At 39.7% G+C, this 60,948-nt stretch overlaps 1 protein-coding gene across 1 annotated transcript; it reads right to left on the bottom strand.

The window, feature by feature from the left end:
• Positions 1-502: 502 nt before the first annotated feature.
• pex5la (peroxisomal biogenesis factor 5-like a) lies at positions 503-49,763 on the bottom strand. The gene is made up of 15 exons (XM_070908911.1): positions 49,740-49,763; positions 49,273-49,377; positions 38,431-38,542; positions 30,206-30,415; positions 28,745-28,868; positions 27,520-27,613; positions 27,187-27,216; positions 23,964-24,059; positions 13,437-13,553; positions 11,939-12,082; positions 9,814-9,884; positions 7,724-7,942; positions 5,389-5,554; positions 3,166-3,323; positions 503-704 (listed from the first exon to the last, which is right to left on the bottom strand). Exons 1-15 carry the CDS (start codon positions 49,761-49,763, stop codon positions 503-505), a joined length of 1,872 nt encoding a protein of 623 aa, XP_070765012.1.
• Between the last annotated feature and the right edge of the window lie 11,185 nt (positions 49,764-60,948).

Raw genomic sequence — 60,948 nt, 5'->3', positions numbered from 1 at the left:
AACGTGAGACAGTCTTGAGTCTTTGAAAGTAATTGGATAACGAAACCTTCTTTTTCTCTCAAGGCCTCATCTTTTCCCTGCTAACAGCATGTGAGGGTTCCTCTGTGAGATTCTCAAACTGTCTGTCTGCCCGTCTCTCCTGGCTCAGCTCTGTTCCACTGGATGAGTCAGTTTTTAATTGATGTGTTCTCTAAGGCATTGCTCGTACAATCTTTGCCCGTCCTTGTGCTCTTCAGGGAAATCACAAATTGCAGTGCAAATCCATCACAAAGCAGTCATTTCAAGCACTTGGAAGAACCTGTCCTCACTCCAAGGTACTTGGGCGAAAAATATAACAACTTTGACGACTGTAGTTAATTTTAACGTGCATAAAAACTACACTATTGTCTCTAACATCAGGATCCAATCCATTCTGATGTGTGCACTTTGGGCTTTTGGCTGTTGGGTAGAAATCGAAGAGTAAGTGAAGGTTGGAGATGCTATTGTTACTACCTCCCATTCCTCAAATGTCTAGGTTGAAGGCCCGCATGAGAAGATCCAGGTCACCAATATTGGCAGCCTGGAAAAGTTCGGGCTGGTCCATCATGGATAAAGCTATCCTCAGAGCAGCCCAGATGTTTCCAGACATCACCTGGTGGGATTGCTGGCGACTCCGGCTTTTCCTCTGAAGGCTTAAGGCAGTCAGGAAGTTCCTGGCTGCCTCTCTGGGGAAGCAACAATATTAGGAATCAGTTTGGTTTAGGAAATGTTGTGTGGGTTGACGAAACTTGCAAGGCTCGACCTAACTCACTAATTTCACTTGTTTGGACTGATTAGACATCCTCGTACGGCCCAGGCATGACAGTTATCTCGCTAGCTAGCTCAGAAAGGTATTGCAACTGACTATCATGTTTACGGCTGAGTAGCACGTTAACCTTTAATAGACAATATATCTATGGGCAGCTACAGTAGCTTACCACTAGTCCTGTAGATAGTTTCTAGTCACCAAGCTTCTAGCACTGCCTATTTCATGAGGATGTACAGATGAACTTTGCTGTGCCACTTTCTGGTTGACCTGTCCAGGACTATGTAGGTGTTTGATTGACATCTCCATGACTCACTTGTTAGCCTTAAATTACTCCTTTACACCATTCATATTGGTGCTTGGAGCAGAGGGCTAATCAGGCACAATATTGAAAACACCTGTGAGGGTGTGTCTGCACTCTGCCCAGAATGATAAAACATTGTTTCTGGAAAGACAAAAATTTGGTTCACTCTTATTGTATTGGGATGGAAACAGATACCTCAGAAACAGACAAAACCTGGCCAGTTAAACTACAGTATCTGCATGGCTCGGTACCACTGGAGGTGATGGAAGTGTTGTTGTTTTTTGTTTTGTTTTGTAATTTTAGTGAACTAGGTAACCCTTTAAACAATGAATGCTAGTCATGCTTTGCCCCATGTATACATACTACAGTATGTGACATGCCAAAGGATGCTTAAAATGCAGCCACACCTGTAAGCCCGTTCAGTATTTCATATAATTTGCTATTTGCTTGCTACTAAATGCTACTGCTGTTGCTTCCATATCATTTGACAAGCTAGCTGCTAAATGCTACCTTTTTTTGCTTCCGTATAATTTCATAAACTAGCTCCCGTCATGTAGCTTCAGGAAAGTCTGTGAAGGGATCATCAGTTTGTGTCAACAGAGGCACCCGTTGGTCGACCGTTAGTCATATCAGTTGTTAGCCTCAACCGTCACTTCAACCCTGAGGGTATTTTCTTGTCTTCTCCAGTCTGGAAACAACTCGTCCGTGAGGATTATTTACTCTCCCCTTGAGATGCCGAGGGTCATTGCCTCTCCTCAACAAGCTAAGTATGTGCTGTTTGTTGTTCTAACATGCTAAATGATATCTTACTGTCTGTGCAGCTTGTGTGCTTGGCTGCTACGGCGGCTTGCTCGGTCCGGTTTATTGCTGGGACCTGACTATGTCATGGCAACTCGTGGCTGCTAATTATGATTATATACTGCTGCATTGTATGTACTGTATGTGTAGTATTTGCATTGGTATGAGCCTAAATGTGAATAGATTTTTTGGGGGTTGTGGATGTTGTCTGGCAGGTGCATTATGAGTCTGTTATGTTATTGAATAAGGTGATGTTAGTTGTGAAATATGAATACTTTGGGTATTATTAATGCTATGGGCTGAATTGGTTTTTGCTGCATATTTACTTCGATTTTTTTTGCTATTTCAAATAATTATATGTCTGTAATATTAGCTTCCTGTGAGGCTCAACAGTCTTTTGTCAAACAAAATTGTCAGTTTTGCCACACTATAATCAGCAAAGCATTTGAGAAAAATCACTGAAAAGCAATTGCTTTTAAACTCAACATTAATCGTTACCAAACTAGATAATAATTTGTAGGCAGAGAGTCTGCTCCAATTTTTGTGATTTAAATTAGAGCTGCAATTATTAGTCGATTGACAGAAAATGAATATGTAACAGTTTTAATAATTGATTAATTGATTCAGTCATTCTTCAAGCAAACAAACATTCATGTCTGGCATTTTTCATGTCACATATGATTGTTAACTGATTATATTTAAGGTTTGGACTGTTGGTCAATTAAAACAAGCATCTGAATACATGACCTTAGGAAATTCTAGGCATTTTTCTCTATTTTCTGACATTTGAATAGAACAAACAATTAATAATAATAGTATATAATAATAATTTATCGATAATTAAAGTAATCGCTAATTGCATCCCTAATTTGAATATGTGTATGTTTTGCTGCATAGTTGAAAGGACGTAGCCTGCTACTGAATAACAGGTGGATCGCTGAGTTTAGATTTATTCATCTCACTAGATTGTATATTCTCTTCAGTGGCTGGAAGTGCTCTATTGGGAAATAGACACATGGCAGCTGGTGCCTGGCCTGCACAAAGAAGAGTCCACATATTAGCTGATGTTGGGCTTTTATCTAATGTGCTGTTACTTTATAACATCACTCCGCAATCTATGCTGTTCTGGGTTTGGTGTATGCTCATGGTGAGTAGCGAGATCAGATTCTTTTCACCTTTTTGACTTTTCCTCATGGTGTTATCCTAAGTAATTCTGCTTCACTGCATCAAACAAGTGCAGGAGCTTTGTCCCGTTCTCCAATAGCCCCAGGTCACTCACCTGTGTGCCCCCAGGTTAATACAGCTGATGCCCAGGTTGTAGCGGGATCTGATAAACCCCGGCTGCAGCTCTAGTGCGCGCGTGTAAGCCTCCACTGCCTCCTCACTCCGGTCTCCATTCGCCAGTGTGGCCCCCAGGCGGTTCCACAACAAGTAGTCCTGGATGGAGGGCGAGTGGTGGGGTGTGGTTGGTTCAGTTATAAGCAATGTCAGAGAGTGAAGATAAAAGATTTGTTTTTAGTAAAATTCACTGTGATACGGGTTGTCAGATGCCTGATCAGCCTTGTTAATGTGGCTTGTTAATACTGGATGTATTTAATCAGTAAACACACTGGAGAGTTCCTAGCCTGAATTAAAAACTCATCAGCAACATCTAATCTGTTATCCTCAAGTCTTAAATGCTTACCACCTTTTGAAAGACCTGATCAAGTAGCTGACAGTGTTTTTAACAGAAGTGCAAGTGAAATAGAGCTGAATAATCTGGGCTGCTACACAGCACTCAGCCTTGTATCTGCAGTGACAGCATGACAAAGCAGCGTTAGAGCTATAATTTGCTTTCGTTTTTTTTCAATGCACAAATAACAAGGAAGTGTTTGGAGCATTACACAGCCTCCTGCTATGAAGTAACCTAACAAGGGTAATTTAAGGAGAGCTGAGTTACATCACACAGCGTGTCCTTGCCGTTGTTTCCCACCTGCAGGTAGACAGTCACATACAGAGGTCATGGTCTGCTACAGTACAGGGGTCCTTCATCTTTGGCTAAGCCTAGAAGCGGGATATAATTATCTCCCTTTGTGTTCAGAGCTATTTTTCCAGCAGGGGAGCAGATATTACCAAGTCAAATGTGGGAGGTTGGATTTAACAGTGAGTAATACTCTTGCCGGCCTGGGACAGCGCTCGGAGGACAGAGACTGATTTGCATGATGGAGATGCAGAGATGGAGGAAAAGTTTGTGGTTGTGATTTTGTGTGTGTGTGTTTATTTTGTTTGTTGTGTAAATGCTTGCATTCCAGTGTATGAAATATGCGCCAAAGTCTGTTTTTAGTTTTCTGTGTAAATGTGTGTGTGTGTGTGTGCTCTAGATCTTGCTCTACTCTTGTGCTGGATCATGAGTGAGGAAGTATGCGTGCCAGTCAAGAGTTCATGAGGCCAGATTTGGCAGCTCCTTGCTTCACGTATTGCTGTGACAGTTTGATGAGCTTCATTGCGTCTGTTTGCATGAGCTCTCCCCTTGGTAATTGCGGCTCCATCTCTCTAAGGATGTGTACAAGCTTGAGGGCTTTGTGTCTGCTGTATGTGTTTTTATCAGACCTGAGGCAGTGAGTGTGTATCTCAGAGGAAAAATCAGTTTAGTGTCCAACAGACAACAACATACAACGGCCATAATATCTCAGTTAGTTAATTTTAGCTTGCACACTGAAGATTATAAAGTTAAGTGATTATAATGAATCCTGTATTTAATGGAAACATACAGTGAATTTAAGTTTTCTGTGTATCATAATAAATCTCACAATATCGTATGCCACTCCTTCTGCACCCCCGTAAGCATTATAACCATATTTGTTTTATTTATTTATTTTTGCCTCTATATTGTTTTTTTACTGGAAACAATGGATGGGATAGTGTCAGTCAATGATATGTCAATATCCTTGGAGAAGAATACTGTTAGAGTACAACTGTACAGCTCATTCCTGAGGATGCTGGTCCTCAGATTCCTATCAGGAATGAGCTGTAACAATTTTGTGAAATATATTGGCTGTGAATATCAGAGTGGGTCTTTGATCATCCATAAAAAGTGTTTCATGAATAGCGCAGAGTTTACATCATTGGCATAATAGATTGCCAGCTGGAGTCAAGCAGCTGTCAGACATATTGTGTCTACAAGCAAACAGTGCTCCCATGAGTTTACAGTTTACAGTTTACAGTAAAATTCTCAACATACTGTATATATATACTGTATGCTTGATGACAAAAAGTGAAAAAATGGTGTTTAAAAAACAATGAATTTCTCTGTTTCCAGTTTGACAGATTTGAACTTTTTTGCCTTTTATGTTTATAAGGTAATTTGCCCTTTTTCTTCCATTGCTCCTCCCACTGAGGCTCGAATTGACCAATGAGATTATTTCTGCCTGCAGAGCGTCTCTCTGACAAGCGTTTGTAGGACTTCAGCTCTGCTCTGTTTAATCTGCATGTTTCTGTGTGTGTATGTGTGGGGTGTTCCTACCTCAGGCCGCACTGACAGGGCTGTATTGAAGGCATCCACAGCTTTGTTGAACTCTCCGCTGACGTTGTAGAGCACCCCGAGACCTGTCTGTAAATCTGGGTCGATGCCATCAGAATTGTGCTGAACTGCTTCCAGGAAGAGCTCCTTGACCTCGGGTTGCAGGGAGCTGTGGACACACACACGCACACACAGCTAAGGATTAGTGTGACTTAAGGCTGCTGAGCGTGCGCTCTAAAGATCGCAGAGCAATGATGTGCTCTGTACTGCATGTCAACTTTTATTCATAGAGTCTCAGAAAACGAGAGAGAGAGGGAGACTGACAGGAGGGTAAAGGAGAGATAAAGTGAGGGAAGATGTAAAGTGAGAAATAAGAATTGAAATTTGAAGGTTGAGTAGAAGACGGGCCAGTAGTATTCAGTTTATGTAAATCAGGCAAGTCTCTGTGTTGATAGAAAAAGTAGCTTAGTATAGTGTTTGGAAGTCTTGTAGTTTTCCACTCTTTTCATGAGTTAGTGAAATGAATAGCTAATGAAATATTTTTGTTTTATGTTAATTGGTAAGTTAGTTTTGTTTGTTTTGTTTGTTGGTCAAGCAGTTTTATGCCTTTATTGGATAGCCGACAGCAGAGCGCTGACAGGAAATGAGAGGAGCCAAATGTGAAACGGGGACGTTGAGGTTCATGGTCAGTGCTTCAACCCTAGGGTACCCCTCGATTACATTTTTATCAACCATTAACAAAACTTTAAGATAACAAACATTATGAATTCCACGTTTCTCTTCACCCATGTTTCTCATGAGTTACTGTATATGTAGTTTTTTCCATGGACCTGGGTCGGCCAAGTCAAGCTGTGATGACATACGTTTCCACTACAGCCGTGCAGCAGGGGAAATCCGCTCCATGCTGTGGTCCTGCTTGGTAGCAGTGCTATACTTCAATAAAAACAGGTCTAATCAACCAGACATGGACATGTGCTATGTGCTATTTGGTCAGCGGCTCAGTTTTTTAATATTGCAGGGAGGAATAGTACAGAATAATAAATGCTGATAACCTAAATCTTGAAAGTCTTGCACTCCTCCTTTACTGTTCAGATTCCTCCATCTTAAGTTCCAATAAACATTTTTATCACTGCTGTCATGCGCATCCCCTCTGCAGCGGCTTTATGTCCTCCTAGAGGGGCTAGACCCACAGCTTGAGAACCAATTAAACGAATGACAGCTAGACTGCTACTTATGCCTCAGTGGTCATTAGGTCTTTAGCTTTTGGGTAACGATAAGGACTGCCCATTATGTTATATCTTAATTTCCACCAGGCCCGACATAACAGAGCAAAGGTAAAGGAAAGTTAGGGGGGAGAGAGAAATGGAGGAGGGTGAAGAGAGAGGGATGGAGTAAGCTGCAGAAATGAAAAGGATGATATTGCATGGATTAGAGAGGAGACCACAGTAATTGGGATGTACCTGTATCTCCTCACATTGACTAGACGATTAATGATTTGATAAAGTGCTGCTTTACCTTGGGAGCAGAATTAGGTCTTTTCAATCTGAAATACCTAACAACCTAATTTTTCTGGCTTAAGATAACACAGACGGTTTGCCTTCCACAGCAGTGAGAGTCGTTTGACAAGATGGATACACGTAGCTCCATGTATGCCGTCTCTCCAGTGAAATTACACCAATACCAGCAGTGGTTGACAGACCTTGAAATAAGTTTTTGCAATAACAGTTTAAGTAAAACAAATGAGAGTCTGAAATGGCTGTTAAAGATCTTGTTTTTGAGTGTGCCACATGCAGCACATCATATATATCATATGTTTGTCAGTTACTTAATGACTCTGAGCTGTTAGGTAACGCTGACATTCAGTCATTTTAATAGTTTAAAATTCTTAGATGGGTCCTGCATCTTCATGTATCTGCAGATTATTGCCTTTTTTCTCTTTGATACTTTTGACATCCATATAATCGCCTATTGTCCATTGCCTATAATGTTCTGATCCAAACTGTAGAGATAAAATAACTGAATATTGCTGTCTACTTCTTCAACAACAAACCTTTGAACAGAGCACATAACTCCCAGTTGTTTCAGTGGCTTTTGCCCAGTGGTCAATGATAGATGACCTCCAGGTGTGTAGAGCTGTTTGGACACTGGACATTACAGGAAAAAAGTGTTTTATGCAGAAGGTGTCCCAGATAAATAGAGGTTTTGAATGTCCTTCTATCTCAACCCTGTTGCTTTACAGTTTTCAAGACCTAAAAATACAGCTAAATGCTATATTCTTTGTTATCATCAGGTCTAGAGTATTGTTGAACCGTCTGCCTATTTAGTCTTAATGCTCCACCTTTCATGTCTGCCCATATTGAGTGCATGAGACATCCTCCGTTGGGAGTTCGGGGATCCCATCAGGTGGGTCTTGCCCTTCAGGAGGTGCTTGTACTTTGGATTGTGTCGCAGCCAGCGGAGCAGGGCCTCGCAGGCATCATGGCGCATACCAGTGTTGGTCAGGCTCACTGCCAGAGCCATGAGGGCTGGGAGGTTGTTTGGGTGGAGCTCCAAACACCTGGATGGAGACAGGACCCGGGCATGGGAGAGAAGAGATGGTGTAAGGTGTGCACTTCAAAGGGAAATCTAGATTTGACAGGCATTAATTGGGACAGGCCAAAGCAAGTGAACATCAGGCTGAGGCTAATGATTTCTGGGTCAGGATGGATGAGCTGCACCTCTCCTGCTCTGCCTCTGCTGCAGAGAACCAGGTTAGCATGATGCCCTCAGCAGCAGGGGTAGATGATTTGCATTTAGGAAAAAAATGCCCTTGGTGATTGATACAGAGCTGGAGGATGTAAAGTGTGTTTGTACTGAATGCTTAAGTTATATCACCGGTTATATAATTTGTATAACTGCCACTAAGATCTACGCTGGCCTTTGTAATTGAAAAGGGGAGAGGAGCAGCGCTGTGTTGGATGAACAACTTGGATTAGTTAAGAGATGGAGGGAAAGGCCAAAACAAGATTTAGCTTTCATCAAGATCTTTTTCAAGCCAGATTTGCTACAGCTGATGCACCAACTTCCTTAAAACCCTCATAATCTCAGTCAAACCAAATTATTTCAGTCCCCCACTGCAATATGCTGTAGGTGAAGATTACATAAACTTTCAAATCCACTGTACACTTAAAAGGATGTGTTCTTTCTGTGAAATGTTTAGTCTCCCATGAGTCCAGAGTGGTCAGACAACCATGTTTTCCAGGGACAGTCCCAGCTTTAGCAGCTTTGATTGTATGCTGAATTGAACTAGATGCCCGTTAAATAACATCATAAAATAACCACATCAGTCACATTTTTTGCCTCACAGCACTTCAGAAAGTATTTCTTTTTTTTCAGAGAGCTGTGGAGACAAAGCTCACATGTTTTGAGCATTAAAACACCAGAGCATAAACTAGGCAGAATAAGGCAAATCTAAGCAAAAGTTCTTTGCATAAAAAAATAGACATTAGCCAAACAAAACGTTTATTTTCCATATGATATGTTTTATCATATTCTATGTAGCGTTATTTAATGAAGTGGTAAAAACAGAGCAGGATAATATGGTGCTTGCAAACTGAAGTGTTGCCAGTGTATCAACAACAGGACTAATGCCAGGTAAACATCTAATCTGACTTCATACCCAAACACTCCCCTGACAGATGGAGCTGTTACATAACAAACAAACTAACATGCAAACTACCTGAGATGTGAATGCTGTTTAGGATATGCACGAGTCTGTTCGATTAAGTGAGATTCTAGCAGGAATTGAAAAATTAATTATCCCCATCCTTTGTAATCCCATTTACATAGAACAGCAATTAAATCTATTTATTTATCTATTATTATTATTATTCATTTCGCAGAATGGTCCGTCTATGTTGTACTTAAAAAAGGAAGGATGCTTTTTTCCTGAATGGCTTTCTTTTGTGTTTTCAGTTGACATGTCAGTGTTCAAACTCCCAGATGGGTGCAATTTCTGGCTTCAGCAGTGTTGTGAATGAAAGTGGGCCACCTCCCATTGAGGACTCTGTTCATATTCTGGCTCTGTGCAATCACCGTCAATGTGGGGTGTCTCTATTTTAAGAATAAAAATTGCAGAACGTTTTCCTTCCAGTTGCTGCTTGGTAAAGTAAAACAGTAAAGGTAAATGGTGACAGCATTCTTCTCGGGACTATAAATATAACAAATCTTTACATCATAATTTTGAGTTTTCTTGCTGAATAGACTGCTACCAAAAAAGTTCATTGAAACCTCTCAGGCAAATTTTATGCGCCGGGCTTCATCTTTTAACGTGACATTTCCACAGCGTCCCACTTGTGCAAACATATGGTGTCCCCGAGCAGTAACAGCTGACAAGTCTGAGAGCGATTTTTGATTAAATGGGAATTTGATGCAGTTGTTTCTCTTTACCTCTGGAGGGAGACGATCGCAGACTGCTCATTCTCATTTTCAGCCTGGGTGGTCCCCAACACTTGCCAAGCCTGCAGGGAAACAAAATGCAGGTAACAGTAAACAGTGGGGTGGAAACCTGGATTCTATAGCTGGTATTCTCCAGGGGCTGAAACACAGTTACAGTGGCTCAGCATCGTCTGTCAGGCACAATGAGTGAGATCCAGCACAGAGCAAATGATACCAGTATTTCAGACACAACAACACAGAGGAGCTACAGGAGCATTTAAACATTCAGAACTCCATAGATTTTAAACCTTCATAAGGTCAAATAAGGGCGCATATAATTATTATTATTAATTGGCAAACTGTAAAGCTTGGAGGGTTGTCCTTAGATACTCTGAGATACTAGACATTAAATCATCCAAGCAGTAGAAAGCCATTTATTATTCAATGAAGCTATCGGAGATGACCTGCTGACATACTGTTTTATCTCTCTAAAGAACTGAAGTGATAATTTAGGTGAGGACTCCTCAATTATTTGGTGCTGAAAGTTTAGTTAATCAGTCTGTCAACAGAAAATGAATCAGGGTATATTTTGAGAATGGATTTATCGTATGAGTCATTTCTACACCGCAAATATTTGCATTTTGGACTTTTGGTCGGACAAAACAACACATTGAAGACGACACCTTGGCCTCTGGGATATTGTGGTGGGCATTTTTCACTATTTTATGACATTTTGTAGACAAAATCATTTTGCAGCCCTATATTTATTGAAAGGATGAGTATGTTAACTGCATCAGATAATGAATATTAGAGCAGCAACAATTACTTTCATTATTTATTGTGTTAATTTAATTTTAATTTATTAGTTTTGTCAGAAAACAACAAAACAGTTTCCCAGAGGCCAAGGTGACGTCTTCAAATGTCTTGTTTTGGTCCCACTAACAGTGCAAAACCAAAAATAATCAATTTACAAAGATATTTGATACAAAGAAGCAGCAAATCCTCACATTGGAAAAGCTGGAACAAGCAAATGTTTGTAATTTTTGCTTGAAACATGACTCAAATGATTAAAATTAAATTATTTCTTTCAAGCGACTCAAAGATGAATAGGCTAAATGTTTGTTAAGTTGTTGTTGAGTTTTTTGCTCAGTGAACCTTGAATGTGACTGTGTGAGAGGCACTGCGGTTGATCTTTGTGCCAATGTTGGTCTTCAGCAGGGAGACAAAAAAATGGAAAGTACCCTTGATCAGCACAAGAGGGCAGACAATGATATACCTAACCTCATATCCAAAATGTGAGATTATGAGATTACCCTTCTGTAGTCTGTAAGGGCACACTTAATAACCTGTTCTAAGGCTAATCTCTGTAGATGCTTTTTTGTTCCACTCTTTGAAATGAGGGTCGAAATTATTTCTGAATGATTCAGAGGTCTTCACAGTGGGGCAATAAGCCACTAAGCGCCCTATGAGGAATTTTGAAATCGTATTAGTTCCATACACCGCGGGATAATCCTCTCCTCGGAATAACTGGCACATTTCTGTATATTCGAAAGAACTTTGTATGAAGGCTTTGCTCTTTCAGCCTGCAAAGAGGTCACTTCTTTTGAAACAGGGAGAATAGAAGAGAGAGAGAGAGAGAGAGAAAAAAACCTGCGGAATGAGCTATTATTCAGCTCACTGGGCAAATGGAAATTTTCATCAAGAGTATGAACAAATTGAGTATTTTTGCTACACTAAACAACTCTTTTAACAAGAAAAAAAAATCATTTACCCTCTACAGGCAATCAGCATCTAGCTTGTGGGTGCTGCCTACTAAATCTGCTTCACACAGCCTGTGGTCAGTGAGGCATTCTTCCTCTCTAGCTTATCTCAACTTGAGGTGGCGTTATTGTGCTTGGATTTAGCCTTTAGTTTGGGCTGAGAAACTGCTCCTGTTGGTTTGACCGGTGCAAGACTGCAGTTTTATCGGCCATCTGTGCAATGAATGTGCCTCCATTTTTTTTGAAAATACACCCCCAGCTGGAAATACATATGTCTCCATTGTTAACTTGCCCGGTTAAATAAGGAAAAAAATTACAGTGTGTGTGTGTGTGTGTGTGTGTGTGTGTGTGTGCATGTGTGTACTAAATGTACTCACCTCTGAATCCTGAGGATCCTGCAAGACAGCTGCTTCCAGCAAAAGCACAGCGTTTGGCAAGTCTCCCTCTCGAGACTTCTTTAGTCCCTCCTCAAATGCGTTAGGAAAGTCCTTATAAGGATTATCTGTGTGGAAGTAGTAACCCTGTCAGCGAAAAAAAACAACAAAAAAAAGTAGGGACAGTGGCAATGTCAGTTTCTCTCTTCCATATTCAAATGCAAACCAGGGCAACTGTCCTGTGCAGTTGTATATTTAAGCAAAGCTCCAGCAGCAGGAATTGATCTTTTCTGCTTCACATCAAACCTGGGCTGAGCTCCCCGGGGTTTGTCTGTTCTCTTTAAATGTTAAACTTTGCATTTTCAAACTGTGATTACCCTGGTGTGTTGTTGACCGCTTCTGAGTGTGATGACTTTGAAACAGCTTTTTCTTTAAGAACTAGCTCTGCACTGGGATCAATCAGAAAGCCCAGAAGTCTGATCTTGTATGATTTCCTTATATAAGAAGGTCAACTGATGGGTGAAGTATACTGCTCAGACATGTGCCCTGTCCTCTGAAACCCACAAACATTCCTTTTATATATTATATATGGTGATGTTGTACACATAGAACACAATATAGGCTATATTTCATCCTTTTCCAAAATTTTCTATATGTATTCATTTGGGATAAAATAGTACTTAACATAAATCTGATTATTCAAAACATTCAACCAATTTGTGATTTTGTTACCATAGGATTTGAATTCCCTGGTAAACTTTACAACTGCACAAGGCAGCTCTGCACATTTCAAGCTCTGAATGACAGCGAGCGCTCATGTGTAGAAGCCAGAAAGCTCTATAATGCTTTCAATCAAAGGATACCACAGCAGCTTCTGCTTTCAGCTTGTATCTTACTCTTAGGCCTTAAATGTTCACTTTCTGCGAATAGAGAAGTTTCCACACCCAACAACAGGAATAGTTTTACATTTTGGGAAATGTGTGTGAAGATTAATACCACTCTATTCTTTAAGTATTATGTATAAATCTAGAGCCTGGAGATAATCGGTAGGCATATATTTGAACTTTGGAGGTAGCCAGGCTAGTTGTTTCCCCCTGCTTCCAGTAGTTATGCTAAACTAAGCTAATCACCTCCTGGCTCAAGCTTTAGACGTAACGTACAGACTGAGAGTGGTATTGATCTCCTCATCTAACTCTCTGCAAGAAGGCAAATAAGTAAATTTCCCAAAATGTTGAACTATATTCCTTTAATTTGGGGGGAAGCTATAAAAAGGGAGGATATGCATGAGTCTGGTGTATTTTTACATAAAATTAAAAAAAAGTACAGTAAACATCCTTTATATCACTTCTTTTTCAAATGTTGGGCAACTCATTTTACAGTGTAATTCCAGACAGGTATGCATTGTTTAGTCTACAGAGGCTGTCAGCACTGTATACCTCTAGAGTCAGTGTCATCAAGACAAATTTGCACATGCTGATTGTAACATTTTAATGACAGTGACCTTCTCATGTGGAGAGACACTGGAGGGAATCTGCGCCTGCTCGTTTTCCGTCAGCCAGTTCCGCCGAGCGAGCTCTTCCCACTCTGCCTGCATCTTATCCCAGAACTCGGTATCTGACTGCAGACGTCAGAGAGAGCGAGGGACACGGTGGGAGGAAGGGAGATGGATAGATGGGGGAGGGGGAGAGGAGGGCATGAGTGATTAGTGCACAGTAGAACAACAGCCCTTGTAATTTCCCATCATCCTACTGTTGGAAATGTCACGTCTGTCGGGCTCACTGGCTGTAACGTATGGATTTCACACTTGTGGTAACTCATTTGCAAGTCAAGGCAGAGCTTAAAGAAACTATCTGCACTTCAAATGCAAACAAATGAGTAGACCCACTATGAAAAATCAATAAACAAGATTAGACCCTACTTTCACGTTCACATTGAATGGCAGGCCTTTTAAAATGCAAATGAATACTTAACAGTAACAAAATATAAAGTATTAATGTTTTCTGATGCCGTTAAAGGTGAGTTTACATCAGTGATGTTTGTAAACTGGCCTGTATTCTCATGTATGACCTGTCAAGAAATGCACAAAATGCTCATATGTGATCTGTAAGACAAAACTTTTTAAGCATGCATGTGAATAGACTTCATATTTATGTGGTCAAAAAATGTCGGATTGGGGCTCTAACCTCTCTATTAGCTTGACATTTGAACTGTTATTTGTTGGCATTTCAGGTGACCGAATCCTCAAAGGTTATTGTGGATGAATAACCATCAGTTAAATATGTCAATCCACCTCCTGGAATAGCTTTTCATTTTCTATCCGACAGGAAACCTTTAGAGTGAACCTATTGGATACAAGCTCATATTAGTCATACATTAATATTTCTTCTAACAACAACAAACAGCATGGTTTGAATCTCAATCCAAATTCTGGTACACAACCTTTATTTTCTTTGCTTGCAATGCACATAACAACAAATATGATATCTTAGTGTAACAACATCCTTCCAATGAATGACATATGGCTGAAATGAAGAGGTTCCACTTGTACTTGTAAAGAAACAGCATTTAAACTTGATTTAAAATATCAACAAGTCAAGATACTGCCAAAAAGAAAACAGTGCACATTTCCAACTTCTACATTAAACTGAAACATAAATTGCTGAACACTTCAGCAATCAACAGTACCGACAGTGTCTCAAAAGCCTCTGCTGTGCAACTAACTGTTATAACCACAGTAACGTTTGGATGATGAGTTTGCCTCATTTCATAACATTGAAGAAATTGTTCATTTGCACTTTGCCTCAAACCCAGCGTTTGATTAGATTTAAGTGAGGGTTGTGTTTGTCATTTGTTCAACTAATCAGGTTAGGCCTGAAATCCAGATCAGACTAAATGAGTTGTTTGGAAAAGATGCAGTCAAAAGGCGAAGTAGAGTGATGAGCAACTCGAGGAAATATAAATGAGTCAGACATACAATTTTCCTCTTGAGTTTGATTGTTTATTGTGGTGGCTCAGGGTAAGTGTTGTGGATTATCTTGGACTGAAGGATGCAAATTCCACAACCATGTGAAAATGCCAAATTTATGCTTATGTTTCAACTCATTTGCACTCATTGTATGGAATTTGACATCTTGAATATTTATAATTCCTACATTTGGTCTTATCTTACTTAATAGACAGGAAATTCTACCTCTGCCCCACTGATCAACTTTTTTTTGTCCCCGGAGGGCAATTCGTTTTTCAGCAAGGCATAGTACAATATCTCAAGTCAATGGTGCCCAACCTTCACAGTGTACTAAGCCCCAGCAGCAATAACATCTAAAAATTAAATAAGTAGCGGCAGAATGTGACCATATAAATACACAAGGAGGGTAAAGTAAAGTACATAGTGACCAGGCATATTGATTACATGATCAGGGGGGAATCTGAACCGAGAGCCAGAAGGCAAAATCTGAAATTCAGTGTATCACAGTAGATGCTCGATTTAGTTCATTTAATCACGCAACGTGAAAGGTACTTTCATTGTTTTGCAGATAACACCCGTTAAACTTCTTGTTCAAGCCAAATTAATATTTACATTTTTGTCTTTGCTTACTTTTTAAAAATATTAACCATGTGATATATTATGTTTTGACCAATAAATATCAACTTCTGTGTTTTTCTATTTAGATAAAACTCCTTTGTCGTTTTGTCTCCAGCCAGATTCAACCTTTACTTGCAGCTTGGTGAACACATATCCTATCTGCCTCCAAAAACTGAGGAGTCTGATGAGGCTCAAGCTGTAGTTTTGAAAGAGATACTAAAAACCTGTTCAGCCATCTCAGAAGCACTGCTAAAATTAGAACCATCATGAATTTTAGTGATACAGAGAGGATTATAGGTGCCTTTATCTCTTCTCACTTTGAGTAGTGTTTATCTGCCTTAGCCAAGAGGAGTTGAAACAGCTTCAGTGTGCTCAAAAAGCTGCATCAAGGGATTTAACTAACAGTATTTAAAAGGACCACACAGTATCTCTCCTGTTTTACCATCTTCTCTTTGCATTCCTCTGTATGTTTTCTTTGATTTAAAGGTCCATGTGTTTTCACAGTGATTTACTTTTTTTTCTATAAACATATATATTTATAACTTTCAGTTTTACTAGTGTTTTAATTGATACCTATAGAATGTAATGAAACGTGGTACACTGGACACCAAAATTGTGGTGCTTGGGAAGTAATGTGTCAGTCAGTCCTTAACTTAAGTCCAGACTGAAATACTTCAGCAATTATTAGATGGATTTCCATTCAATTTTGTGCAGACGTTCATGGTCCCCAGAGGATGAATCATACTGACTTTGGTGATCCCTCGACTTTTCCAGACTATTGGAACTAACTATTGGATGGATAACATTTGATACAGACATTAATGTTTTGCTCAGGCAGAATTGACTTTTAATGTAATGTCATCGTAATTAATTATTCTGTGGCTGTGGTGAGCAACATAATGTGACAGAATGATTGTGGTTACTAAATAGTTAATTAATTCAGTTATTATAGTGGTTTTCCTTTGTTTTTTGTAGATCAGCTGGATCACGTTTATGTCACAACATGAAGATTAAGCAGGCAACTGTTATGTTTCCAGATTGTCAGCCATTATCTTTGCACGTACAACAGTCAAATCTAACTGAATTGTTTATTATCTGATCATGTCAAAAGAAAAAAACCTTACAACAGCCTGCATTTGCAAATTCTGACCTCGGGGGTGCTACTAATGTACCAAGGTATCACTTGCTTTTTTCCATATAGAGTCTTAACTGATTACTGATAATTCATAGTCCCCAAAACTGCTGGAAGTAAAGAATATTATTATTTATTGTTATACCAACAAATACATGCACTGCAGTACATTTCTGTAATAATTCAGAGTGGAATATTATCTTGGGATGGAGTTTGAAGTATACACAGCTACATTACTTGTTGAGAAACACAGCTTCTTTTTCTGTCCTCTTCATTTCCACCTATTGTGGTAAAAACGTGCACAGTTTTTTGTGAGCTATGCCTTTGCTCCTAGCATACAGAATTCTCACTACAGATGCAGTTAACGTCATGCCTGTTTTTCATGTAAAACTCGGATTCAACCAAAGTTTTTTTTTCCAACTGGCTGAGTCCATGATTCTTGGCTGTCGTCCTGTCAGAGGCAGAGCAAACCGGGAAGAATAATACCAAACAGAGCAGAACAGCCTCATGTGACTTATTGAGTCCTCTATAGCCAGAAACTCATCAGTACATGACAGCACTGTATACAGTAAGTGTGTGTGTAGTGACACTGTGAAGGGGAGCAGGGTCAGAAGGATCTAATGTGTGTGTGTGTGTGTGTGTGTTGGTGTCAAAGGTCCTCTCATCTCCACATCGTAGAGGCTTGTGATTGACATGGAGGCTATAGTGTGGCCCCTGATGGTGAGAGATGGCAGGTAATTGCAGGCTGCTGACTCTCAGACAAATTGTCTGAAGGTGAGTCTCCACTGTTAGCTCTGTGAGGAAGTGCACTATCAAGAGTTCCTGATGTGGAGGAGATACATGGAGGGAGGCAGTGGTGGGGCTGAAAAAGACGTGTTGGTGATAATATATAGGATACAAGTGAGTTGCCGGATGTGGAGGACTCACATTGTGTGAAATTATAGTTTGAAAAAGAGACCTTCAAATTGACAGCTTATTTAGTGAATCCATGGGAGTTCAGGAAGAAAAGCCTGTATCAGTAAGGGGTGGATGATTACTGCTGTTGTTCCTTTTTATGATTAGATTGCCTAAATTGATTTGTGACCAGCACAGTTGGAAGCTGTTCTCTGTTGTACTGTAAATATTGATGTATTTTAAAGGTGTGTTGCAAAAAGCATCAGGAGAAGGGTAGTCACGTGACCAACAGTTAGCCCTTGTGGCAAAATCTGCTCCTGGCCTCTCGCCATCTTCATCTTAATGCTCAAGTGAATGGTTCTCATGCTACAGCCATTATGCTTATTTACATAATATAGTCTGCATTTTTTGTCATTATTTCTCATCGTGTTGTGGGCCTGTATCTGCACTGTGACCTAGTCCATCATCTCGTTATTTGTGTCTCATAGACAGTCAATTGTTTGCGCTGTAAAATCCCAGCTGGTGTGTAACTTGTCCGCCTCCTAATTGCACCACGGGTGACAACAAAGTGCTCGTTGAATTGAAATGGAGTAAAGATACGGACGTGTTTTTAATTTACAAGAAATGTAGTCATATTTCTTTGTTGCGTTGTGAAGGGCATTTTTCACACTGACATTGGCAGTTTAATTATGTGCAACAAGGCAAAGATACAGCAAGGCAATTTATATCCTGTGTATCACTGGAGCGAACCCATAGCTGTGACTCTAATTTCAGCAGCTCTGATGAAGTGTCACGTGAAATGGATTGAATCCAGAGTGCTTCCTGCCGCCAATTGTGTCACCACTGTTTGGAAATGAACTCGGGTTGGAGGTGGGGAGGTGATTCATTAGTTACTTCATGAATACATTATTGACAACATAGATAATCATGGCAACACCTACAGAAGTTACACACACCCTCTGCTGTTGGTGAAAAGGTACATTTGTATTTTGCCTCAAGGATCCAAATAGTGTTTCTTAGTCAGCTGGACTGAGGTACTATATACAGTGAAACTAAATGTACACTGTCAGGAAGGTAATTTTGTAGAACTTAATAATGCATGCTATGTCAGCTAAAACACAGAAGCTGATGCCCCTAAAATGTGATATTAAACAATTTGCCTCAGACTTTATTTCACAAAAATAGTAAAGTGCACTCTGACTGGGAAAACAAAATCATAATGGATTGTTAAAAACACAGCTGTATCTTTTTCAATAGGAATAGACATATAAATAAAGATTTAATGATCATAATTAACAATGTGACAAATTAAAAGATAATAGATTCTATACTCATATCCTGTTTAAAAGCCTATTATGTTCATGGACTGTAATGTTAAAAATATCATATATTCATGAGTGAATCAACAGTTCATAACGATTGACTAAAATGTAAAATTTGTTAAATTTGTGTTTAGTTTTGCTGAGTGTAGTGAAATGTGTGAGTGAAGTACCTGCTTGCTAGCGAAGAGTAACTTGCAGCTGTGCTGCCTCCATTTTGTGCCCACTATGGATTGCACTTTATTGTGTGAGAGTTTCTTGTGCTAAACCTGTTTTGTAGTGACAGTAAATGAGAGAGGGTAGTAATTGTCTCAGGTAATTAATGTATAGTAAAAAAGAGGAAGTGTTTCTTGTGTTGTCGTTGTGCTGAATTGTTGTATTTTTATTAAATGCTTATTACAGTGAAGTTCTCGCCAGAAACAATGTCTTGTGATAATTTCTCCCCATTTATCAGGGGCGTAACAACAGCACTCAGAAGACCTGTTTGGTGTCAGTTCACCCATTTAAAGCAACATATTCACTTGTTCCCAAACAAACAATATTTAAACAGCAACATTAAGCTTTGTCCTGTGTTTTCTTGAGTTTGGATATTTCACAAATACAGATCACAACTATGTCTCCATTAATCAAATCTATCAGTCAATTGACTCTCTGTTGTAAAAATCCATAGACCATTTTGCACATGAATAAAAGTATAAAGGGAAATGTAGGCCTATAGGCTTTGAGGCTTTTGGCAGCCATCAAACACGCTATTTTAGGTGACTAATTTTTCATGATCCGCTTACTCAATGTTTGCACTGCTGAAATGAACATTGTTAAGACCTGATAAATTAAAGCAGCCCCCTTTTGTTGAAATGGTAAATTGTTTGGGATGTTTGAATTTCCATTAATTTGTTGCTTTAGCAAGATTTTTAATTCCTGGAGTGACTGCTTTGCTTCCTGAAGTAAGATCTTCAGTAACAATACTTGATTTTGAATCTCCATGTGTGTGTTAGTGCTTCTCAAGTGGACTCTAACCTTATCTGTTTGAGTTGTGTTAACTTGAGACTCAACCTTTGGAGGAAACCAAGCACATGAATAGGGTTTACTTATCCACTTTGCCCAGGGGGTTACGTTACAAAATGTCTCATTATTTACCAGTGACACAGTGCAGCCACCAAAAAAAAAGCTCTCCTCATCTTCAGTGCAGGGCTGGTCTGGCCTTTTAATGTTAATGAGCCACCCACTGCTATGCTGTGCAGGCCAAGTCCTTGGTCAGCGAGACAAAAATAGGGAGCTGGAGTCCCGATAATGTCACTCAGAGAAGAATAAAATACATTTCAGTGGACAAAGTGCTACAAATGCATTTTGGCAAACAATGTGATTACCCACTACATGGATGTCTGTGATAACACATAGAGCTACTGTGGCCAGAGAATTACAGCTGATAACCTCAAAAATTGCGATCAACTGTGAATTTGTGACATATAAACAGTGTTCTGATGTGAGTTGTTGTTTGGTAATTATGGGCTAAATTAGGGATGCTTTCACACGTGGTTTGGTTTGTTCAGTCTGGACCAAGGAAAGAAATGCTGTTGCCTTTTAGTTCTGGTCCAGTTTGGGTTCACACCGGCCTTTTGCAAACAAACCAAGAGCTGTTGGCGTAAAGTCATATGGACTGACAGGACGCTCAGCTCAGTGCTGTGTCACTACTTCTTAATGAGGAACTGAGAAGGTCACAACCGACAACAACACACTTTCTGATTGTGTATGTTACCATGGTTACCAAATTATTTGCATAAATATATACGCCACTTATAGAGATTGCTTATGAGATCACTTCCTTGATAGTTCATGGACAGATGATGAACTTAATTAAATTAATTTGGGTAGACCAGAACACAGCAAACGTTCTTGGGTTAAAGGAAGTGGTCTCCGTTCTGTCACAAACGGTTTGTGGTAGGAACCTAAGCCGACCTCGATCTGACCTAAGTACAAGGCAAACTCTGCAAGTCTGAGCTAAATGGCTACCGTAACCTGGTGTGCTTTGCATGCTGGGATGTGGGCGAGCAAAAACAGATACTAGCAGTTAAGTACCTTCTTGATATTTGGGCAGATGGAAACTTCTTCAGGAACTTCTTCCTGTATTTACTTTCCCATTCCCGGTCAAGACACATTTAACAAGAATGAGTGTTCTCACATTTTTTTTTTCTGTGTGAAAAGTACCAACAGGAAAAGTTTACCAACCCATCTACTGATTTGGACCAGAGAAAACAAACTGTAGGTTTGAAAACACCCCAAGTCTCTGCAGTCCGCACCAGAGTTCAAAAGACAGCTTTTTCACCAGCCTAAATGGAATGAACCAAATGGGCAAACGCACCATAGTTTGTTTGAACTGAACTTAACAACTTAGAAGCACCCTAAAACAAGAATCTTTCACATACTCAATGGCATGCATATCATTCTTTTAATGGATTGTCTTTATTGTTTTATGTATTTTCTGCACTGTTACCTTCTTGTACTATATTCACCCCTGTATGCACCTTGGACCAAATTAATTTCTTCTTTGGGAAAATAATGTAAAATTTGAATTTAGTCTTGCAGGGTTTGTGGTACACCTTGTGCGCCCTCATTCTCATGTTGGAAACAGCTCCACTGGAAAAGTTTCATGATCTCCCTGAGGGCACACTGATGGAAGTTGTTGAAGGAGGTGAAAGCTTAACTCATTTACTTTCCCCATCCGCATTTTCCCTGCAGGTCTGTGGATTAAAACCACTGACCTTTTGATCACGAGTCTGCATCTCTAACTTCTAGGCAACTGCACTGCCTCTGTAATCTCTCACAAAACCAGAACTGCCTCAGACCAATATTCTGCAAGATAAAAGAGAACCTGTCCTGCTGCTGTTTTAATCAAACAAGAGGCCACACAGTCACCTTCATCTCGTCTTTATCGCCACTATGGGAGCTCTCTCTCATGCCCCACCGCCAAAACACTGTTCCCTGAAGTCACAATTTACCCTGCAGCTGTTCCAGTGGTTTTCTATTTAATAAAAGTATTACATTGTCATCAGCTCAGAGTAATTGACAGTATCCTCATGTGACATGGACAGTCGCTTACCTACTTGGAAAATATCTCTTTATCAGCCTCTTTGTAAATGAATTCAAAGCTGAGCTCCCTCTCTTGGCCCATTGCCATTTTATCCTCTCTTTTCAAGGATTTTTACACATAAACCTACAGTTTCTCATCAGTGCCAGCTTTGTAAAATGGATTATATTTGGGAGCCTAATTCCTTGTCTACTCCCTCTGTGGGTCCTAATTTTCGTACATTTGGCTGCTTCGTCTAATTGATTTGGCAGAAAGGCGGTGTGCTGATTTAATGTTCTCTCTGCCATCTGAGCTGTCCTACACGTCTTTATAAGTATGAAAGAGCATGCATATGCACAGCTACCTAAATGGAAATTATCTGATTGTGGGCTTTGACATTGGCAGCTGAAGCCAAAATGGCTGACCACTTGTATCAGAGCTCCTCTAGCGTGGAGGCCAGCACTTAGACTGCGCGATCGAAGCTGCGAGATACTGTTACCAATCGATGCTCCATGCTCAGACGCTTGTACGGGAGCATCTCAGAATCTCATCACTTACCTGCCCTCCGGCTGACGCATGTACTCAAAGTGTGCAATTATTTGGGAGGATACAGCTCACGGCTTATACAAGATGTGACATCATTGCTAACTTTAGGGAGGGATCCCCACAAGGGGTACACTCCTGCAGCTGCTCCTCTCACTTTCTCGACGTCTTCCTTTTCCTGCTCTATTATTTATTGACCATTACACAAAGCTGTGAGTAGCAGTCTACTGTAGCCCTCAGTAAAGCTGAAGTAACTCAGTAGTGCTGGGTTCACTCCCATTTTCTGGGAAGGGGGTTGTCCATTGAGTGGTAGAGTGGTTACGTTGCAAGTTAAAAAACAAAACTTTCCTTTTCTGTTATCTAACCTTTTGTACAGTACAGACTTTTTTACTCTCTTAGGTAGCTGTTGGCCCAATGTGATGTAACCTTTCAAAAATATCTTGAGCTGAAAGAAAACCTACAAAAGTACCCAAAAAAAACTTGTTAAAGTGTGGATGGAAATTCTCATTTTAACCCGTCAGTCCCATCAGTGGATCAAATAGTAACTTAATGTACAATGACACTGAAGAGGGAAAGGTGATGAAAGTGCTTTGAGATTCAAACAAAAGCTTCTTTCTCAGAGATGAAGGAGGTTTTCAAGTAATTCTCCATGCTGTCATTATGGCAAACTCTTATCATGTCCCTGATAGCATGAGAACGTCAGGCATACTTCACGACTCAACATATGCAGCGTAAGAACTAAGCCATATCTAATTACTGTAACTTCGCCATTTCCCGTGGTATCTGATATGTCTGGCTGTAAAATGACTGACCTATTTACCTCCCTATTGTTAGCCAGATGTAAGTCGTGAATATTTTTCTGGGTCAAACACCCTGTGAACTTGAGTGTGTGAATTTAGCATGGACTATTACACTGTCAGCTAGCACCACGGGGGCAAATACATTGCAGGCAGCACAACAGTGATCATTTGACAAAGAAATAAAAGGGCTGAAGGAGTCAAGTAGAAATCAGCTCCACAGGGCTTCAGGTAGATTATTCAAATTGCTGGAACGATTATGAGGCTACATGGGCAATGATGTTGGAAATGTGATACTGAAAAATGTTTTCTTTGCTTAAAGTTCACAGAATTCTCACTTTATTGCATCTCTATATTAAAATATCTCCACAAGCACTCAATGGATTTTTCCATTGCTTTCTCATAAAGTTGGGGACTAATGGCAGGGTTCGAGTTTTTGTTTGTTTTTACTGAGAAAAATATTTTTTTACATTCGTTTTATGATCAACGTAGTGTTGTTTCAAGCTGTGTCTTTAACCACTAGTCCACCCAAAAAACCCCAACAAAGTTGACAAGGACAGTGCATCGAGCAGACAAAGTTCTGCTGTTTAATATTGAATAACCAACTTCTCTTGGTCTTATTGAAATTCATCGGTGGAGATGACTCTCAGTTGACAGGTGACAGATGTGAGGTGTACTAAGCAGCACTCTGCTTACCTCAACAGCAGCCTTGGCTCGCTCAAACTCCTCCTCTAGGGACTGATGTCTGGACAGGAGGGCGCTGCCCCACCGCTGCTCCTTGCTTAGGCGAGCCTGTCACACACACATTTCATAATATATACATATATGCACAAACAAAATCCATTAAACACACTCACATTCACGCAACACATCACAGACACGCACACACATAGCACACCACATCACACACACACACACACACACACACACACACACACACAATCAGCCAGAGGGAGAGACAGGCAGGGAGAGTGTGCAGGGTCAGCCGTCTCTGCTTTCTCAGGGACGAGTAAATATCCCTGCCTCGACAAAGCCTCTGACATGCTTAGGAAGGCCAGCAGAATCACTACTGTCAGCATCTCGCCCCACCCCTCATCTGAATGCAATGCTGCTCATCCAGCCTCTCTCAGTTTCAACCCCCACCTCCTTCCTTTCCCGTGCACCTGCACATGCAACATCAAACTCTGGAATATGCTGATAGCCTCTCAGTTACAAACTTGCATACAAAGCCTCGCTCTGCTGTGCAAATGAAAATTGACCAATTACACACATGTGGTTTTACATTATGAGAGCGTTTGGTGGTTTATGGTTTACATGATTCCACATTACACCTACACTGCAAGGGGTAAATGATTTTGAGATACCCTTTAATGCTCAGATGTGATGTGGCACTAGATTTACTGTAAATAGCAATGACCGTATGTATCCCAGGGCTAGCAAATCCATTAGAGACTGAGGAATCAGCTGTTCCTTGCGTGGAGTCAGTGACTTCCCCCAGAAAGTGCTGCTTGGCAGTCAGACCAGCCAGTACCTGTATAAATTCCCATCTCTACAGACTTCCATTATGCAGGATTAATTGAGGTTACTTAATCTCTATATTAATGGACTCAGAAGAAATTGCCTCATCCGAACATAACCATATTTTTTATTTTCAAGAACAAAATGCATGCAGTGTTAAAAAAAAAACTCACCACATTTACAATAGTCTTTGCTGTGTTGCATGAAGAAACTGCAGTATGCTGTGGTAGGATTGTTAAAGGAAAAATCCACCCAAAAACAGTATTTACAAAACTGGTGTGGACCATTTTGGTGCTTTGCTTTGGTGTTGTATTTACCTATGTTAATTCCCCCTGAAGTCTGGCATGATTTGGTATTCTGACAAGAGATTTCCTGTCCAGGTATATTTTAATACCAGAAAGAATTTCAGGATAATATCAGCAGTTGATTTCATACTCTGGTGCCAGTGTTTCAGAAAGAAAGAGGGCTTCTTTCCAGACTCACAATTTTTCATTTTCACTTAAATACATGAAGAAAATAAATGCTGAAGAGGCCGCGACACCAATTTGTCTGCCAATACAAGACTCAATAGACCAGAATGCAATGCCTAATATTGTGTTTTGAACCAGAGGCGTTGTCTTGATCATCAGTTAGTAATTTGTGTTCTTTTAGTTTTGTGGAACGGCAAAATAGGGTAAATTGACTGTTTGTTAAGCCATGCCCCCCTTAGTTACTGTTGCCACGTCTGTCAAACGTTCTATTCTCACGCGATATGCAGTTAACAATGATAATAAGAGGTCCTTGATTTCATATAGAGGCACACAAAAGCAGCTTAGCTGGCGACTATTGATTTTGCTGACTGCCTTGATCAACTATAGCCATGTAAATAATTAAGCTAACGTTAGCTACATGAATTGGTTGAAAACGCTGTCTCCAGCTGATTTGTTAATGTTTCCAGCTGACTCGTTTTAAAACCAGAATCCCATAAAAGGGGTATTTAAATATGCATTTGATGTCTACATACATGATTCCAAGCTAAAAGACTGGGGCTAATTCTGCATGTCCCTGGAAAAAAGTCTGCATCTTCACCAGTTGATGATTCATGTAGCTAGAGGACATCAAAAATAAGGACACAGAATTGTTGCTGTATTGCAGTGTGGAGCCAGTTAGACTGTTTGGCTGTTTAGCTCACATATTTGTTTGTATTTCAAACAGCATGTTTTTACTTTTATTGTTACAAGAGAAGAGGCCTTAGGATGAGGTCTAATCGATGTATTTGGCAAACATAATGCTATCTCGAGTAATGCTGGCATGGGTTACTAAAGTGTAAACTTCCCCAAATTCAATAAAGAGCAGGACAGAGCTGCTAACGTTAGCCTAAACTTTAGTAGCATTAAGGACCCGCTTTAACACAGTGGGGAAATACTACATAGTTTGTTGTGAACAGGGCTTTTTTTTAAATGTAACCTGTAACCCCACAAACTTATGTAGCTGGTTAATGATGTGCTCCTTGGACTTGGAAGTTCAGGAGAGCGAACAGTTTAGCGAACAGTCAATTGCAGTTCAATTTCCACGAGTTCCATTTGCTGATGGAGACTGTGAGATGCGGCTGAATGCTCAGAAAAAGCTAGTTAGGGGACCTTGAGTTGAGATTATTTTGTCCTGTCACATATTGACATCGAGGTCATGAATAAACGTCCATGCTCCAGTAATATAAAACACTCCTGGAATCTATCGGGCACTTCAAAGTGATTAACATTGAATGATCATCTGAGGGTGGATTTTTCCTTGAGGCTCAAATGTTTGGGCCATTTTCTCGTGTCGTGTTTATGTAAATCTCGTGCAACACACATCTCTCTTGTTGGCATGCGTTTTCTGCTTGTGTGTGCTTATGGGAACTGCCAAGTAGGAAACTAGAACCACTCTGTACAGTATCTCTGTCTGCTGCTATGTAACTCCTGAGCAAAACAAATTCAGTGTGTTTGTTTGCCAATAACGTCCCTCCATCTCAGACAGTTATCTTTAATCCCAAATCTATTATTTATCAGAGTGCTGAAAAGGTGGTGTATGTTTAGCTAACTTGGTGAGATCAACACTAATGGGCTCAGAGTTAGGCTGCTGAATAATTCATAGGCTATTAATCTAATAATGGCGTCTGGAAACAAGACCCCTTATGCAGACCTAGACAGAGACATCAACTTAGGAGGAAAGCGCTTGACATTTGGACCTCGTAGCACCACAAAGGAACAATCTCAAGGCCAACAGTATATATGGATTTCCTCAAAGGTTCCTTTTGGCTTCAATACAATCTCCTCTTTTTGGTCTTCTAATTCAAATTTTATGAGATGGTGTGATGCTTTTGTTCCGGTGCAAATGTAGAAGTCTTTCAATATTATATGAAAGGATGCATAGGGAGGCTTACATGTCTTCCACTAATATACTGCCTGTTGAGCTGAAATGGAAGAATTGAAGGTGTTAGGACAAAATGATGGGTAAATAATTTCACAACAAGGGTGTCTTATTAGAAACAAACTTTTATATTAAAGCTACATTATCGTGCATTAACATGCAGTTGCTAAATAAACAAGTTAAATTAATAATTTCATGAAATTATTATGATGGCTTAACCATCAGTCAGAACAATATGTTTGAGATGTGTGAAGCTTTCTCACTTCAAAAGGGTGTTGATTTCAAGTGCAGACAGCACATACAATAATAATGATTACTGCCTGCCCCTGTCATACTGAGCACTTACTTGAGATGCTAGAGCAGACTCTGGCTCGACTTTGGTATTTACTTCCATGGAGTTCTTATTCGATGGCTCTAATTGGGTTTTACAGTCTATGGACCTGAAATAGAAGAGGGACATATGGTTTACATGGTACAGACACATTGCACTCAACTTGATATAAATAGAATGTTTCTGCTACTTTTCATAGTCTAGGTAAGACATAAAGTATCTCAAAGCTCTCTACACTGAAATCACTGCCAGCGTTTTTAAATTTCTATAATAACTGCGCATGGCAAAAAAGCAACCTTGGGTAAAAGCTGCGCTCGTCACTGTCACTTTTTACCCAGTCGTCCAATCACAGTGGAGGAGGGGCGGGACAAAAACCACATAGACCAACAGCAGGTCCGTCCTCTCTCCCTACATGCTTCAGCCTTCCCTTCATCCAGAGAAAGGGCCAGAGCAAGTACTCTACCTTGTGCTGACATTTTTACATTCAGTGTTTGTTGATAACACAAACTATCTGCGAAATTAGATAGGCTACTTGCAGCACATACTTCTGCGTGTATTGCGTATCATAGCAACCAAAGTGTCTCAGATGAAGAAATGCTGCGCCTCCAAAACGCTCTCAAGCGCTCCCAGCTGGGCGTTTTCAGAGGGGAAGAAACGCTTTGGTGGACACTAGCCTTTATAAAGGCAATATGGCTAACATGTTGGAAAACAGTTGCTAATTTATACATCTAGCAGATATAGAGCAATATTAGCGTCATTTAGAGCTGTGTTTCTGGCCACCTCATAATGTAAGTCCAATATTCACTCTCCTTTTAACTCTGCCAACTCCTGATGGAAATGTCTGTCTCTTTAGCTGATAGATACACCACTATCGGGTGACAATTCTGAGTTTATCATTACAAGCGACCCCTTTCACACACATCTCGTCATGTGACCCATTGTTAATATAGAAATGTTGATTAAAGTCACTTTAAGGATAGGGAAACATTGTGGTTATGATTATCTATAATGTAATAATTGCAGGTCTGTGACAATCTCTGTTCTTCTGCATGGAAGTCTGATGTGCTACACGTTCATCAGACACTTGACCTCAATGTCTGCTTTGCTGGATAAAGGGCACACCACTTCCTGTATTGGCACAGGATGTAAATTGTGAGCCGTGGAATTGTCCAACATGGGTGTCATTTTCATATTTCAAAATGTCGCTATCTCATTAATGCCTGGTCAGGACAATACCTACCACAGAAACTCATTGGACGAATTTTTTGAAGAACGCCGTCTCTCCATCTTCCATTTCCTGTTGCCATTCCTCTCAGGGTTGGGGTTCAGCTCTTCCCATTTATCCAATGGTGAACCAACGGTAACTGGTGACGGTAATAAGATAATTAAGAATAAAATAATAACATCACAAAACAGACTGAATTGACAAAAGAGGCAAATTAAGTTAATTGGTTGCATCAAAATACCCTCACCTTTGATCAAATGAATCACTTTAAATCTAATATTCATCAACCCTCATGGCAGTCTATTGTCTGTTAATTTGGACAAATGCCGTTTTTAGCTTTACATTTTGAATGTCATTAAGTAATAACTAAGTAACTAGCCATGTTTTCCAGTAGTTGAAAAACAAACTCTTTAGCACCGGATCACAACCACTAATGGAATCTTTCTGATGGGACAAACCGTGAACTAAAAACACACGATTCTAACAGGACATAAAGTTATGCTGGTAAATGACGTTAGAGTTATAATCAATCTCACTGCCATGAATTATTCAACACACTGTAGTTTGACCCGCTCAGCATAATTAGTTCCCATTGAAGAGTTTAACCTTTTCAACTGGCAAATACATAAATAATTGGCCATTTTCTTGTAACATCTTTTAACATGATCTCTTTCATTACAGTAAATTGGCTTGATGCTTGATGATCTTGTCAGTTTCACAGAGGATGATGGGAGTCAGAGTTGCTTGGGTATGTAGGGGGTTAAGGGGTGGTTTTTGAGAAACTGGGTGAGGTGGTTGATAGCAAGATAAAACAGTGCAGGGTACTGTGTGAAATGATAGGATTTCATTTTTATAGGTGTGTATGATATTGTTGTTATATAACAGCATGCATGCTATAATATCAATATACTGAATCATTGTTTTGAATTATCAATGCTAGTGTCAACATGATACGTGAAGCTTGCAACTTAAGCCAAAACAAACCAGAAAAAAACTTTACTTACTGAGAAATATAAACATGTTTTTCTACAAAATACTTTTTTTATTTAAGAAAAGAAGCCAAAATGTTATGTGAACACAAGCAGCTGTAAAAGAACTTTGCACAAATAAATTTGACTAAAATTGATAAAATTTTGATTTAAATCAAGAACGATCTGATCAAAAAATATGTAAACAAGAATCTGACAAATATTCAATGCCACCTTTTATTATTTGACAGTTTTCGATTATTGGTGGTGCAGACACATTTCATACTCAACCCTAAATGCAGGCTATCATCTCTGTTAAGGGCTGTTTAGTGCTTTTTCACTGTGTACCAGAGTGTTGCTGTTTCCTTTTATCAGCATTTTCAGTGCTTACCAAGTAACTGATGGTTGGGCTGCATCTTTTCCCTGTAAACTGTGTGTTAGAAATGCAGCGTTTATACTTCTCTTCTAAAAGATTGTGAAAAATCCAAAGTTTACAATCCGTCTCTACCTGAGTCTAGTGATGCCCTCTCTGGGGTTCTCATGCTTGGTCCTGTGTGTTCAACTTCCACCTGGATCAACTCCGTCTCATCCGTCTTCTTTCTGTGAGGGTTGTTCCTCTGGCTGTTCCCCCGGGACGACAGCGGACTCTTCCTGTCCTTGCTGTTCCTCCTGTCGCCAGGTTCACTGAGATCCAGCAGGTCCAGCGTTGAAGACAGAACTGTGAGGGACATGACAGTAGTTTAGCCTTCCTCATTTCACAGAGGCATTGCATAAATGTACATTTGTTTATGGTTCATGATTTCTAACTGGGATTTTTTTTGTGAATGTGATGCTCACCTGGGAGAGAGCACTCAACAGGCTCACACCTTCCACACACAAGGGACATTAACGGCCAAAAGTACTGTAGATTGCACCAGTAATGACTCTGTGTTGACTCTGCTAGTTCATGAAAATGCTTTAATCTTATCTGGGATTTTATAAATGTGAAGGGCTTCTTAGTTGAACAGGTTTCACAACTGATGGAATTTTGATTCAATATATAGTTTATATACTGAAATGTATAGATACTTTATTGAATTGTTGAATTTTACCATCAATGGTAATAATATTGGTGAAATTTGGTTGAATCAATTGCATGTGAATTCCAAATTTAAAGTTTACTAGAAATGTGGCCACACAATGCTATTTTATGATTTATTACTGAGTATCACATTATAGTATTCAGGTGTAAATGGATTCTTCAAGACCCCTATAATGCTCAATCTCTCATACTTTATTCTTTTTTTCTCACTTCCTCTGAGTGATTTTTATTCTTAAATCTCAATCATTTTAACACATTTAATTATGTGGTTAGGTCAAGTTTGTTCACTCTCAAGTGTTTTTTGAGATTCTTCAAGCATGTATCATATTTCGGAAACTTTTCTTTCTTTGTAATAAGGCAGAACAACAGGTTTCACTTATTGTGAAGCTTTGATTTTGATCTACACATTTTCTGACACTGCGAGTTGAGCTGTCAATGGTACTTAAGCTGTCACGGTATTGCCCCCTGGGTGGACTTCTAAAAAATGTGCTGCTGCTCTTTTCAGAGAATCTAAATATACTACAGGCTGCTGCACAGTTTGATAAGGATAAGGCAGCCCCTTGAGGAGCTCCAGTTTGGTCAATTAAGTAATTCAATCTCAGGTTGGTAGAGCGGCAAAGAAGGACAGAGCCTTCTGTCAGGGGGCTGAACTTTTGTCTGTGCTGTCATCCAGCTTCATGGCTGCAGACTCTGTAACTGTGTTGAAAGGTTTTCAAGTAAGAAGGGGATGTTTAAGTTGAGTAAGTATTACTTAATAACCTTCAGGTAGCAGCAGAATGTAAGCTTTCTCATTTCCAGAAGGCGTTTGTATCCACTGTCTTTCACTGTAATTCAAACCCACACTGCCTATACTTTCTTCCCACTGCTGATTTTTCTGTTCTCTTATTACAGCCACTTTTCTTTCACATCTTGTTTATTGAATTTTTTCTGTGTTAGTAATTTGATTTGCGGTGGTTTGATTCAAATCAGCATTATGTCCTGCTGCTGGCTGTTGTGTTGCTGTAAATGAAAATGAATAAATAAAGCTAAAGCAAACGGGGTGAAATGTACAGAAATGTTACTAATTCTGGGTGACATTTTCCCCTCATATCATTGTAATGAAGTGCATTTTTACTACTGGTCATATTGCCTAAATCCATTATACATGTAGAGTCACATTACGTTGTCACTGTAATTCACATATTGTACATGAAGCACATCTGGCTGCTGGAACGGAGTTCTTTTCTATGTTAACATGCAATAATCTGGGAATTTCTAATGACCTTTGTCATTGCCACTGGATTTTTATGAACATATGTTTGAAGAAAACCTTGTAGACTAAACACATGGGATGGAAACTGTCAAAGTCAAGTTCAGGTGAGAGAAGTGGTAAAAAAGCCTTTTTATGCATTGGTTATTTGTGGATCCTACAAAGGTTTCTCCATCATTTCCAAAGACCCTGACTGTGTCTTTTGTGCAATGCGAACTCAAAACTACAGACACATGACTGCATAATTGGCGTGCTGCTGTTTCATGACAACCAACTGAGAGCATTTGTTGACTGAAATCTCTGCGTAATTAGAGAGTATGCTTGTCTTCTATGCCTTGTGCTCTTTAGATGAGAAGTACAATTACAAATCAAGGGAGACGCACTCGTGGGGAAGGTTGCCTGAAGAGTTTTCGGCATAAAAAAGAAACACAAGCTGTTCATGAAAAGGCAATGATGTCAAAAATGTTTTGGCACCTTCGAGTCTACTTGAAATGATGAGACTGGAAAGACAATTTTCCATATAACTGGATATTTTAACTGGATTTTATACTGTATATTTATCTAATGGATAATGAGTAGCTTCGTTGTGGCCAATGGACTGATGGTGAGCAAATAAATGGACATTAACTGATTGTTCACTAAGCCCTTTCAAATAGCACAGAAAATGCAGTTTACAATGATAACAGTGGCAGTTTTCCTGCTCAAAATTCGTAGTCATTATTGAGTCCTTGACTTCTGACAAAAGCAGGCTTCTCATTTCCTGCCAGTAACTGTTGGTTTTGCCAGCTGAATGGACAACTAGGAGATTTTATCAGCTCTAAAAAGCTAATTAACATGAGCTTATGCTGTCTCTGGTTGACTTATTTTAAAACAAGATCCCTGAAAGGGTCCTTAACAGGAACTTGAAGGCTACGCAACCCTGCTTGGGTGCTTACTACAGACAAGCCATGCAGAGGTTACATATATTATATATTGTTTGTATTTTCAAACAGTATGTTTCAGTTTTACAAGAGAAAAAGGTTTGAGGATCAGGATTAACTGATGAGTTTGCTAAATGTAACGTTTATCTTGGGTAACAAGTTCAGCTGAGGTTGCTGGAGTGTAAACTTCCCTAAACCCAACAGAGCAAGACAGAGCTGCTGTGTTAGCTGTGTTAGCCAACCCCCATGCAGTGGGGGAAATAGCACACAATGGATGTGCCAGTCCTGAACAGGGCTTTTTCTAACGTAACCTTTAACACCACAAAATAATGTAGCTAGCTAATGACATGTTCTTTGGTCTTGAGAGTAGCAGTTACCACTGGAGGTAGGAAGCAAGTTGGCTGGGCAAGCTAACGTTTGCAGCTAGTGATTGAGCAGACAACCACGCTGTTTTTTTAGCTTTTGTTTTTTTGTTTTTTGGATGGCGATAAATAAGACCTGAGCCTCTAAACTCTTTGTATACCATGTATCATCTTTACTAGAGCAGTGCTCTGAAATCCAAATCCAAAGCTTGCTTAGTAACGGTTGTAAAGCTATGATTGGACAAACGCTGTTCAGGGGAAGGATGTACCTAATGGTCAGTTGGACGTTTCCTAATAAGACAACATTTGGTAACGATAAGTTTCAAGGACGAAGAGATGAATCTTTAATTGATCACTATAATCTCAAGCAATAAGCAGTGAAGAGATCAAAGGTGAGAACGGTTGTATCTTTAGAGTATTCCTGTGACTATTGAACCAGCATGTTGGAGCAAAGTGCAGACAAAAGGAGATTGTGTGGTAATGAGGAGAGGGGATTTTATGCAGCGGGGGGATGGTGATGAGAGGCCCTTCTTGAATAGATGAGTTTCAGTCTATACATCTGGAAATGGGTAGTGATGGATATCCTAACCAGAGTGGGAAGGACACTTCTCAACAGGGGCAACTAGCTGATTACTTGTGTAACAGAGTCTGTATGATCTGATTCCACTTGCTATTTCATGTAGATTTGTTGGCTCAAGGGCGCCCTCTCTCAGGGGTGGTAAATGCCACTGGCACCTTAGAGGCATTGCCAGTTGTGAGAGACATGCCCGCGGTAGGTTGCTGTGCACAGCACTGTAGGCAAATGTGGTGTATTAATGTCTATATGTCCGCCATATGAACATATATGCACTGTGGGTTACGGAAACATTAATTAGAAGAGTTACAAATGGGTTACTGTACTTTTTAAGTGTACAATTAACGGTATAACACACCCGTTAAGTTAGCTAGGTAGCTAGCATCAATGTTAAAATAATTTGTTGATCTTTTGTAGTGTGCTGTGTGTGAGCTGCCTGAATCGAGCCAACTAAGAAACTGACCGGTACATGTTTTGTTCCCGTTCAGATATTAAACGGCGGCCCAAAAAGAGAAACCAGTCTCCTCATCATCATTATTTACACAACGCAGAGTCGAGGGGTTGATAGAACCGGCCAGTTACAGCGAAGTGTAGCTGAGCGCGGTTACACTTGCTTTATAGTTGCAAACTAATCTTCTTACTAAAATTGAACATTTGAATAGACATTTATGTGACTAGTGTGTTTCTAAACCCATCAACAGGCAAAAATAATCATCAACCTCAAAATCAGACGAAAGAAAAACTGCACGCCAGAGAGAGAGCACAACATGATGTAGGTTTCATGTGGATTAGCATATTTGAGCTGGTAATTATCATTCATCATGGATTTGCTTTGTTTGCTAATTCCTGTTCAGTGTTATTCAGTGCTGGAATCTCTGCCAGGTCCATCAGAGTGTGAAAACAGATTGACAGACAATCACACCTAACATCCACTTCACCTGCATGTCTTTACACTGTGGTAGGAAATCAGAGCAGCTGGACGAAACCCAAGTGAACATGTGGAGAACGTGAAAACTGCTTACAGGGAGGGCCGATATTATACCACTTGGCACTGATGATTTCATGAGTTCAAGGTTTTTCTAAAACCTTTGCTTTTAAATGACACATGCATTTTACAATATTGCACATAGACTAAAATTTAGACAGGATTTAACCATTTTGGGAATTTTGAGATTCATGACCAATTATGTTAGGCCATCATTGTCAGCGGGAGCAGCAGGAGGCATTGGGGAGACAGAAGGTGGAGACTTTGCCTCAATATCCCCCCATACTTTGCCTGGCTGAATCAGCACAGTCAGTGGCCAGTTTGGAGATGACACATGTCAGCTGTGCAATCTGGTTCTGCAAATCGTCATTCAAAAGATGGTACAGCTCAGTGATCAAGGTCCCATCCATGTGGAAACCAAGATGGCACTTGGCATCTGTTAAAGTCAGAACATTCAATTCCTCAACACGTACTTTGACCTAGTTGATCTTTAGTTTATTGGCAGAATGAAAGTATGAGTATAAGTTCACATGTGCTCTCCTGATGTCAAGATGTTACTCAAATGTGTACTTGAAACAAACAGAAATGAGGTTTAACTCGTGCTCTTTTAATTACGTCATCTTGTTGTGCCCTCTTTGGCAGTGGTTTCCTCGACTGATTAGCGCCATCAACTGTTTATCTTGATGTGCCCAATGCATAATATTCAGATTACAGTAGTGGATAGAAACATTAGTTGGTATTTTCTGTTTCAAATTTCTGGAAGCTTGGTTAAAATGTGCGCTACATTTGGATGGAAACCTGACTAAAGAGAGAAAGAGAACATGGACACCCACATCAACTCATTAGCTGACAAACAGGAAGGAAAGACCATTAGAATTGGTATTGCATTGTCCATTGTTGATCCCTTTCTAAATCAAGCACATAAATGGCAGGACACATCCTGTTTAATTATGTACTTCAGATATACAGTGAATTGTTGTGGAGGCAGCCATGCATTATTGGTTGCAAATCAAACTTGTGTTGCTGCTAGAGAGCTTTGTTTTGTTCTGCATGTAAACCTCTGTCAGAAACATCAGATAATAAAGCTACTCTTTGTTTTGTTGGTAAAAGTGGTCATTGGTATGATGTTGATTTAATAGACACGTAGCACAGCCGAATAAAACACATTCTCTCCAGTATTGTTGCCATGGTTAATAAAAACTAATAAGCAACATCAAATGTGAGTTTCAAGTCTCTCACGTGTTAGTCTCGCAGACCTGTCTCTATACGCTCTGGATTGTTGATTTCTTTAAACCAATCACAGTCGTCTTGGGTGGGGCTAAGCCCAGGATGCAGGGACGGTACAGTTGCAAAATAGTGTCTGGGGGAACTTGTTTTGGTGGAACATTTGCACTTTGGGATGCGAGCCCTGGCATTAAAATAGTTCAGTCCCCACTAAAGAAACACCACATAAAATAAATGACATTTGTAGACTGTGATGATGTGATTTTACAACGTTTGCTGTTAAAAAAGACGAACATAACTTGATCATCGGTGGCCTCCCGATACCTTAGCTCTGGAGGAGCTCACTGGACCCGTTAAAGCCGTGAACTTTGAAAACAGTAACGCGCAGTTCGTGAAAGGGGAGGAGAATGAAGAAGAAATAGTTGCCAGATTTATCCCCGCAGCCTACATCTGGTGAGACTACTCACATGTTAACAGCCACAGTATGGTATCAAAGAGCTTGTCCTCTATATACTGCAGGGTAATTGTACATTTGTATTCCATATTAATATTTTGACATAGAGCCTGGCCTTAATGATTAAACAGCATCTTAAACAGCAAATTAAAAATTACTTGTAGTACTGGGTAGTCACCTACAGTGCATCCGGAAAGTATTCACAGCGCTTCACTTTTTCCACATTTTGTTATGTTGCAGCCTTATACCAAAATGGATTAAATTCATTTTTTTCCTCAAAATTCTACACACAACACCCCATAATGACAACGTGAAAAAAGTTTATTTGAGATTTTTGCAAATTTATTAAAAATAAAAAACCTGAGAAATCACATGTACATAAGTATTCACAGCCTTTGCTCAATACTTTGTTGATGCACCTTTGGCAGCAATTACAGCCTCAAGTCTTTTTGAATATGATGCCACAAGCTTGGCACACCTATCTTTGGGCAGTTTCACCCATTCCTCTTTGCAGCACCTCTCAAGCTCCATCAGGTTGGATGGGAAGCGTCGGTGCACAGCCATTTTCAGATCTCTCCAGAGATGTTCAATCGGATTCAAGTCTGGGCTCTGGCTGGGCCACTCAAGGACATTCACAGAGTTGTCCTGAAGCCACTCCTTTGATATCTTGGCTGTGTGCTTAGGGTCGTTGTCCTGCTGAAAGATAAACCGTCGCCCCAGTCTGAGGTCAAGAGCGCTCTGGAGCAGGTTTTCATCCAGGATGTCTCTGTACTTTGCTGCATTCATCTTTCCCTCTATCCTGACTAGTCTCCCAGTTCCTGCCGCTGAAAAACATCCCCACAGCATGATGCTGCCACCACCATGCTTCACTGTAGGGATGGTATTGGCCTGGTGATGAGCGGTGCCTGGTTTCCTCCAAACGTGACGCCTGGCATTCACACCAAAGAGTTCAATCTTTGTCTCATCAGACCAGAGAATTTTGTTTCTCATGGTCTGAGAGTCCTTCAGGTGCCTTTTGGCAAACTCCAGGCGGGCTGCTATGTGCCTTTTACTAAGGAGTGGCTTCCGTCTGGCCACTCTACCATACAGGCCTGATTGGTGGATTGCTGCAGAGATGGTTGTCCTTCTGGAAGGTTCTCCTCTCTCCACAGAGGAACTCTGGAGCTCTGACAGAGTGACCATCGGGTTCTTGGTCACCTCCCTGACTAAGGCCCTTCTCCCCCGATTACTCAGTTTAGATGGCCGGCCAGCTCTAGGAAGAGTCCTGGTGGTTCCGAACTTCTTCCACTTACGGATGATGGAGGCCACTGTGCTCATTGGGACCTTCAAAGCAGCAGAAATTTTTCTGTAACCTTCCCCAGATTTGTGCCTCGATACAATCCTGTCTCGGAGGTCTACAGACAATTCCTTTGACTTCATGCTTGGTTTGTGCTCTGACATGCACTGTCAACTGTGGGACCTTATATAGACAGGTGTGTGCCTTTCCAAATCATGTCCAATCAACTGAATTTACCACAGGTGGACTCCAATTAAGCTGCAGAAACATCTCAAGGATGATCAGTGGAAACAGGATGCACCTGAGCTCAATTTTGAGCTTCATGGCAAAGGCTGTGAATACTTATGTACATGTGATTTCTTAGTTTTTTATTTTTAATAAATTTGCAAAAATTTCAAAAAAACTTTTTTCACATTGTCATTATGGGGTGTTGTGTGTAGAATTTTGAGGAAAAAAATTAATTTAATCCATTTTGGAATAAGGGTGTAACATAACAAAATGTGGAAAAAGTGAAGCGCCGTGAATACTTTCCGGATGCACTGTATGTATTTTTGCAAGTCATCAGTTAGACAGACTTTTTTGCAGACTGAAAAATGACTGTACTGTACCAGCTGTGTTGGAAGTCACTGGGCGGGAGACCCCATCACACTTGGTCTCGCAGAGGAAATCGTCGATGGAAGGGCTCAGAAGCGGGCGGCTCTCTTGTTGCTCACTCACCAGCTGTAAGGGCAAACAGACAAGACAGTTCAGGCTCTCACTCAGCATGAAACTCCCATCATAATGTCTACAAGAGTCCCCGGCATGTTAACATTAAGGGAAGTTCAGCCCTTTGGTCATGATACAGATGACACCAGTGTCTCTATACTGACACGTCCCTGCATTGCAAAAATGGGTTTTAACATTAACACTGTGTGTCATTTTAGGAAGATAACACACATTTGTGCTCCTTTGCAGCACGTCATTTATTCACTGCATCTTGACATAGGCTCACTGAAGTGATTCAAATGTGTTTTGAGCCACTCAGATGTTAGAGATGTTGCAGCCTTTTTAACAGTTTCAAGAATTTGTACTTGTGTTTACATGAAGAGTACAGAGAAACTATTTGAGTCTTATTTTATTTATTTTTTTACTCTCTTGACCACATTCAGTCATGTACTATATACTTTTTGTCAGGCCCAATGGCTGCTCTTTGCGAACTGATTCCTAGTTACTTGTGCTAGTGATGTTTGACAATTGGTATTTCAATCAGGAGAGACAACTGAATGAAGTTAAGATAATGTTTATTAAAACAGATGACATGAGATAATTAAGTCTCGACAGAAAGTCTTTGATGTTTAGACTCCATAGGGAGATTTGGTAATCGAGGGGTGACTGCCCTGAAAAGCACCAAGATAAATCTCCCCATGGAGTCCAGACACTGGTGGTGGAGGCTGATGACTCTACTGAGACTGATGTCTGATGACTGATGAAATGATGAAGCTGATGAATCTGCAGAGACTGGACAGTGATGGGGAGGTGGAGGGCACACATAACAGTAGCATGAACGTACTGAAGGCAGAGAGAATCATATTTAAAAAGACAGCATCAAGCTGATAGGCTAGCAATGAAGGTATGTTGCTGAACTATTCATCACACAATAACATTGCTACGTTTGTATGCACACACAAAACACCGTAACTGGAAAAAAATCAGTGTAAGGCAAGAAATGGGAGAATGTTTTTACATGCACTATAATTATCTGGTTACTGTAAAACCTGTCTTTGCACACAGCTGGTCTGCAATGAGCTTTCTCCCCCAACCCACAACCATATTTATGAAACCAAACTGGCATTTTAAATGTCTTAGTAATTGCTCTGTTGCCTGCAGAGGCGCGTTTTTTCAGAGCATTTGACTGATGGCGCACTGAGGGTACAGGCTCTGTAGTGAGAGAGAATACAGTGGTATGTATGTGTTTGAATTTTACTGTTGAGCTGTGGAAACCAGTTTTAGTTGAAGTTTTAGTCAAACTTGGGTGTACAGACCGGTCAAACCAGATTTCGCCTTGATTAGCAGGCTAATCATTCTTCAAATTATGCAACTCATCATTAAACTGTCACTGTCCTTGCACTTACTTCAGCCGAGCAGCATCCCTCATTCTCTGCTGCATGTTTTATTTTGCCATCCATGAAGAGTATAAACAATCAATATTTCCTGCATGAGGGGTAAATACCACCCCATCTTTCAAGCTGGCTTGACATTGGAGAGCAATTTAAATCCAATGGTGTTCCTGCAGGTTTAATTCGCGACTGGAAGCTATGTTGATCATAGAAATGAATGGGGAGTGAGAAGCACTTTGTGACTGGTGACTGTGAAAGGTGCTATATAAATAAACTTTGCTTGCTTGAAATCTGGTGTGACCGCACCTTCAGAAGAGGTCTTATCAGGCATGATAAGTGAAAACATCTGTGTGAGTGGACCATAGGTGTGTAGGGCTTTTACTACTACAAGAAAACACAATACAAACATCTTTATTTCCTCTGCACTGCTGTTAAAGTAAGTTTTTGTCATGTACTCTTAAAAAACATTTCATATTTACATTATATTTAATGTAAATCAGATTACTACAGAGGGATGACCAGGTTAACAGTGCATGTAATCTCACTGAATGAGTCCTGTAGTCACGACTGAGATGAGCTGGGCTGAGAGGAACCCAATGGATGTGTCCCAAACGATAATTGCTGAACCGTTATTGCTTATCTCACTTTCCAAACCATGAAAATGGTAATCACCTTGTCTGTGATGCACCAATTTGTAGGCTTGCCAGTGCAGCTGCAGAATAGGTTACATCCAATTCATTATTGGTACCCTGAAGCCTCGATACTCCAGGTGCAGCTGGCTGCAATTTGCCAACCAATGCTTCATAATTTGGAGGTGAAAACCAGTTTTGTCCCATAGAAAGGGTAAGCCACCACTGCTGTTGTCGGCCTGTGCAGCGTTTATATAATGCTGGCAGCGAGGAAACATGACATTTGCTATTGTTGCTCTCCAGGCCGTGCTCGCGAGCAGAATTTTAATGAAGGCGCTTAAAGTTTAATTACCAAGCATGGAACGGACTGCACACAACCTGCCATATGCTCGATATGAAAGGTGTTTTCATAGCATGTCTACACTGTACGTGCCCTTATAATTACAAATGTAAAGTACATCCATATTGTATTATACTGTGCCATTATACAAGTTTAACTCATGTGTTTTGTTGACATTGGCCCTCATTGTCTGGGGTCCTACAGACCCCACTGCTGTATGTATAAAAACAATAGTATTGCAAAAACTGCAATCCAGTTTTCTCCTGACATTACTAAAACCCCACATGTAGAAAAGTACTGAAGTAGAAATCCTTCTCTTTGAAGTAAGGAAATATTTATGTTTTATATGCTATTTGAACGATGCACAAATTTATACTCAGTTGAGGTGTTTCTGTTATTTAGCCTATCCTCATTGAATTTATTATACGAGAAAACATGTCAGTATAATGTAATACAGTTCAAAAGCTCCACAAACTGCAGCCTCTAAAATGGCCATACAGTTGGGCAAATACTGTACATCACAACTTTCATGAAGTTAGAATCTTTTGCAGGACAGTTGTATTAACCTGTATTCATTTTAGCTAGGTACCTAATAAACTGACAACTGAGTGTATTAATTCCTTTAGTTTGCAATGGATGGCAAAGTTATAAACAGACATGGTGATGTTACTTATGTTTGGGGTCAATTATAGACAGAGAGGTCTGACTTCCTGTTAGACCTCTGATGAACAAACTTACCAAAAATAACAGAAAGCCACATAGACGGGATTTGGGAGTTATAGTGTGGTGAAAAAGTATTTATAGTATTATGATTCATGATGAGGTGGACATTATGAGTTTTGCTTCATACATATTTGAACAACAGAAATGTTACTTCACTTGTTAATAATGATGTCCAACAAAGAGATGAGTGAAATGAAGAAATGTAGAAGATGATGACAACTAGTTTGGAATAAGATTTTAATATTTGCTGCACAAAAGAAAGAGGTGCAAACTTTTGCAGCAGAGAAGAAAACCTTTGAAAAAAGCACATAAATAATATCCAGAGGAAGCGGTCATTACTTTGTTGAGTGAGGGTTTGTGCTGCGCTGCAAGAACGCTGACCCAGCACAGGTAATTAGAGTTTGTGCCGTTCTGGTGTCAGAATAAAGCTTTGGTCCATGGGAAGTCTCGCAGTGTGAAGTAACCTGATTTCATCCTCTGCCGCTGCCAGCCCATGCACCCCCCTCCCCCAATTTTTGACTACAGCGACAAATCATAGAATGAGGATACACACTTGTTTTTAAAGGTCGTATTTATTGAGTGATTTACACGCTTGTTCGGGAAAAGTGTAATTGAGTCTGAGTGAAGGCTGAGCCACCATTGACTCTATTACAATTGTTAGTGTTGTGAAAGAGGTAGATGCCTCGTTTCATCTTGCTTTCAAAACCTGAATAATAATCACTCAACTGTTGGCATTTAATGGAAGAAATGAATCATCTCAAAAGGCTTTCTGCTTCTGCTGCAGCTGATTTTCACCCATGTTCAACTGAAACGCTACCTGATTAAAATACCACCTAAAACACAGGAATTATTAATCTGACAGACTCAACCCTGGCAGGGAGAGGAGAGAAAGTCTCTGTTTGTCATTCAGAAAAAACAAAAACAGCAGCATTCATCCACCCTGCTATTATTATTTACCACATCAAAACACTTTTCCCCTTTCAGCCTGTGTGTGTTTGTTGTTGGGGGAGGGGGTTTACAGGTCCAGCTGACTGTGTGTTATGTTTAGAGTACTATGTATATATTTGAGAAAATTGCCTTATTTTTTACAAAATAACCTTTTAGAACATTTTAACCGTCATATCTCACAATATGGATCTGGTTAACTCACACATGCAAACATTGCAACAATTTCAAACATTCAACAACTTGAATTATATAAAGCAATGTTCATAACCTATTTTCATTTGTTATTAGCCTTATGACTGGCAGGTGTTGTGGGAGATCTGATACTTTTCAACCATTTTGATAATCGATTAATTATTTAAGTCATTTATTAAGCAGAAATTCAAAACATTATCTGGTTTGAGCTTCTCCTGTGTGATAATGTGCCGTCTTTCTCTGTTTTATATAATTGTAAATGTAATATCTTTGGGTTTTGCACTGTTGGCCAGACAAAACAATTAATATGAGGACCTCACCTTGGGCTCTGGGACATTGTGTTGGGTATTTATCATTATTTTTTATAATTTCTTTTATCACATTTTACACAATTGAAAAATAAATTGAAAAAGGAATAACTAAATTAATCAATTGGAACCGTATAGACAAATAATCCCTTATGGTTTACAGTGTCCCCTACAGTATGGTCTTGGAATAATGATTAAAGAATGACAAGGTATTAGGTTATTAAGGTTTATTAGTGCTCTCACATCAGTAATGTATCTATTTATGTCATCCACTTTTATCTTTTGCAGTACCCAAGTATGTACAGTGCTGTATATGTATATTACATTAGTTTGTCATGAAATCAAATGCAAACTAATACACTATATTAATGTATATTACTGCACAGAGGGACCATGTTTGAATGTCATGAAAATCTACAGTATGATACATTATTGATTGTATATATGTATATATTCTAATAAAAATGTTTAAAACAGCTTCCTTGCTGCCTGGTCCAGCTGAACTGTATAAATATAGTGTACTCTTTAAAAACACAGTGGAGACACGGGACCTGAGGACTGGAGAGGGATAATCTCTTCACAATGTAAATTACATTCATAAATGCACACGCTCGCAGTGGCTGAGTGGATGATATCCAGAGAAACATCTGTCAGTGAATAACATTTTTTGTGATGCTTGCAAAGCATCTATTGGGGACGTCAGAGAGTTACTTCCTGCATTAAACAGAGGTGCGCTGATAAATCCCCCACAGTCTGTGTGAAAATTCCCCTAATGATAGATGACCTTGGATTTCTCCGCATTTTATTCTTTTGAGCAATACAAATGTCCTCTGGATGCAGGCTGAAGCGTTCCCTGCAGAGTCACTGTTTTTGATGTTGTGACTGATTGACTGAAGGTCAGCACTGTCAAAGGAGCAGCACGCTGGACATTTATAGCATACCATAATCTTCAAGTAAATCATCTTGAGGTTTTTAGAGAATAATAAGAGATGTTGACAGTTGGCCCTGCTGAGTCATTGCTGAAACTTGGCAGTGTTAGCATATTCTCAGAAAATACAGCGCAGTGTTTAATTGTGAAACAAGAACATTATTTGTGATAAACTGCAACCAGCTTGGCCCTTAATTGACTCTGTAAGGGTTATAAAAACAGGATCTCTGGTATAGCAGTCCTCTGCTTTACCAACGGAGTGATGCATCTCTTGGGATTATACAGTTTTGGTACGTGTTATAAAGGTTTTAGTCACGCTAGTGGTTCTGGCGACCTTGGTCGTCTATCTCAACAACTATTGATAGTTTGCCATAAAAGGTAGGTGATCCCCTGACTTTTCATGAGGTTAACATTTGTGGTTTTCAGTGAAATGTATCCAATTATACCAGCAAAACATATGACATTTCCTAATTACCTAATGACAGTTTCAGCTTCACTTGTGTTTAGTGCTAAATAACAAATGTTAGCCTGGCAACATGCTAAACTAAGATGGTGAACATGGTACATACATAATACATGTTAAACATTAGCATGTTTAGCATTAGCATTTTCAATTTGCGCATAAAAAACCTGATGACGTACATGAAGCATGTGACTTAAACATCCACTGAACAGACGAAAAACAACGGCAGACGAAAACATCCGATTTGTATTTTGAGTTTTGGACAGATTCACGTGAACATTGAGTCATAACTGTTAGGACCAAGTTCACGTGGCAGCACATCACGGCTGGCAGTCTCCTAATGGAGGACATTGCGCTATCTGCACTGCATATTATATGATCGTTGAAGTTGTTCTTCAAAGCACTTCCTATGATTGCCATTGGGGCCAATTTTAAATAATGGTTTTGAAACGATGAGACCTCTGAATTTTCCTCTTCTAATCATCCAGAAAACAGGGACAGAAGATCTACCGTGTTCATCTGGGGAGATGAGTCAGGCACTTTGGTACGAGGTTGCATGCAAACGGCAATTACAGGTTCACTCTTAACCCAAGAGAGCTGCTTCCTGAGCTGCTTTCCAGTTACTCTCACTTCGAGGAGGTTACCATTTTCCCTTACTGCCTTTTCCCCTCCTCTGCTCCCCTCTTGTTATACCTTTTGTTCTCTTCTCCTATGCAAAGCATTTTGGCACTTTGTTTACAAGTGCTTTAAGGAGTAATGTAGAAAATTATGTAATGGAAAACTTCAGCTAATTGTGCCGCTTGGGCTTGACTCCAAGAGATCTCTCAGATGTTGCTGTTAAGGGAACTGTGTACCAGTTAAACTTGTCAGAGCTTTGAAGGCGGGGAGGTTGAGGTGAGGACAGGAGGAGGTGGAGAGGATGGAAAACACCACATAAAGGGAAAGGTGGATAAAAAATATCAAAGCAGAGCACTTACAAGAGTTGTTAGATAAAACCTGGAGGCTATGTTAGGGATGGTTGGAAAATTATTACAGCCAACATCTTTCAATGTGTGTAGTTCACATGTAGAGTATGTTATGTCAGAATCAGCAAAATTGATCCTGATCATATCTTTGTAAATCTTCTCCATAATGCAGCAGGTTGTTTACTCATTACAGTTGTTGAAGCTGTTATTGTGGGTGGCAATGAACTCCCATGGGTCTACATACTGGAGTTCAGTTAGTTGGGTAATTTATGACTCATCATAATGGCTTTGCATGATTTGTCCTTTGGCTACAAAACTGGAAATTAAATTGTGAAAAAGTATTGCTAAGGAAAAATGTTCTACTATTGTGTATTTTACATTTTTAAAGGCATTATTCTGTATTATCTTATATTCAGCAAACCCCATGAAAAGACCAAAACCAACAAAGCAATAGTCCGCCTCGCAGTACTTTTGAATTACCTTGCCCTGTCTGTGGCACTCAGCCCAGAGCCCATTAATTCCTACTGAAGACGCAAATCTTTAAAAACAAGCCACAAATAATTAATAAAGTAAAATAGTTTCATTTTTAAAAAAGGCTCAGTAATTTCCTAAAGCAGCTTGGCACTGTAGTTTTTCACAAGCGCTACTCAAACAGGAGTAAATAGTGAATTTGCTGGGGACTATTTTTAGTTGCGGATTAATACATATTTGGTATTTTTGTATATGTATTTATGGCACCAGAAGGATGTGATATAGACTAAAAATAAACTACAGTACCCATGTTTATTGTAATGAAAGAACATGTCACCTAGCGCAACAGTGTGGCTCATTGATGTGTTTTTAATAGTTTTTGGACAACAACTCTCTATGGTTTAGAGAAATAAACTGTATCAGTCTTTGACTACAGAGGCAGCACTGCTGGTAAAATCAATTAATTGTTGGTTTGGGTATTTTCATTATTTGATTTCATGACAATAAGAAACATTTTACATACAGTCATTTAATCATTGTGTCTCAATAAAGTGTTGTTTTGTTTTGTTCAGGTCACATTTACTCTTTATCTGATATCTGACCTGCAGATTAAGGGTCATATTCGCATTATTTTATCTTATTTCTAGGAGTCCTCCTTAGTGGTACTAAGGAATGGTTAAAACTGTTTCAATAACTGTTGTTACTTTATATAGATAGATAGGTGCATATAATGTCTTGTTTCATGCTGCTGCCATTTTTAGTGTGCTTGGCTTTCTTTGAGGTTTTCCTTAGCTTCTCGGAGAGCTTGGGCCCATTGAGACATTTATGTGATATTGGGCTTTACAAATAGAGTTGACTTGACTTGACATGTGGTGTGAGGAGCCACAGCCTGTCACTTAGCTTCTGTCACTTGCTTAGTGACATCAAGCGGGGACATGATGCCTCTCAAACTGCAGCCTCAGCCACTGGACGGCTATCATGAGTTGTGTCTGGCCATGTGGAAACAATGTCAAGTGATCAGCTTGATACTGTAATTATTTTTTTTTGCAAAACGAGATACAAAACATTCAAGTCAGAGGTGACTTGTGGACTTGAAAATCTAGAGGGATCAAAATTAAATTCTTTACATAAGAAGGAAAAACAAACAACCTAATCTGTTTTTTTCCCTGATGCTTTCTTTGCTCTGTTCAGGCATAAAATATTTACTGACTGTTCTTAGCAAAACAATGCTGACTTGCAACAGCTGTTTTCTCCGGTGTGTGTACTTGCTTGCATATAAGAGAGTTAGTGTAGTGCATACAACAAGGTGGTCTGAACAGTGATCATTTTCAAGATTTAGTTTTTTTGGAGGCATCCCAAGTTTGTTGCTGTGTTGTTCTGTGCTGCAGCTCTGAGCAGTCACTTGACAGCATTGTTGCAGTTACTTTAATGTGACTGGACTGACAGCAGCGGTCGGTAATTGTCGTGTTTTCATGACATTATAAAACTCCTGAACCCTATTTAACAATGTCAAAATGCATTGTCATCAGTTATAAAACAAGGCTGTTTTTCTTCATTTCTAAAACATTACATTTTGGAGATACAAAGACATGTCATGGTTAGGGCCCGGCAGTGTGATCTAAAATCAATATATAGATATGTGCATATGTTTCTGTTGTCATGTTGCCTCACCTCTGATATAATCACAGTATGACTGGGCTGTTGGCTTGCCGGTTGATTCTGGTTAGATGTCCTTGGTTGTTGTAGCTAGACATGGTAATATCTGCACTATATAAATGTCAAACATGCCTAATAAAATAAGGTGATATGTTTGGTGGCGTTATTGCTGCATTATGCCTGTTACTCAGTATAGTATGTGGCTAATAAATGGCAGAGAGAGTCTTGACTTGTTGAGCAGTTCATTTCTCATGTATTGCTTGACCTTTTCAAATGAAGTGTGAGTTTCTAAAGGTAGTGCCTTTTTTTTAATGTCTATTCAGCTGTGGTAGCTCTCACTGCATGAGCAGGTCTTCATGTGTTTATTTCGAGCAAAGATAATGCAAACATGAAACTCATTACTGTAATTCCCGTGAACCGGAGGATTTTTCCTGGGAAAACTGACACTTGCTGAAAACCTTCATGATCTGGATAATGGTTCAATCACTATTGTGCTGTAAGAATCTGACACAGTGCAGTAAACTGGACGTGTTTTCTACATGTATGTGTTTATGTTTTTCTCAATCAATCATGTCACTGTGTTCTCTGAAGGATGAAGGTATTGATATTTGCACGTCGTAAAATGTTATAAACAGGTAATTATTGACCTGTTGTCTCCATAATATTGATTTCTGTGATACTGCAACACCTTAAGGTAGTAGAATCTATTAGTGTCTACTTAATAGACTTCAGGGATAAGTGCAATAAGCAGTTCTATACAGTAAGATAAATTATTATACAAATCATGATTTACACATTGCAACAAAATTAACTATATATTTCTTAAAATACACAAGTCATATCTTGTTAGTGTGAACTCAGCAAAGTTGCTGAGGCATAATTAAACACTTTCCACTTTAGCATTATCTTGGTTATATGACAGTTTATCAAACCAGATACTGTATTGGAAAATCAAGCCAGTACAAAGCATGCTACAAGTTATTAAAACACAGACATATATACAAGAGGACACACACAGCAGCACGTACACACACACACATACATACTGTACAAAAGCAATCAAGCACGGAGCAAGAAAACTCATATTGCCATCTGGAGCACCAACTCCATCCAGCTAAAACACTTAAAAAGCAAAAGAGGAGTGAAAAGCTCAGCAGCGGGTAAACAGTAATTTGCTGCAGTATTTTGTACACAGAGAGCTCAGTCAATAGCCCAATGCCATGCTGTGTGGCATAGCATTTTGGAAATGCATTCATACGCTGTTTGTGCAGAGGATTAGCTGCTTATGAGGTGTAAAAAGTTCATGGGGAAGTTTTTCTGACCTGATTAGGGATGGGAGAGGAAATTTGTGTGACCCCCTGGTTAAATGCACAATAAATGTTAACTAGAGGAGCTATGAATCTTTCAGAGGCTAATTTGAAAAGATAAAAAGTAACATGGATAATTGCAGCAATTTGAGGCTGCTATTATAGATCATAAGATCATTATTCACTGTGTAAATGTAGTGGTGTAGTAGAAGGGTTTTATACCCCATAGAGCAGCTGGAAGTATTTGTTGCGTCTTTGTTAGATACAACAGTCATAAGGATTAAGTAATGAGTTAGTAGACAGTGGAGGTCAGTTATAGGACACTCAAAAGCTTTGCTATTGTTCAGTATGACCAACACAGGAGGAAGTTCCACTTGGAGGCAGGGAGGGAGGGCGGGGTGGTTTCTGAAATGGTTCTGCCCACCTTGGTAGTCACTGTGAGGAGGGGCTTCCCTTCTGATGACGCCTTACTTGGTATCTCCTTCAGGACCATGGCAACAGTCTTATCTGCAGCCCTAGAGTCTTTCCCCTACAACAGTGAAATCAACAATGACTTGTGTCAGGACAGTTGGACAACTCAGTGCTTTTTGCCCCCGTCCAGGGCATCTTACAGAAAAGACTTTACCTTATGATGATGGAAATACTGTGTGGGGGCTGTCTACGGTAACAAAACATCGACTGAAGACATTTCCACAAGACTATGGCAATGAAAAGAGGGTCACTGCACAATGTAGAGGGTTGACTGTAGACAGTGATGAGCATGGTCGTCCACAGCAGTACTTATCCAGTACTTATGATGACAGAATATCATACAGAGCTCATTACACAATACACACCATATTATTTAAGAATTATGTACAGTGTATGGCAGATGAATGTCCTCTAACTAACTCTGGTTGGCATGTAGGTAGGCATGTTGGAATCACAAGTTAAAGGTTATTGAAAGGTTCAGACTTAAGTACCGAGTAGTAACGCATTATGATGTGTCAGTAAACTGCAGAGAGTGCTCATGTTGACATACTCAGCTGATCTGTGGAGCTTCATTCCGAAGGAGACCGAAGTTGAGAAAGAATAAAAGGACAAAGAGCTAATAGAGTCCATTCTCTGTATGGTGTGTTCGCTTGTTAAAGGTCCCCTGTGGAGTTTTTGACCACTCATATCAATGGTTTTACAAGTGGGTCCCTGTTTAGTTTGCTCTCATGCATGTGCACAAGGACTGCACAAGCGTGCAAGCACATGAGTGACGTGGTACATTCCTGTCCACTGATCTAGTGGCAGTAAAGCACCGATGTAGTAATGTATCAACAAAGGCAGGGAAGAAGAATACTGCAAGCAAGTAAACATGAATGTAAACAATGACAGTTTTGCAAAACTCCACAGGGCGCCTTTAAGTTTCTTATCGTTACGGCTCAACATTTTATACCAATGAGTGTACCTGACGCTATAATGTCTTTTGAGGGAATTGGTGACGAAGGGATGGTTTTGGACACATGTTGCAGCTAGACTTTGGACTTTAGGTCAAGTATATTTGTACCAAAAAATCTTGCTGGTTGCGTCTTGCAACTATATCTTCCTATAATTCCTATAGTTCCTAGTTATAATTCCTATAATTATATTAGAATCATATTGTTTTACAGTTCTCTACAAAAATATGATTATTCTGTGAGATGAAAATCTTATTCTCTGTCAATACTGCTTCAATTCTCTGTCACACATTTGAGTGGTGGTCATCAACGTTATTTTGTTACTTGGAACAAACACAAAAAGAAGCACAAGCAAAGACAGCTGCATTATCAAAATTATCAACAACCATGAACTGCTTCTCCCAGTGTGTCATCAATAGATTAAAGTCATATTAAGTAAGTAATAAGTAGCACGATTTGACTAGTGATCCTTGTACAGTTGGTCACTGTTCATGCACGTTGGCTGGTCAAACTTACATGAAAAAGCAAACTAGTCAATTATATTGTGGATACTGTAGGTCTCCCGCTGTCCCGCCCTCCGTCTACCACCCACAGCCCCTCATAGGAATCACAGAGCTTGTGATTAGAGCTTGTCTGATAATTGCCAAGGCCACATTACATAACAGTTAAAATTGATTACATAAGAAGTGAAATTGATTTTGTCAGACTATTGTCATCCTTTTCACCTTGACTTTTTGGCTGAGGCTAGACTGCAGAAACCACTGGCTTTCCCTCAGACATTCATTCATGTCACATTTTACCCATTAACAGAGGATAGATTATATTGTACGCTATTAATCATTTTAGGACACACAGATGTTGCAGAATTAGAATTGTCACAGGAGACTACACATTTCATCTCAGAAAAGAGCTCATCCTCCTGCAATTAAATTTGCTGACCAGAGAGAGAAAAAACTGCTGTTCATCACAGCCCTTCTACAGTTTGTAGACTCAGTGAAGCCGCCTGTTCAGACTGAACATAAATCACACTGGAAGCCTTTTAGCTGGATCTTGTTAGGGCTTTTCATATTTCCACTTGCCAGAAAAATGAGTTAGGCATTTCTTCCGACGATTTCCTCAACTGATCATGCCACAAATTGCATGTGCCTGGCCTTGAGGGAGAGTTCCCTTGAAAGCCTAATGCTCCTAATAAAGTCCCAAAAGCCACCTGCGCCCGCTCTCTAGCTTAGTCTCACTCAGTATAAATGAACAACATCCATCGCCATGACGATGCCAGTAGGAAAGCAGCATTCAGCCGACAGATGATTCAGAAGAGCTCTAAACAAGCCTAAACATTTGTTTTTAGTTGTTTTTCTGAACGTTCCCTCTGTGCCGTATGTGCAGGTGTCGTGTGAGCCAACAGTGTCGAGGATATCTTCCACCAGGCACGCCGTCCGTTTGTATTGGCTTACAGTCTTGGCTGGCCTAATGTGTTGTTTTGAGTCAACTTTTGCTAAACTGGCTCTTATTGGAATGATTATAGATGTGTTTAGCAGCACACTGCAGCTTTCGAGAAACGTGATAGCTTTTGTTGTACAACTTTGTTTTTCTGACCAACACAGCTGTTTGAAACCTTGACAATAAGATAGTTATGTGTTGAAAATAAGGAGAATCCAAGCGTGCAGGCTGCCAAATACAGAAATATGAATTATGAATTGTTTTGTTTAAGAACAATTAAAGACAATAATTAAAATAAAAATGGAAAATGAAATTAAAAAAACTAATTCTCCACAGCAAGTGAGATTGACTGTAGCATTATGCAAACAGTTCAATCAAATCATTAGGTGTTGTTGGTGGCAGAGGACATAAATGTTGCTGTTTATGTCAAGGCTCAGAAAATCCATTTACAATTTCATCACTCCAAACTAATACATTTGCTGGGAAGTTGGTGTTCTGCACAGGCATTCATAGGTAGGTAGTGAATTTCCTAGCAATGTTAAAACCAGAAGATTCAGTGGTACTGACATATGTCTCTTGTTTTTCTAAGTCTGTAGAGACTTTGTTCCACATGGAATAACTACTATCTATTCTGGGGAAAGCATCATTACTTGAAAATGGTCAACATACTGCAACTTCACTTTCATGCTGAAATAATGACCTGAGAGAAGCCTGTTTGTTGTTGGGTGAATGAGGCAACTTGGCTTTGGCCTGACTCGACAGAGCATCTCTGTTGCATCCTGCTTCCTGTCTGAGTTGTTTTTTTCAAAGTCGGTCAGAAGTAACAATGATGAATCCTTGAGCTAGTAAGCTAATGACGGCCTGTTTTGTTCATTCAGAGGAGTGTTAAAACAGGCCTGGGATTATCTATTTTCCAGCAAATTTAACAGCATTCATAATGTTCCTCAATATCACTGTGTTTTCCCCACTGACACTATTTGGCACAAGTATTTGTGAACTTGGCTCATTTCAGGAGAACCCTCAGTAGATTAACATTTTAATGTTTTGGGGAGTACAGTCCTTTTCAGACATGGAATACTTAACAGTGCTGGTTTCATCTATCTGTTGGCTTTTTGTCATTCAGACAAAGGTGTTATATCTGACCCAGGTCACAACTCATGACCTGGTTTTAATGAGGGACTGGAATCTGCTTTCCATCAAAGGCTACCTGCATTCACCCTGTGTTTCCAGTGTGGGACCATTTGATTGACAATTTTTATATGAATTGCAGGGTTTTGTGTCAGCTTATATTACCCCAGGCTGTGGCACTATTATTATTTGACTGAACATACTTAACAAATGAACAGGTGTAAAAATCACTTCTGTGCATTGCAGGGTAATGTATCCCAAACAATGGAGGCATGATGGCTCCGACTAATGATGAGTAAAATTACAATTTGAATGCAGACCATATACAGTGGGGCAAAAAAGTATTTAGTCAGCCACCAATTGTGCAAGTTCTCCCACTTAAAAAGATGAGAGAGGCCTGTAATTTTCATCATAGGTACACTTCAACTATGAGAGACAGAATGGGGGGAAAGAATCCAGGAAATCACATTGTAGGATTTTTAATGAATTAATTGGTAAATTCCTCGGTAAAATAAGTATTTGGTCACCTACAAACAAGCAAGATTTCTGGCTCTCACAGACCTGTAACTTCTTCTTTAAGAGGCTCCTCTGTCCTCCACTTGTTACCTGTATTAATGGCACCTGTTTGAACTCTTTATCAGTATAAAAGACACCTGTCCACAACCTCAAACAGTCAGACTCCAAACTCCACTATGGCCAAGGCCAAAGAGCTGTCAAAGGACACCAGAAACAAAATTGTAGACCTGCACCAGGCTGGGAAGACTGAATCTGCAATAGGTAAGCAGCTTGGTGTGAAGAAATCAACTATGGGAGCAATTATTAGAAAATGGAAGACATACAAGACCACTGATAATCTCCCTCGATCTGGGGCTCCACGCAAGATCTCACCCCGTGGGGTCAAAATGATCACGAGAACGGTGAGCAAAAATCCCAGAACCACACGGGGGGACCTAGTGAATGACCTGCAGAGAGCTGGGACCAAAGTAACAAAGGCTACCATCAGTAACACACTACGCCGCCAGGGACTCAAATCCTGCAGTGCCAGACGTGTCCCCCTGCTTAAGCCAGTACATGTCCAGGCCCGTCTGAAGTTTGCTAGAGAGCATTTGGATGATCCAGAAGAGGATTGGGTGAATGTCATATGGTCAGATGAAACCAAAATAGAACTTTTTGGTAAAAACTCAACTTGTCGTGTTTGGAGGAGAAAGAATGCTGAGTTGCATCCAAAGAACACCATGCCTACTGTGAAGCATGGGGGTGGAAACATCATGCTTTGGGGCTGTTTTTCTGCAAAGGGACCAGGACGACTGATCCGTGTAAAGGAAAGAATGAATGGGGCCATGTATTGTGAGATTTTGAGTGAAAACCTCCTTCCATCAGCAAGGGCATTGAAGATGAAACGTGGCTGGGTCTTTCAGCATGACAATGATCCCAAACACACCGCCCGGGCAACGAAGGTGTGGCTTCGTAAGAAGCATTTCAAGGTCCTGGAGTGGCCTAGCCAGTCTCCAGATCTCAACCCCATAGAAAATCTTTGGAGGGAGTTGAAAGTCCGTGTTGCCCAGCGACAGCCCCAAAACATCACTGCTCTAGAGGGGATCTGCATAGAGGAATGGGCCAAAATACCAGCAACAGTGTGTGAAAACCTTGTGAAGACTTACAGAAAACGTTTGACCTCTGTCATTGCCAACAAAGGGTATATAACAAAGTATTGAGATGAACTTTTGTTATTGACCAAATACTTATTTTCCACCATAATTTGCAAATAAATTCTTTAAAAATCAGACAATGTGATTTTTTGGATTTGTTTTTCTCATTTTGTCTCTCATAGTTGAGGTATACCTATGATGAAAATTGGAGACCTCATCTTTTAAGTGGGAGAACTTGCACAATTGGTGGCTGACTAAATACATTTTTGCCCGACTGTATATTGTACCATCCTTTGTGGCACTCTCAAGAATTTCATGTGTCATTGCTTCTACACAAGTTTGTTACTAAGCTCTCTCTCTCCAGAGATTCTGTAAATGTTTGCAGGAGAGATTTTCTTTTAAAAAGCTGGTGGATTTTGATCTGTAGAGACACACTCCTGATATACTGTAACCTTTGTAGATGTCTGAACTCGAGGTTGGTAGTCAAAATGGGTCGCTGGACAAAAGACCATCCTTTTTGGATGTTGACACATGTCAAGAGCGCAGTGGGAGTTATATTGTAACCTTGCCCAGCTTTGCTATGAAAGGAAGAACACAGGTTCCTGTTTCAGTACCGTGGCTTAATATAGTGACCATTGAAGACAACACATAATCTTTTCTTCTCAGTAGATATTTCCCCTCTCCATTAATTCTGCATTAAATGTTCATTGTATTGGTCTTAAACATATAACTGTAAAGAAAATAAATAATTTAAAGGTTAGGTTAGGTTGTCCAGACCGTTTGCCTTGTTGAATCTCTAGTGTCCAAACAACTTTTACCAATGTTGCAACAAACCTGTCCAGCAGTGTCATGTATGTGCTGTAGATACGGTACAGTTGCTGACTCATGTCTTGTGTGAAAAGCAATAACCTGGGATTTAACTATGGTATGAATGAACATCTGCTCTGGAGTAAAGTTGTTCTGTCAATGTCTGTTGAATAAAAGTGGTGGTTCCAGTGGATTGAGGTTTATGTGGGAATATAAAGCACTTATTTAATAAAAGGTGGACTGTACAGTAGCCCCATTCTTCATAGTTCATGTGAAAGATGGATTTCATGAGGGAATACCTACTGCTCAAAATCAGGGCACCGTTCTGTTGAACCGTTTTATAGTGTTAAACTGGTGACATGTAAATCCTGCATTATATAACAGGAGTGACTTCCCTTCAAGATCTATTTCAGAGCCATCTATTTAAAGCACTGATTGCAGACAGGTAAAAAAAGTGGGATAAAAAGACACATCTGGAAAAAGGAAATCACTGGCATAGATATTTGTTTATCTCATCCCACATACAGTATTAAAATTCAGGTGTGAATGTTGAGGAAACAAAATAACATCAGTTCCCCACTGTATTGCAGGTAACGGTCACAATCTGCTCGCCAGGTTGGCCGGATGCTACAGTATCGGCTGGCTGGGATAATGCAGTGTGGTTATGGATGCGTCTCTCAGCGCTCCTGGCAGACCTCTAGCCTCTCACCTCTTGCATGATTCGCTATTGGCTTCAGAGAGATGCCACAAACAATATCTGGGATGCCTCTCTGCAGACGGAAAATTGATCACAGTCAGAGGTGAGTGCATACTCTACGCTACGCTTGAGAGGAAAATATGTGGCACACTACTTACTGGCTACAATGAGCCGGTGTACGATGGCAAATAATGAGTGGGCTGCAGCATCCTAACTGGGACTCAGGGAGGTTGTGAATAAATCATGATAAGGCAGATCCTCTGTACAGTCAGTAATCAGCTGGCAATGATGCTCTGAGGTTACACTCGGCTTGCTAATTACTCAAAATGTCTTGCGCAAATTTTTTGCAATTTTGGTGGCCAGAGGTGCAAATGCAGTCCTGGTTCAGCTCATATTGGAAATGATTATGTATCTCAGTCTAAAAACTCATAACTCATTAAAATGCTTCAGTTATTATTTCATACTTTTATTAAATACATGACAGAAGTACATTGTTCCCTCTGTACTTGATGAAGAGGACGTTTGGGCTTTTATTTCAGTCAATAAATATAAGAATGAAATGATAGTGGAGCATTTAACAGCTTTCTCTTTAGATAAAAAATATTTATGCTTGTGTCTCTACAGTGTTTAGAGCAGTTGAGATCCCTGCGACAATTTAAATCTTAGGGGTTGCGAGATGATTAATAACGTTGGAAATCAGAAAAGCAGATTTCTGCTAAACTATGTTATGTTAATTTGTTTCAGACTTTCCTCCAATCTTTGTGCTTTTTGTACATTTTTGGATAATGTTAGACATTTCAGGCCTTTTACAAATGTCTTTGCTTGAACTGGTCACACCTGCTTGTCTCATAAGTGCTTTTTTAAAGGGGCCTCAAGCTGAAGAGGTCAGAAACAACTGAGTAAGAGCTGCAATAATGGCAATCCAGTTAGCAGGCACAAATATGCAACAAAAAGTGCAATTTTATGCTAAAGTAAGTACCAAAGTTGCAGTGTGCCACTGTATCTCCTTACCTACAATCTCAGCTGTGCCATTCTTTTCACTTTGAGGCAAGCAGGTTTGTTTGTGGCCAGGCAAGCACAAAGAAAGGCCTTGTGTTAGCGTTCCTGTTGGCTTTGCTGGCATGAAATTATAGGTCATAGTGTTATCCTTCGCAAACACACGTGCATTCACATGGAAACTTTGAAAAGAAGAGAGAATTATGCAGAGCCAGACACATTTAATCACAATGGACACACACACACACACACACACACACACACTCACATGGTGTGGGTCACTCTGGTGCTGAGGCTCAATGTGTTATAGGATCCTGAATACTCCAGATATTACAGTCAATAACTGACTTCCAATAGTGCTAATACTCTGGATAAGCTTGGCTAATACCTATAAATGTTACTGCGGGTCTTCAATTTTAAGGGAGGTTTTCCATCAGCGTGACATTTCCTGCCACTGTTTATTGGCTTTCATACACTTTATGGGGATTACTTCTTATAATGAATGGGGTATGGTGGCAGTACACATAATATGTCACTGAAAACTGGTGTGGTCTTGAAAAATCATTATAAGAATTTACTGTGCTTGCAGCTGCTCATACAGTACATCGCTGTCCAAAACTGTTGGCCTGTCTCACAAGAGACAAGAGATTTCTTTGTCGATGGTGGATAATACAAATCATGTACAGAATTACAGCCTGCAGTAGAGGAAAATTTACGTTCCAGTACAAATAACTGCCCTCTACATAAGTCTTGTCTCCTAAGGATACATTTAGCGCCCACTCATGTTCCCAGAGTGGTTTATAAAGGCTTGAAAAATGTGACATTAAGTCATTGCCAGCCAAATAAATATGTCTGAGCTCTAGACGTGATCTAACTCTCGAAGCTTATTAAAGGCACATTCAGGACCACAGACATGTTTTTGTTTGTGAAGCAATGTTCTTTTGTGCTCATGGCAAAGTTATCATATTTAATTGCAATTATTCTAATGTGAACATAATTATAACCCTGAAAAACAGCATGGCGGATTTATTTCTCAACTCTAATCAGGTTTTTGATTCCTTGGTTACCTTATTTGCTCCATAACAAAAGTGCAATTCAGGACACAGAACTAATTAGAGGCATCGGAGGCTGCAGCAAAGTTGTCTGTTTTTAATTGTCTCTTGTGTGCGTATAATGTCATCTAATGCAGAATAATGTTGCATAGTAAAATATTTATCAGTGCTAGAGGCAGTAAAAGTTAGTAAATTATTTTCATTGGAATTGTTTTCTAGAAACAATCAAGAGACGTGAAGCACGGTGATTTACACTGATCTCAGTGTCAAAATAATTTGCCTCATTTCTGCATTGAGTTAGAATAGTTCAACATTTTGGCAAATTTAGATTCACAAAATGTCAAACTATTTCTTTAAAAGCTATGTATTTGAAATATCAGGTATACATTGTTTGCTTTGTTTAGCGTTTGCTAACAAAGATTCTGCAAAATAAACATCTATCAAATAAACTATCAAATAAAAGCCTCTGTGACATTGTATTTGATGTTCTATGAACTCAAATGGCATTAAATGGCTGATCTACTCAAACGCGAGATTACATTATATGGTGGAAATAAAATGTAAATGTATGAAATGTATTTAACCAAAAGCCCTCCAATCTCTTCTGCATCATCTTCTACTATTTCATTTTCACCTACAGATTGCTTGGACAGCAGCGCATAGCTGGTGGTCTGTGTAAAAGTGTTTGCCTGTCAGGAATGTCTCCCATACTACTGTGACAGACAAGTCTGTATGGATTTAAGCTTTGGTGACGCTTTAAATCCCTCAGTCAACAAAAGAGGTTTCAGGCGATTTGCTGAAAGCCACCCTGTGGCTGCATTTCTGCACCTGCAGCATTTAACTACTGGAGGGCACATCGGGCTTGTGCTGGGAATCAGACCCAAGACAAATACTTTATAGAGTTTGCTTTAGCTTACTCAGATGTCACATAGGTGAGACTGGCTGCGTAGAATTGAGACAATCATAAGAAAGTATTGGAAAAGTAGAACAGCTGTTTTTGCACTTTGATATGATTTACAGAAGCTAACTCATAATATTTGTTAAACACTTGTTATTTGATTGATGTGGGGGAACAGTCTTATCATCATACAACTATAATCTTTTCATTAAGAGGCAGAATTAGAATCATTTCAGTACCTTTACGATTCTGATCTAAAGATGCAGCGTGTATCACTGGAAAGGTTAAGCTGAGCTAATTCTGTGCTAACCATCTGTGTTTCATGTCAGTACATTCAGTATTGATTAATTAGATTAAAGAGGGGTGTGACTGTTGGATGCAAGTTATGTCTGTTGAGTTCTGGCTTTTGACATCTTCTGAATTGTCCTCAAGTGAAATCCCCAACTTCCTGGTATCCCATGCAGCAGCTTTAAACAAACACTAAGGATTATGTTGAAATACTGTTTAACCTTGCTCTGCTGTGAATGTCAGGAGGATGCACACTGAACTTAATAGAGCCCTTAGGACCAAATATAAAACCAAAATCCACAGACAAGCTGATATTGTACACATGCTGGAAAAGTATATCAAACTATTATCTACAGCAAGCAACTTTTTTAACTTATGGCAGATCTGACAACACTTTTCTTATATGTCACCCCTGATTTATTTACCAAGACTTAATTAACTACATTTTTATCAACAAACAAGATCTACAGTCACTGTCCACTATTAGATTTATGTACTGGGAAATTATTATTCCACTGATTCCCTGTAAACCTAATTTCAGTGTAGCACAAGTGAATATATTTCATTATAGAGAGGATGTGCCATGGCAGAGCTTTCACAAAAATGAAGTGACACTTTGGGAAAGGCCTGTTATGCTTGTAATGGGGATAGATGGCGAAAAACTGTCCCTGAGGGTTTACAGGCTGCTGCTCCTTAGGACAGCGGAGCAAATGCAGCTTAAATAGAAATCAGTGCAAAGGCATCAGGCCGCCTAGTGTGTGCCAGACTATTATGATCCAAACACCCACGAACCTACCTCTGAGTTCACACCATTAAGAATCACCTACTGGCCGCTATAGCTGAGGTGAGAATGCCGTGACTGGCAGGACGTGTAGCAGAGTGCTGGCACACTGCTAGCTGCTGCTGGACTGTTTTCACACTGACAAACCTGGAAAAGGGCCATAGTCAACAATTTACTTTTGTTTAGAAGGAGTGTTGATATATGCACATCACATATAGGTGTAAGACTCTTTGGAAATCTCCACTGATGCATAATGATTTCAAACCACAAATTTAAATCGACAACATTTTGCTTCTTTGTCAGGTCGAAATGTTTAAAAAGTCACCACACTCAAAAGGTCCAAATATTTATAAGTTACATGAAAGGAAATATTAAAATGTTGTGACAAAAAGCAATTATTACCAGAAAATCTCCTAATTAAAGAATGAATAACTAACAATCTACTAGCAAAGATAGGTTTCCAGGCTAACACAGGGCTCCCACCTTAGAGTTTCCACGTCATCCAAATGAGCAAACATACATGTCTGAAGATATGCAAGTTAAGAAAGAAAAACAAATGAATAGACTTATAAGTGGACTTCTTGCTTCTGGCTACATGTGTGGTAAAAGCTCTTTATTACGCTATTGTTATTTACAACACTATGTTGAAATTTCAAGAAACATGTTTCTAATCATAAAATATCAGCTTGATATGGATCTTAAACTCCAACACATGGTTGGTGCACATGTGCTGTTTCTACCGTCACAGTCCGTAACACTTGGAGAAACTGCAGATACAATTACAGCCCAGCCGTTGGCACATTTCCAGTACACGAGGTCCTGAATGGAAGATAGGACTGGCCTACAAATGTTTTTCATCTCTTGAAAAACAGTTACTTGATTGGAAAAACTGTGGTACAACAGATGATATGTAAAGATGTAGCACACAGAGGATGCAGCAGCC

Source organism: Enoplosus armatus, chromosome 7 (genome assembly GCF_043641665.1).
Source record: "Enoplosus armatus isolate fEnoArm2 chromosome 7, fEnoArm2.hap1, whole genome shotgun sequence".
In the NCBI taxonomy this organism is placed as follows: domain Eukaryota; kingdom Metazoa; phylum Chordata; class Actinopteri; order Centrarchiformes; family Enoplosidae; genus Enoplosus; species Enoplosus armatus.
Note: the sequence above shows the minus strand (reverse complement) of the source record. Positions and strands in the feature narration are given on the sequence as shown.

Coding starts and splice junctions, on each gene's coding strand:
- pex5la (XM_070908911.1), bottom strand. CDS start 49,763: ATGCCTACCTACATGCCAACCAGA. Junction 49,378..49,739: donor CTACCTACATGCCAACCAGA/GTTAGTTAGAGG, acceptor TCACTGTTGTAG/GGGAAAGACTCTAGGGCTGC. Junction 24,060..27,186: donor AGTATATTAGTGGAAGACAT/GTAAGCCTCCCT, acceptor TGTGTGTGACAG/GCTCGCCTAAGCAAGGAGCA.